We start from the raw sequence: 72,089 nt of genomic DNA on the forward strand, positions 1-72,089 counted from the left end.
CTCAAAAAACCAGAGAGACGAACACAATTTAAACTGGGAGCCTCCGAGTGCGGCCAGTTCCCTCCCTTCCTCTCATTGACTCCCATTCAAAAGTAGGCGCTGATTTTCTAAACGTCCCAAAGTTTCCAACCTGCGACACAATCAACAATTTTTACTCTAGAAACACCAAAGTGACACGGACGCGTTCAGCAAGGTCTTATGGTTCGGAAAATGTAAACCTTTTGCTCGTACTAAGTACAGATTTGTCGTACATTAGATCTGTTTGAGGGTGTCACAGAGCAGTTAAAGCCTATGGTTAAAGCTGCCACCATGCCTTAAAGCCACCAGCCAACAGTTACATGGTAACCTCAACATGGCAACCTCACCATGGTAACCTCACCATGGTAACCTCACCATGGCAACGTCACCATGGCAACGCACACACATTCTCTCTGTCTGACTGTCTGTCGGTCATACACACACACACACACACACACAAATGGACACACACTAACTACCACACACACACACACATCCAACACACACACACACACACACACACACACAAATGGACACACACACACACACACACACACACACACACACTCACCATACACACACATCCAACACACACACAAATGGACACACACTCACCATGCATACACATCCAACACACACACACAAATGGACACACACTAACTACTACTACACACACACACACACACACACACACCATACACACACACGCACACACACAAATGGACACACACACACAAATGGACACACACTCACCATACACACACATCCAACACACACACACACACACACACACAAATGGACACACACTAACTACCACACACACACAAACACACACACACACACACACACACACACACACACACACACACACACCCAACAAACATACAACCACTTACCAAACACATACACAATTTACACAATTACACACAAACAGACAAACATGCACACACAACAAACACACACACAAATGGACACACACTAACCATACACAAACAGACACACACGTCCAACACACACACATTTCATACAGTTGTCAGGTCAGAACTTTATGTATATCTTCCTCACACACACACACACACACACACACACACTTTTGTATATCTTCCTCACACACACACACACACACACACACACACACACACACACACACACACACACACACACACACACACACACACACACACACTTTTCCTACAGTTGTCTGACTGTTTTGTATGTACCTCTCTATCTTCCTGTTGTAGTTAATGGACTCGTTGCTGTTAATTTTGTTCTTTAGCTATTTAAACTGAAAATACACATTTCCCCATTTTGGTCATGTTGAACACATTGTTTTACACGTATCCTAAACTACTGAGGCTCTTCTCAACCATTTCACACCATTAAACCCGCTGTTTACATGTTCTACTTCTCAGCTAATGCTAATGATCTATATTCTTCAACAATGTTCTTCTGCTGTCAGTTTACAATGTATTTCAGTAGGCATGAACTTTTTTCCTAATTCAGGAATTTTTCAAACTCTTCTTTGACAATTCAAGTAATTTCCAGCCATTTCATACAAAGTCTCACATCTTCTACTTTTAAATATATTCTCAGCCATTGCTTCGGCTATGTTAGTGCTGGTTCATCAGTTGTCCTTCCTGTTAGGTTAGCTGCAGATTTCAACTATTTAACCATTACATTTAAACATGCAGAATTTCAATGTTTTCTTCTCCCTTTAGCATTTCTACTGCTTTTTACCTTTAAAAAGGCATTCATCTCACACTACAAGTTATATGTTTCAGCTTTTTCCCTCCTAGGGATGAATAAAGTATTCCTCTACTCTCTACTCTACTCTACTCTAGCATTAGTCTTTTCAACATTGCTTTAGCAGTTTCGTCAACTAATTTAGCATTGATTCAACAATTTCTTCAGCTGATTCAGCATTGCTTCAGCAACAGCGTTCAGCTGCTTTCAGCATTCACACGCATTTTCTGCAGGAAATGCTATCTTTTTCTAGTTAGGGCCACGGGCAATCGCACCGGGCACTGGTCCCAACAGCTATGAAATAGCTGCAGGGACCAGTGCCCGGGCGAAGCCCGGGCACTACTGTTATTGTGTGGATTTTTTCCTAGTTTTTATTATTTTTCATCTTCCGGCCAGATTTCGATGTGCTACTAGTCCTGCAACTCGAAGAGTTGCAGGACATATTATATATCAAAACGTGCGTCCTGATCGGGATCGCTGTGCTATTACTTTTCTCAACAGTTTACGAATTTTTCGCGACGTAGTCGCGAAAAACTGCGCAAAAATTTTGCATGTAAGTCAATGGGACGGGCGAAAAAAAAAGACCGAAAAAGACCAATCATTGGAGTTTAACAAACGTCTACTGCTCAGGCATACTTTCACCTAGAGACTCCATTTAAACTTTAAACAGTAGACACAAGTCTTGTGTATTGTCGTATTACTCCACGTTTTGATAGGTCATATAGTTTTTGATCAATCCCTGATCAATGACCATGATCATTTTTGGAGAAATTATGAGTTTATAATGGGTGTGTATTGCATGGAATGTTCGTGTCAGAGTGCGTGACATCATCGGTTAGAGTGGGAGAGAGTGAAGAAACATTCTGTATTTTTTCTGGATAAATTGCCACCACGGCCACAATTTACACTCTACAGACATAATTTTTTCAGAATTTGTAAGACAAACTTGTTATCTCTCATGTCATGTGCTCAAAATATCAGAGAGACTTACAGAACTTACAGAATCAGCCTCTGAGTGCGGCCACGTCTGTCCCTGCTCCTCATTGAGTCCAATACAAATATTTTCTGAGAGGAGCAGAACGGCCTGATGTTTTAAAACTGCCAGCGTCGCCAAAATATTTACTGTAGAAACACCAAATCGTACCGAAATTTTCAGTAAGTCCTTAGAGCAACGTTGATCTGTGTTTTGTTCTGATAGGAGTTACCGTTTTGTCATGCTAAGCCTAATTGTGAGGCCGGTTTAGAGGCAGAAAATGGCTGTTTTTCTCCACGTTTCTGTCTGTCTCAGCCTGCGGGGGCCCCTATCGCCGTGGTAACCTCTTTGATCCTCAGGCCAGGGCTCGTTAACTTCATAAACAATCCACCTGGCGCTCGTTTAAATGTTTATAAACACAGACACAGCTAAATCAGACTGACACAGGATGCAGCTACTAACTAACTATGTGACAAGTCAGTCACACACACACACACAGACTCTAGAGCCAGCTTCATGTGATTACAGTCACACACACACACACACACACACACACACACACACACACACACACACACACACACACACACACACACACACACACACACACACACACACACACACACACACACACACACACACAGGTAATTTAATGTGGTTACAGCTCCTCCATATCAGTGCTTATAGAAAGATGATCATGTGTCTGTCTGATCAGCTCTGTCTTGACCTTAAGATCGTGGGTTTGATTCCCATGTTGACAGAGATGGCACAACCCGCAGTAGCTCCCGTGGCCCATTCAAAATTTCCCGAGAGGAAATTTTCTAGTTAGTGTGAATGCTGGAAGCATTCACACTATTGTTATTCGGTTCGGCCATTTTCTGCCTTTCTTTGTCATGTAACTAGTCCTTCATACTTTGTGCTATTTCAACAATTCAAATATCAAAATGTTCAGCCTTTTCGGGACAGGTGTGCTATGTCTTTTCTCTTTTCAACTATTCATACTTTTTGCAATATTCAACTATTTCTGATTTTTTTTTCCCCATAGAGAATGCATTGGAACAGTCTTGAAACTCTTCAAATCTTCTTACTTCTTTCAGCCTGTAAAGCGTCCACATACTTTCAGCTAGAGACTTCATTCAAATTCTGAGCTGTAGACAAACTTCTAATGTATTCATCCTGTATTTACAACTTTTTCATAGCTTGTACCGTTTTTGAGATAAATCCTTTAAAAGCACATGAGGATTTCTGACAAATTTCACACTTTTCAATGAGTGTGTATGGGGTTGGGTCAGAGTGAGTGACATCATCGTTAGAGTGAGAGGGATCGAAAAAACATTCAGGATTTTTTCTGGATAAATTGCCAGCACGGCCACAAATTAAACTCTAGACACATGATTTCCTCACCGGTTTGTAGCCACACTTGTCGTGTCTCATTTAATGTGCTCAAAACAGCAGACAGACTTACAGAATTGTCTCTATGAGCCTAATTGTCCAGCTAGACCCGCTCCAGTGGCTCATCCACTTCAATATAAAAGTAGGAGCTGATTTTTTTAGAAAAGCAGAAATGCCCCCCTTTTCTACCTTGCGACCCTGAGAAAAGTTTTTGCCCTACAAACATTTAATGCACATCAATGTGCTCAGGAAGGTCTGCTTGCCCAGATGGTCAGGAGGACCATATTCTGATAAGAGTTACGGTTCTCTTTTTCTGGGCTGTTTTGGGAAGCTGCTCAGAGCTCAAATCTCTCTGCTCTGCTCTGCTCTGTGTGCAGTTGGTCCAGCTGTAGCGGCCAGCTCGTTATCAAAGTCTATAAATAGAACAGTGCAGGTGCAGCCTGGCTGCTCGTTAAGATGTTTTTAAACACAGCCCCACACAGACACATGATAAACCAGACTGACAGAGGATGTCCACGCACAAACACAGGCATCACACTCACACAGACAGACACACACAGTCACACACACACACACATACACAAACAGACAAACACACAAACACAACACTGTTCCACACAGTAACATGTAAGCATGGTAGTCGCCATGGTAACTTCTGAGGGCAGGCTGCCAATCAATCAGATCATTAGGGAGAGAGGAGTTCTGTGGCTTTCTGCACATGTACACGCAGACAGAGAGACCGTCAGACTCACACACCCAGACACACACACACACAGGTTTTCAGCTCAAATTCATCAGGCTCTCAATTATTTTATACTTTTGATGTAAACATCTCCAACAATTAATTTTTTTCTCATGAATTTAAGTTCAGACGTTTAGTCTTTCCAACTCTATTAATAGTAGTACAATTACAGGTGGAGCCTAGGACATAGGATGCAGCTTTTAACATGTGTCCTATCTATCTATCTATCTATCTATCTATCTATCTATCTATCTATCTATCTATCTATCTATCTATCTATCTATCTATCTATCTATCCCCCTCCCTATTTTTAACCCCTCTGTCTCCTTTTTTTCTTTCTTTCTTTCTTCTACTCCTTCATTTGTATTTTACGTAACTTTTTCTATCCTTCCCTCTCTATCCATCCATCCATCCATCCATCTACCTCTTTCTATCTATCATCCCCCTCTCTCTTTTTCTTTCTTTCTTTCTTTCTTTCTTTCTTTCTTTCTTTCTTTCTTTCTTTCTTTCTTTCTTTCTTTCTTTCTTTCTTTCCTTCTTTCTTTCACTCACTCCATTTCTGTCTTTTTACTTCTTTGTTTGTTTGATTGTTTCTTTCTTTCTTTCTATTCCTTTTCTCTTCCTTTGTTTTTACTCCATTTCTTTCTTTCTTTCACTCCATTTCTGTTTGTTTACTTCTTTGTTTGTTTGATTCTTTCTTTCTTTCTTTCTACTCCTTTTCTCTTCCTTTGTTTTTACTCAATTTCTTTCTTTCTTTCTTTCTTTCTTTCTTTCTTTCTTTCTTTCTTTCTTTCACTCCATTTCTGTCTTTTTACTTCTTTGTTTGTTTGATTCTTTCTTCCTTTCTTCCTTTCTTTCTTTCTTCCTTCCTTTCTTTCTTTTTTTCTTCCTTTCTTTCTTTCTTTCTTTCTTTCTTTCTGTCCTTTTCTTTTTTCTCTCTTGTTTCAATCTTTCTTTCTTTCTTTCTTTCTTTCTTTCTTTCTTTCTTTCTTTCTTTCTTTCTTTCTTTCTTTCTTTCTTTCTTTCAACAATTTCTTCAGCTCATTCAGCATTGCTGGAAGCATTCACACCATTTCCATTCTTGGAAATGTTTTTTCTAGTTATTATTATTTTTCCACTTCCGGCCAGATTTCGATGTGCTACTAGTCCTGCAACTCGAAGAGTTGCAGGACATATTATATATCAAAACGTGCGTCTTGATCGGGATCGCTGTGCTATTACTTTTCTCAACAGTTTACGAATTTTTCGCGACGTAGTCGCGAAAAACTGCGCAAAAATTTTGCATGTAAGTCAATGGGACGGGCGAAAAAAAAAGACCGAAAAAGACCAATCATTGGAGTTTAACAAAAGTCTACTGCTCAGGCATACTTTCACCTAGAGACTCCATTTAAACTTTAAACAGTAGACACAAGTCTTGTGTATTGTCGTATTACTCCACGTTTTGATAGGTCATATAGTTTTTGATCAATCCCTGATCAATGACCATGATCATTTTTGGAGAAATTATGAGTTTATAATGGGTGTGTATTGCATGGAATGTTCGTGTCAGAGTGCGTGACATCATCGGTTAGAGTGGGAGAGAGTGAAGAAACATTCTGTATTTTTTCTGGATAAATTGCCACCACGGCCACAATTTACACTCTACAGACATAATTTTTTCAGAATTTGTAAGACAAACTTGTTATCTCTCATGTCATGTGCTCAAAATATCAGAGAGACTTACAGAACTTACAGAATCAGCCTCTGAGTGCGGCCACGTCTGTCCCTGCTCCTCATTGAGTCCAATACAAATATTTTCTGAGAGGAGCAGAACGGCCTGATGTTTTAAAACTGCCAGCGTCGCCAAAATATTTACTGTAGAAACACCAAATCGTACCGAAATTTTCAGTAAGTCCTTAGAGCAACATTGATCTGTGTTTTGTTCTGATAGGAGTTACCGTTTTGTCATGCTAAGCCTAATTGTGAGGCCGGTTTAGAGGCAGAAAATGGCTGTTTTTCTCCACGTTTCTGTCTGTCTCAGCCTGCGGGGCCCCTATCGCCGTGGTAACCTCTTTGATCCTCAGGCCAGGGCTCGTTAACTTCATAAACAATCCACCTGGCGCTCGTTTAAATGTTTATAAACACAGACACAGCTAAATCAGACTGACACAGGATGCAGCTACTAACTAACTATGTGACAAGTCAGTCACACACACACACAGACTCTAGAGCCAGCTTCATGTGATTACAGTCACACACACACACACACACACACACACACACACACACACACAGTTAACCTAATGTGGTTACAGCTCCTCCATATCAGTGCTTATAGAAAGATGATCATGTGTCTGTCTGATCAGCTCTGTCTTGACCTTAAGATCGTGGGTTTGATTCCCATGTTGACAGAGATGGCACAACCCGCAGTAGCTCCCGTGGCCCATTCAAAATTTCCCGAGAGGAAATTTTCTAGTTTACCTGTATCATTGTCTGGACTGTAGCTGAAGCACAGGAGAGACGCGGGAACATGGTTCTTGAGAGCACTTACCTGTATTTACCGAGTCGACAACCTGCTTTAAAGTAGAGTCTGTAGGTTTGTTCGTTGCAGTTTTATAAACACAACATTCAACCCAGGCCCCTCCTCTCGGGCTGAACTGTGCAGCCTCTTGCCCCTGACAGAAGCAGTAACGTTAGCAGCAGTTGTCAAGACTGCAAAGAAAAAGAAATATAGTCCACAGGAGCCTCGGGTGTTGCTGTAACTGACTAGTAGGAGGGCCGCTGTGGTGAGCTGAGAAGCGAGGGCTAGCGGCGGATGCTAACCGCTACCGCTAGCGGAAGTTAGCATTGAGCTAGCAGCCCTACTCCTGCTGCACAGACCTTCACCTGAACTCTGTCACTGACTGATAAACGTCCTGTCCTGTCCACGAACACAATATTTAACATGGAAATCACTGATCTACTCTTGTAATAATACTCCAAACACTAGCTTAGGACAAATTATCATGGATGTATTATATTAACACCACTGCTTCTCTGTTGTCAAGGCAACATCACTAGTAACTGCCAACTAGCTAGCTAACCGTTGGCTCTGTTTTTTAGTAACTTATCATGTACTGTCTCTTTCCTTTGCCTGCTATGCACTCCATTTACTTACCAACTTCATAATATCAGCTTCTCTTTTAGTCTCTCCACTTGACAGAAAATCTCATTTAGGAATGATAAATAACCAATAGCTCCTCATCTGGCCACTGGTTTTGGTGCTGAATTTCAATACAGTGAAAATGGCCGATGCGATGCTGAGTCATGTTGTCCAACTTGACATTAAACTTTTACAGTTGTGTCGATTTTATCAGGGTTTAATTATCATAACACAATAATGTAGGTAGACAGACAAAAGATTTGTTTAATGAAGAACATTCGTGAACATTTCAGGTAGATATATTTTTTAATTACAAAATGTCTATTTTTGTGGATAAAAAAACAGTCATCTCACCAGACAAAGTTCAGTTCAAAACCACCAAGAACTGCTTCAACACATTCACTTGGTCACCAGGAAATAAAGGCACCTCTGATTTAACCACACCACATTTATGACAACATTTAGGTATTTCAAATTAAAAGTTGTTTTGATCTAAGAACTACCAAAGCTGAGAGCGGCCATGCTGCTAAAGGAAAAGATTGACATTTCATGATAGACATTTGTTTTTGTTACAGAGAGTTAGATGCTATTCTTTCCCTCAGATAAAAAATATTACATGGGACTTCTGTTTGATGATAAAGACTTTTGAATAGCTTCTTATCTCAGAGCATCAAATCATGAAATCCTGATACCTTCCTCTATAAAATAGTCATTCAGAATCTTTTCAAAATAAATAATTAGACATTGAGATGAGGAAATAATTCATCTGTGATGTCAGGGTGACTCATATAAACATTATGGCCATTCTGGGCTCCTGTGTGTTTGTGTGTTATGTGTGTGTGTTTATTTAAAGGCTATTTGGTCGTCATTCAATTCACTTTACATCACTCAAACATAAAAAATCAACACTGTAGAAAAATAGACATTTCATTTCTGCGTCCGTAATTACATGACATCATAATAAAAAAAAACAATAAAAAAAACAGCTGTTTTACACTGCTGATATCAGGTCCTATTGTTTACTGTCAAGTAAACATGGCTTCACCTCCTCATTACTGATATTACTCCTTACATTAATGGGAGTTTATTTTTCTTTTTGAATGTTAAGTGGTATTAGAGACCTTTCTCATGAATTCTTTCAAATGTCAGATAACAAAAACGAATGACAGAAGAAAAAAAATATGTCCCAAATGGTCCTGTAGTGGTTTCGTCTGTTCGTCGTCCAGGTGATGAACTGATGATTCTCCCGTTTCCTGATCTATATCATGAGGTCGTCATGTTATGTCATCATGACACCTGTCCGGTTGCGTTTGCTCTGTCCTGGTCCCATAGTTCGTGATCTTTCTTCTGTCATTCTCCATCCATCCATCCACCCGTCGTGTCCCAACTCACCTGACTGACCATACCCACACACATCACCATTCCCCATTTCCTCACCTGTTCCCTCAGTATTTCTACAAGCCCATTTCTGGTTCATTCATCTCTTTTAAAGGGATAGTAGCATTTTTTTAAAAGTGGGACAAATAGCCCCTAAGTACTTTAATTGCAGTAGAAGACTCTGCACTCCTCCCGTTAGCAACGCCAGCCCATAGCCCTGCCCAGAGATTTACAACATTGTGAACAGACCCAAAGAAACGGCCTATTTTCACGGCCTAAAAGAGGTTTTACGTGAAAAAAAATACACAGTTCCATTGTTCGCTATAATATAATTTTTTCCAGCCCTTTAAAGTGCAGGAAAAACGCAGTTTTTATTTGGACCTAACCAACTCACGTTGGGTTAGCGCCCGCCGATCAGCAGTTGGTTAGGTCCAAATAAAAACTGTGTTTTTCCTGCACTTTGAGGGGCTGGAAAAAATTATATTATAGCGAACAATGGAACTGTGTTTTTTTTTTCACGTAAAACCTCTTTTAGGCCGTGAAAATAGGCCGTTTCTTGGGGTCTGTTCACAATGTTGTAAATCTCTGGGCAGGGCTATGGGCTGGCGTTGCTAACGGGAGGAGTGCAGAGTCTTCTACTGCAATTAAAGTACTTAGGGGCTATTTGTAGATCATACAACCCCACTTAAAAAAAAAAATGCTACTATCCCTTTAAGCTGTTTACAACTTGCTCTTGCTACCTGACTGTTACCTGTTTCTGTATCACTGGTGTCACTGCATTGCAGCTATAGGTCTACTCATCTTTCAAGTCCATTCAATATGAAACAATATTTTCCATCATATCCGCAGATACCCAGTCTGAACTGTTGTTGTTGGTGTGGTTGAGTGTGTGTGTGTGTGGTGGGAGGGATGTCCGATCTGCCTTATTGCTTTGCAGTGATTCAGTGGAGTTCTGCAGTGATGCTCAGTCCTGTGTGAATGTGTGTGTGTGTGTGTGTGTGTGTGTGTGTGTGTGTGTGTTTTATTGCAGAAACCCGAGAAGCAGCAGCAGCGGGTGAGCGACCGGCAGACAGCAGGGTCATCTCTGGGTGAGGACAAGGTCAGAGGTCAAAGGGTTAGTGGGCGGTGGCTGGGTCGATGTTAGGAAACAGAACGGGAAGAAAACAGAAGGAGAAGAAAGAGGAGATTAGTCTCAGCATGATGATTTTATGACCTTTGATTATTGTATCAACAATGACTGATGATCCAGTCGGTCCACTTCAGAAGGCCTCGGTCCAGGATTAGGAGGAGGATCTATAGTCTGGATTACAGACTCTAATCTGGAGATATGAAGTCTCATGTCTGACTGACTGTTATCAAGTTAATTCAATAAAATCAGTCAGAAAGAATCAGATTGGCTTGTTTTGTTGACCTTTGACCTTCCTCCTTCTGCTGTGTTTACTGGACATTCTGGCAGAAACTTAGCCTAACATCTTTATTATTTGATTTTTGAGTTGCTGTAACTATATTAAATGAATTATTCCTGATAGGTTTGAGGTCAGGATAATGGATGGCAGTCTAAAAAAACAAAAAAAAAATCAAATGTAGAACCAAATAGGCTCTGCAGAAGTGGATGGACTGAATCACAGAAGAATGAAAATCATGGCAGCAAACAGGTCTGTGCAAAGGGAAACTAATTTAGCAACATTGTGCAGTGTTTTCCGAGTTAAATTGGTCCTCATCATATTCTTATATTAACACTGCAGGTTGGTTTGTTCTTAGAGGATTTAGAGGAAAAAATAGCAGCAGCAGCAGCAGTTACACATGGAGGAGATGGAGGTGAACATGAATCAAAAAAAAGGGAAGATGAAGGAAAACTTAGAGCAGCAGCAGCAGCTGAAAATAAAAACTTTCATAACGAGGACAGTTTACTCTTTTTACTCAATAATAGTTTTTATTGCCTTTTCAACAAGATTCAATTCTATTTACAACAAACATGGAAATCTTTGCTGCGATGACACAAAGCAACACTACAACACAAGGTTTGATGCTAACAGTGCTAACAGCTCTCAGTTTAAAGACTCTACCATTCATAGAAACTTGCATATAAACAGGAAGCTCCTGTCTTTTATATAAAGCCCTAAAATAGATTCAAAAATAGAAAAACATTTCTATAAAGCTGCTACACATCTTCATCCTACAAACAGCCCTCTAATGGCGTCCTCTGCAAAACACAAGTCAAATATTATATTTCATATAGGTTCCTGCTTTATACTTTTCATATATCTTTATATACGTTTATATATTCTTTAACAAGCTGTAACAATAATACTACTCTCTTTGCAAAAACAAAACAAATAACAGACAGAAAAACATAAAAAAGTGGAATACTGTTTCCTAAAAATTCATTCACTCTTCATGAAGTGACCTGAAGCTGCTCGGGTCAAAACATTTGTTCTCTTTAAATCATCGTCTTTGAGGTTTGTCGGAGGTTTTCAGCCAGCAAACACGCAGGTTTACTGGTCGTACCTGAATGCAACCCACCGCAGACCGACACCGCCCGAGTCCGACCCACCGCGTGTCACAGATGTAAAGACGTAAATACTGTAACTTCCACCGGCGCTCGGTTTGACCTGCAGGCGGGTTTGAGTTTGTGTTGAGTTTATAAATCTGTTAATGTGACGGACGGACGGGTCGGACGGGTCCACGGCGGGTATACACACCAGGTCTCTGTGCAATTTCATCAGATTTGTTTCATTAATTCTGTCAGTGTTTACTATCCGTTACTGTTTGGATCAATAGAGATTACAGTTTGATTATTTTAGTAACAAAACCCCAGAAAAAACGTTTTTTGTTTGTGTTTTTCTGATTCTTTACAGGATTTTTTTTTTTTTGCCTCTGAGAGACTTTTACATCGTTCCGGTTCGAACAGGAGAAAACATTTCTGCTGATGCACAGTGACCTCTAACAGCTCCAGTCATGATTTCAAACTTTATCATTTCTTGTTCTTGGAAAAGGTTACAACTTTATTGAGGAACTACTTGGCCCTTTCCCACAAACGCTTCTCGGCTCAACTCGACTCGTTTTTCGCTTTTCCGCTAGGGATAGTACCTGGTCGCCTCAGTCGAGTTTCCAAGGGAGCTGAGCCGATACTAAAATGTGACGTCAACTGATTGGCGGAGCGACGTTGAGGAGAAACTATGATGGAAAATGACCAAAACCGAGTCGAGTCGAGCCGAGTAGAGCTGTAACTGTGTAGTGGAAAACGGTAATACCGGTATTTCATAATTATTTTGGCCTTAAATTCATCATTTTTTGCTGAAATACTATAAATTTGTTTCCTAAAATATGCCAACATTTTATAAATATCTACAACCTTGTTTGGATAGGTACTTGAAGATGTTTCACCTTTAACCCAAGAGGTTCCCGAAGCCTAAAACAATATCCTCAAGTATCTAAAACCAACTCCAGGTGTCTTAGTTGAACCTTGATTGATTCTCATAATTCATTTTTTACAAACTTTTTGTTGAATTCAGTGCGTTCTATATTTATAGTTAAATGTGAAACACTGCTCATCAGCAGAAATATCAGATTCCTCATCAAACATCATCTGTTTTTATCGGATCTGATCTCAACAGATGTTTTTATAGACGACTTCAGATTCTGAAACTAAAGACGGGTAAAAAGGTTTTTTACAGGTCGGCTGGTGCTGAGAAACCTTCAGGTCCAGTCAATGCTCTGCAGTTTTAAAAACCAAAATTCAAAGTTGGAAAGAAAAAAAAACTGAGTTCATTCATGACAAAAAAAAAAGTCAAACTGATATTTTTCTAGACTTGGTTTGTGCACACACTTAAATTAACGAACACTGTTAGCTAATGTCACATTAACGGCTGAGATCTTTTTATTTTTATAACATTCAGTCCTGGTCCTCCAGTTCTCCGGCTCCTCCAGAGTCCAATGTTTAGTGTTAACAGTCCAGGTCAGGATTAGCTAGCTGAGCTTAAAAACTGAAACCAGGAGGAAACTGTTAGCATAGCTTCAACAAGAGACATAGGCTATGCAAGTCAGAGAATCTATTGATGGACGATCTGAGAACTTCTACCAACAGCGCCCCATTGTTTCAGTTGAGGCTAGCAGCTTCCCTCGGGTCCATGCCTATGTTCCCACAGCCCTATGTTCCCACAGCCTTATGTTCCCACAGCCCTATGTTCCCACAGTTCTAAGGTTTTTCTCAAAATTAGGCCCTATGTTCCCACTGGTCTCTCTCTACCTATCTGGACTCTATCTATCTAACCTGTCTAGCCTCTACCGGGTCTTTTTTACTAAACTTAACCAACTCCTTTCTTCATTGCCTAAACCCAACCAATGGTGGGACCAAAGGGCTGTGGGAACATAGGGCCTAATTTTCAGTGACAACACAAGTTAGAAATGTGGGAACATAGGGCTGAGGGAACATAGGGCTGTGGGAACATAGGAATGACCCCCTATCTATCTAGCCTGTCTAGCCTCTACCGGGTCTTTTTACTAAACTTAACCAACTCTTTTCTTCATTGCCTAAACCCAACCAATGGTGGGACCAAAGGGCTGTGGGAACATTGGGCCTACTTTTCAGTGACAACACAAGTTAGAAATGTGGGAACACAGGGCTGTGGGAACATAGGAATGACCCCCTTCCCTCTGCTTCCAGTCTTTGTGCTAAGCTAAGCTAACCCCATGTTTGAGACAGAGATGAAACTGAAACATCTTCGGGAGGAGCCAGAGAACAAAGTGGATTTATTAAAAAAAATGTTTATGTTATTAATACTTATCATAATCAAACACTGTTCTGTTTAAAGAGTCCATTATTTATCATCAACGTCACGTCACGGTGGATCCATAAAGTCGTCAAAACAACGGAAAAAAAGGTAATTTTAAACAGGTTTCTAAACAAATTGCTGCGGCGGCATCAAAAAAGAGAACATTTTAGCTTTAGCTGTTGGCGGTTCCCAACCATCACATATTAAGGGCTGCATTTCCCCAGAAACCACTGCTGTGCACGTCGGGCACAGCTGCAGCTTTATAGGCAAAGCCTTGGATGGTGGGAAAGGCAGGTGAGAAGTGGGGGAAGGGGGGCGGGGCCTGAGGGGTTGGGTTGGGTTGGGGGCGGGGGAGCGGACTAACCTCAGTCTGCTGTCGCCGCCCTTCGGTAAGGACGGACGCGCAGCTCATGTCTCCGAACTTTAGCGGCCACCGCACCTGCACCAACCACATCGCACACACCACAAACCGTCATGGAGGACACAAGCGCCGCCACCGCCGCCGCTCCACAACGTCACACTCACATAGCCTTTACAGTTCATACAAGGTACGTACGTTAACGTCAACACATCATCATCATCATCATCATCATCACAGCTACACACAGAGAGAAAACCATTAGAAATACGATTAAGGCACAAACTGAGACAGGTTCAGGTTACAGGTGAGATCTGAGAGGTTCTCAGGTGATTTAAACAACAGACGACGCCTCGTTCAGATGCTGCAGTTTGATTGGTTGTCACAATCTTTTCTTACAATAGAGGATAAAGGCCATAATGAGGATAAAAGTAGCCTAAATCGAGAATAAATCCTTCCAGAAAAAAGTCATACTGTTTTAAAGGGATAGTTCAACATTTTGGCAAATTGGCCCATTGCCATAAACCCTATAGTCATAGTAGTAGGTTCGTTACCTTTAGTTGTCGGTGCAAGCTATTTTTAGAACGGTGGAGCAGAGCCGTGAGCTGCTCAGAGCTACGCTACGGAGGCTCATGGGATTTCTGGGTTTCCCTCATCAAACAAATCAAATACACAACCCAACAACTCCACAACGCTCTGGTGGACAAGTTGTGAGCTGCACATTCACCACGCTATGAGATAATAACACAACGTTACCACACAGAGTTGTTTTAGAGGGAAATTCATGCAAAACCTCTGATGCACGTTGCCTTCAGGGACAGTTTTTCAGCAAGCAGACTCTGTATTTACCTCTAAAACGGCTCCGTTTCGTAGCGTTCCGTTATTATCTCATAGTTTGGTGAATGTGCAGGTCACAACTTGTCCACAAAAGCGTTTTGGAGTTTTGGGATTTTGTATTTGATGAGGGAAACCAAGAAATTCCTTTAGCCTCCGTAGTGTAGCTCTGAGCAGCCTGCCGCTCCGCTCCTTCATTCTAAAAATAGCTTACACCGACAAATAAAGTTAACAAACCTACTGCTATGACTATAGGGATTATGGCAATGGGCCAATTTGCCAAAATGTTGAACTATCCCTTTAAGCAAAAATCATTTACTTAACTTTTTGGTAGCGATATCGCAACTTTTCTATGGCGATATATATTTTAACCTTTAACATTTACATTTCAACATTATTGCCAAAATATATCCATATTTGCATATTATTATTATGGCTTTTTTTCTGTAATGTTTCAACTTATTCCCAGCTGTGGCCCTGATACTCCATTGTATTTCACAGATTACGACATCAATCAGATTTCTGTTGTTAAAATAAATTGATTTAAAATTGAACTTTATATCCTATGTTGGTCTCTTTATTGTTATTATTAATTAATCTCAGGTCTTTAGCTATTTAGACATGATCATACTCATCATGTTGTTTGCAGCACTGACTGAACGTCGTCAGAATCGTCCGTCGTTTAACAGTTTGCATCAATCTGAAAACCTCGAGTTGCATCAGGATTTGGAGGCGTGTTGAAGAAGTGTTGGAGGCGTGTTGGTGGCGTGTTGGAGGCGTGTTGGCTTCAGTTCACTGACTCAGTTACAGATTCACAGGCGTACGTTGTTTCAGTGCAGTCACACGATGCATCATTTCCAGTTGTATCATCAGTTTGTTAAATAAAACTGAGGTTCAGTCAGTCTACGCGACACGTCAACAGTAGTACAAACATCTTAAAGAACGCAGTCGTACCTGAACGCCTCGTTCACAGTAAACGTTACATTAAAAATATGCTGGAGAGACAGAGCAGCGCCACCCTGTGGACAAACAATGAGTCATTATCACGTTTCAGTATCAGGACACTAAGGCCTTGTTCAGACTGCAGCACAAATCAGATTTGATCAGTCCACACTAGATCCATCAGATCCGATCTGCATGGGTCCTTAATGCGTGTCTCATCCACACTGGTTTCTACGGTAACAAGCTACGCCCACAAGCAAATAAGTTAGACAAAATGGATAACAGGGAACTGTATGTGTTTATGTCCCAAGTCATAATGTGGAGCCGTGGCGTAAATAAACTGCTAAAGGTGCGTTCACACCGGACCTTTTATTTTTGTCGCTGACGACAAGTTTACATATTAAAGGGACAACAAGGAGTTTTGGAAAAGCGAAGTGTTTTCACACTACATTTATGAGCCTCCGCGCACACCGTATTATTCTTTGACCGGCGCAAGACAGACTCATGTTTTCATTCATCAAGAATTAAAGTCAGAGGTTTGAAGACGATCACATACCGTCGTAGTTCCCACCATAAACGGCGATTCGGCGGCGTTATTCTAATGACTCGCCACGAAGGAAACGCTGGTTGGCTCGACCTGCATTTCCGCCACCACTAATAATAACAAAATAACGATAGAGACAAAACCATATATTTATCGAAAATGGGCCCATTAACAAGTGTGGGTAGCGTAGATTCATCCACATTAACGTGAGACTTTTTTATAACCAAATAGAAACTCCTCGTTGTCCCTTTAAGTCAATGCAAACAGGCGACTGAGCGATTAAAAATAGCTGGGGCTGTCGCTCGAGATGAGAAATCCCAAGTCTCTGGCCGTCAGTCGCTTGTCGCTCAGCGCTGATTGGCTGCCGTAATCTATGCATAACTACTACTACTACTACTACTACTACTGAAACCATGGAAACATAATACAACTCCACCGGTCCAGAAGAGCAAAGCCGGCTTGACCTTTGACTTCTGGATATAGAGAGACATGGCAGTGGACGTCGACAGATAGTCTACGGCGCTTGTGGGACTTCCACAACAGGTAAACAGCGGCAAAAGGTAAAATATCAGCCATGCTGGACCGATATAAACGGGAAGAAAACAGCAACTGTGCCAAACTGACGAGCGACTGCAGCTGAGCGACAGAGCGAATTTTTTGGACACAAGCAACATCGACAAAAATAAAAGGTCCGGAGTGAACGCACCTTAATTGCACGAAAGCGACAAAAACCGAGGCGACTGATGAGCTGTGCCTCTTTCAACGCTGCAATCACCTTCCATTGGACGACGTATTTCCATCTTGGAATACGTTGTCCATCTTGTGTCACAAAAGACGCTTCCAAATCCCATTTGAGCAACGACACCTTTGGCATTGAATCAGATCTCTACAAATCCGATTTGAAACCACCTTCGTATGTGGTTTGAATCTGTTTCAGCAAAATTGGATCTTATGTGGTTTAGATAGAATCTGGAATCTGGATATGACAAAATTATCGGATTTGGAGCGGCAGTGTGAACGAGGCCTCAGAGTTTCATTGAGTTTCCATATTGAACATACACCACCCCCCGAATCAGGTCAGTGTGTCATCAGTCCACCAGGGGGCGCTGCAGGTTTCAGCTGTGAACGAGGCATGTGCATGTATCTGTGTGTGTGTGTGTGTTACTGTGTGTGTGTGAGTGTTTTATGGCATCTTTAAAAGGATAGTTCAACATTTTGGCAAATTGGCCCATTGCCATAATCCCTATAGTCATAGCAGTAGGTTCGTTACCTTTAATTGTCGGTGCAAGCTGTTTTTAGAACGGCGGAGCAGAGCCGTGAGCTGCTCAGAGCTACGCTATGGAGGCTCATTATGGGATTTCTTGGTTTCCCTCATCAAACTCATCAAATACACAATCCAACAACTTCACATCACAACGCTCTGGTGGACAAGTTGTGACCTGCACATTCACCACGCTATGAGATAATAACACAACGTTACCACACAGAGTTGTTTTAGAGGGAAATTCATGCAAAACCGCTGATGCACGTTGCCTTCAGGGACAGTTTTTCATCAAGCAGTCTCTGTATTTCCCTCTAAAACAACTCTGTCTGGTAACGTTGTGTTATTATCTCATAGCGTGGTGAATGTGCAGCTCACAACTTGTCCACCAGAGCGTTGTGGAGTTGTTGGATTGTGTATTTGATGAGTTTGATAAAGGGAAACCAAGAAATCCCATAATAAGCCTCCGTAGCGTAGCTCTGAGCAGCTCGCGGCTCTGCTCCGCCGTTCTAAAAACAGCTTGCACCGACAATTAAAGGTAATGAACCTACTGCTATGACTATAGGGATTATGGCAATGGGCCAATTTGCCAAAATGTTAAACTATCCCTTTAATTCAAAAGAAGGCCACCGTACATCGGTTTGTGTGTGTGTGTGTTTTTGTGTTGGGGGAGCGCTTGTTTTCTCTCTAAGACGTGTGCCTGAGGAGCAGCGTGGGGGCGGGGCTCCACTGGCCGTGGGGGTGGTGATGCGGCGTGGGGGAGCAGTCGCAGGAGCAGGGGGGGGCCGGCTTACCTAACACCCCGCCAGAGTCCAGGGGGTACTCCAAGATGGAGGCCGGCGCCGCCAGAGCGTACGGGTAGTCGTACGGCGCCGCCGCGTAGATCAGGCCGGACTCGGGCCCCGCCCCCTGCATCAGCGCCGGCGTCCCGTTGGGCAGCACCGTCTGGATCTGGCGGATCAGCGGCATCAGGGCGGGGCCAGTGGGGGCCTGCGTGCGGAGGGTGGTGGGCGGAGCCAGGACGGGGGCGGGGCCAGAGAGGACGCGAGGAGTCTGAGTGGAGGCTGCAAGAGAGAAGGCAAGGGAGGCTGGGGGAGGTAGAGGGAGGGGGGGGGTTAGACAGCTGGTCCTCTGATTGGTCAGTCAGTCAGTACGTTTACACTAGAGCACTGGAAAAGAGAGTAACGACACCACCATTGACTCCCGTGGTAAGCGTTTAAGGGTTTTGCGCCCCTAGTGGCAGAATATGGGTATTGCAAAAGCGCCCAGAAAACCCATTCACTCCAATGTATGTGTGTTGCCCACTTGCTTGTAAACTGATGAAAACGGCAGTGTTTTTGTTTTTAGGTGTATATGTGAATGTATGTTTCTTATGTGTTGATGTGAATGTTTATGTGTATGTTGTGTGTATGTCGGACCCCAGGAAGAATAGCCGATGCTGTGGCAGGTGCTAATGGGGATCCTAATAAAGAAAAGAAAAAGAAAAGAAAAGGTGTCTTGGTCATATCAAATTATACGTATAATTTGTTTATTACAAAATGTAGATTGAAACATTAATGTAGATAACTGTTTTTTTTACTCGCCTATGTGTTAATGTTTATTTGTAAAGGATCCTCAATGATGCTATTAACGTGGGTGATCTATAAATGTCCTTAAATTATTGAAAACACCACACTTGCTCATTCACCAACAATACAGAGATGTCAGTTCTTGGGCGCTTTTGCAAAACCCATATTCCTCCACCAGGAGGCGCTTCCATTGGACCAATGTGTGTCGTTACTCTCTTTTCCAGTGCTCTAGCTCTCTCTAATTGGTCAGTCAGCTTCTCTCCCTCTCTCTGATTGGTCAATCTCTTTTTCTCTGATTGGTCAGTCTCTTTCTCTCTTAGAGATGCACCGATCCAGTTTTTTCCGATTCAATCCGATACCGATACCTGTGGGCTGAGCTATCGGCCGATACCCGATACCGATCCGATCCTACTGTTGAATGAACGAACCGTATACCTCGCCATGTGGGTGAAGGCATTAGGCTTGACATAAACATTTAGCCTTGTTAAAACAAGGTAACTAATTAACACAGATATAAATAACACTAGATCGCTGTAACTGTATTGCTGTGTATGATATTAATAAAAAAGAAATGACTGGATCGCAAGGCTGGATCGGCCTCATTCATCCGATATCCGATCAAGTTAATTAGTCAATATCGGAGCCGATATCCGATCCAGGTATGGGATTGGTGCATCTCTATTCTCTCTGATTGGTCAGTTAGTCTGTCTCTCTCTGATTGGTCAGTCAGGCTCTTACAGGGTTTGATGTTGGCGTCTCTGTAGGTCCCGTTCAGGATCGCCAGCTCCATCAGCTGCATCTTCTTCAGACTGTCCTCGCCCTCGGCCTGGACACAGACACAGACACAAACACAACGTGTGGACATACATTAATTCTCTTATTGTCCTACTTCTGAACACAAACCTTCAGATTCACCTGTGTGCTCATGTTGCTGTGTGTGTGTCTGTCTCTGCAGTAGTGAACTGTCACCCAGAGTAAACAAAGGGAGTAATAATAGTAACAGGCGGAGCCACAGGGGGCGCTGCAGCTGCAGCTGCAGCTGCAGACGGACGGACGCACACACCGTCCCACGATCAATGACACAGGAACAATTGGTTGGACAGGAAACAGGAAGTCCTGTTATATAACTGTATGTTTATATTCTCCTGCAGCTTTTCAGCTTCCTGACACCTCGGGACAACAGGAAGTGTGTCTGACACTGAGCTCTCACACCTTCTCTGAGGCTCCGGCCACAGGGGGGCGCTGTGCAGCAAAGTCTGTGTGTTCTCACAGCACAAAGCTCACTGAAACATCCTGTAATACACCTGTAAACACAGGTAACACACCTGTAATGCACCTGTTACACACAATTAAACACACAATTCACTTATAACCAACCTGTAAACACAGGTAATACACCTGTAATACACCTGTTACACACAATTAAACACATAACTCACTTAGCCCCCTGTTAACACATCTAATACAACTGTAAACATATACGATACACCTGTAATACACCTGTTATACACCAATAAACACATAACTCACTTGAAACCCACCTGTAAACATGGGTAATAAACCTGTAATACACCTTTAAACATATATCATACACCTGTAATCCACCCGTTACACACAAATAATCCCCTAACACACTCAACTCACCTGTAAACACAGGTAATACACCTGTAAAAACACATGATACACCTGTAATACACCTGTAATACACCTGTTACACACCAATTAACACACTTAACCCACCTGTAAACACGGGTAATACACCCCTAATGATATATAATACACCTGTGATACTCCGGTTACACACCAATAAACACATAACTCACTTGTAACCCACCTGTAATGCACCTCTAAAATTATATAATCTTCCCATAATAAACGTTAAACACCAATGAACACCTATAATATATGAGTATTACACATCTAAACAGATGAAACACACCTGTAATTTCACCTGTTACAGTATGTAATTCACATATATTCACCAGGTAATGCACCTGTATTACACCGATCTACGGGATGAAAACATAACGGCACGTTTTCACCTGACAAAGTGTGGGACGATTATTACCTGCCCAGTTCTAACACCTGTTGTAAACTTACTAACAAACACATTAACTAGTTGGATATTTAATCAATATCCTGGTTTTTGTCAAGTAAAATGACAAAACTTCTGACGGAGTCGTCCTGTCCAACTTCCTGTCAGATTTGAACTCACACAGACACACAAACACACACACAAACACACACACACACACACAGCACATGATAGTACTCTCTTCCTCTTTTTCTCGCCTGGCGACGGCTTTTCCCGCCTCCCCATTGGTCGGGTGAAATCAAGGAAGTGAAAGTAGTGGAAGTGAGGATCAGCAGAATCACTGCACTTCCTGTCTCACACACACACAGACACAGTGACACACACACAGTGACACACACTCTCCAGCAGCTTTATTTAGACAGAATTAATATCACAAAAGTGGGTAATGAAATATTTCCCATCCTCTTTCAAATTAAAAGCTGTCACTCCCCGACAACTTTATGGCTGCTGCTGCTGACAAACAACGAGCCTCGCGCAGAATCGTTTTTATATTCTCCACTCCGACTGACTCAGAGTCAGATTTATCGACCGCTCTTCGCCGGTAACTCTGGTTTCAAGTCTGACAAAACAACACCTGATTAGGTGTGACCTTTAGTTTCTTGAGTAACAGAACAAATGGCGGTGACGTGCAGTTTGAGGCGGACGGTTTTATTCAGAAAGAGTGAAAAGAGGAAGCGAGCAGCACCACAGGTCAGCAGACAGAAACAGAGCGAGATAGAGCCGAGTCAAGACGAAGAGGGAATTATTAGTAACACAGCTGCTAACGACCTCTGAGCCCTGACAGAAATAACAACCAACTTTGTGTGAAAATGTATGTTTGTATGGGTTTAAATCAGTAGCGTGCACAGACTTTTTGAAGGGCAGGGGCGAAAAGGAAAAAAAAAGGCACATATAGCGCGTCCTCACCATTGAAGAGGACGCGTTTTGGCTTCCAAGAGGGCACTTTAGCACATGTTTTGGCTGCCATGAGAGCACTTTAACACACGTTTTGGCTCCTAGAGGGCACGACTTTAGCACGCGTTTTGGCTTCCAAGAGGGCACTTTAGCACATGTTTTGGCTGCCATAAGGGCACTTTAGCATGCGTTTTGGCTCCTAGAGGGCACATTAGCACGTGTTTAGGCTTCCAAAAGGGCATTTTAACGCGCGTTTTGGCTCCCAGGGGGCACTTTAGCATGCGTTTTTCAACAATTGGGCCACGAGGGGGGGCGACCGCCCCCTCTGCCCCATTCCTGTGCACGCCACTGGTTCATATACAGATATTGGTGTTTATGTATTTATGTGTATATGTGCGCATGTGATAGTAAATTTCTATATGTGTCTATACTGCATGTAGCATGTCAACACTTAATATAAATGTACTAAGCTGATGAGTAGCTGGCTGGGCTGCAGCCGTTCAATTTATTTTATGCCACTTTTTGTTGAAAACGTTTTTTTGTCTTCTTCTACTTCCATTTCTCCTTTGCTTGGATGTAGGTATTATCTAATTTGTGAATGAATTCTTTGTAACGAGGGGTAGACGGTTTAAGTTCGCTTCTTTCTGCCCCCTTTCATTCAAGAGTTACAGTATTGTCATTGTTTTTTATGAGTTTTATGTTTTATGCTCAGGGCCGGCCCTAGGATTTTGGTGGCCCCCTATAAGATTTTTGTTTGTGGCCCTGCACTCTAAGCGCAAACACCAAATCACTGGTTAAAACTGAATACAGACGTGTTTATGCCCTCTGAGGTTTTTGAGACTTTTACATATTTTCTTAAATTTATCTTTTTAGTATACTTGCAGATGTAACAATACTCAAGTGTTTTATGTCTAAATATCAGAACCTCTGCTCTAAGCACACTGAGGCCAATTTCAATTTGTCCTAGAACACTGTAGAAAGAAATAATTTAGGCCAAATGCTGGAAATTTGAGGTCTGCTTTTTGAAAAATGTCAAATCCCTTGTGAAAACACACCTTCAGTCATGAGAATGAACTGTTTTGGTGCTTGAACTAGGATATGAATACAGTAATAAATAAGTGTAGAAAACAAGTCTAAAATGAAATTTTGTAAGATTGTTTTTTGAGCACAAATGTTGTCATTCTGCCGTTCTATTTTCACCAAATGTCTCAAATGTGAGATAAAAGAAGCTGAATATTGACTTCAAATTACATATAAAGCTCATAGCTGCACGTGCAGACCTCAGGATGTTTAAATGACTTGATGAACCCCGGTACCTTTCTGATCATGTGCCCCCCCCCCCCCACCTAACGGCTGTGGCCCTAAACAACCGCATAGAGTGTTTATGCCAGGGGCCGGCCCTGTTTAGAGTAGAGAATACTTTATTCATCCCGAGGAGGGAAATTCATATTAGTGTAGTAGCTCACACGACAATGACACAAAAAAGAAAGAAAGATGGAGCAGGGTCGCCGGATGGAGCAGGGCCGCCGGATGGAGCAGGAACCGCCGGGTGGAGCAGGAACCGCCGGGTGGAACAGGAACCGCCGGATGGAGCAGGAACCGCCGGGTGGAGCAGGGCCACCGGGTGGAGCAGGAACCGCTGGGTGGAGCAGGGCCGCCGGGTGGAGCAGGACCGATGGTGAAGAGGCAGCTGGGTGGATCAGGATCATTGGTGGAGGGGCCAAATCATTTTGCTTATCTGCCCCACTACTATATTCCTCCATCTTGCAGCAAGGAGAGAGAAGCCGTCCACCACCGCTACTTTCCTGGTCAGTCAAGGTGCCATGAAGTGGATGATCCAGGCCGTCTAGAATTGCCTCCTCCTTCTTCAGTGCTCTAGTGCCTCAGGATGTTTAGTCTGTATCCTAGCAACAACTTCATGGAGAACTTCAGATGGAACTTAAGCAGTTGCCATTAGGTGGGATGTACACAAGTGTTGTTATGATTCGAAAAAATAAAATAAATGTCTACTTTCTGAGTCTTCACCAATATCTCCAGCTCTTCATCACTCTTGTTGGGCAGAGAGTTGATATTTCCAATGATGACTGACCTCAGAAAGGACTGATAGGACATCTCCACCTCCAAGCCTTTAACTTTGCACCAGCAGCAGCAGCACAACAACCACCACAAAAGCACCTCTTCAGATCATCTGAGGACAGGATGGTGGTGTCCTCCAGATCTGTCCATTTTCAATGAAAGAAGCTCATCTCTGAAGAATCTCTTCTCCCCAGAGAAGCATCCATCAGTAGATAACAAAAAACACAACAAAAATAAAGCAAATGTTGAGTAAAAACTCAAAAACTCAGAGCTACCAGACTTTGCTGCTCCCAGTTGAAGCGCATGTTCATGCGCAATAAATGAATGTAATAAATAAATAAATAAACTAAACTAAACTGACAGAAATAACAAACACGAGGTTAGCAAATCTGATGTAAAACCAGAAGACGACACCGTCCTGAGCAGGAGTAAAAAAAAAAAAACAGTTTCCAGCCTGAGGTGTAAATACAACCCTGATGGATTTATCATCTCCATTAACACTCAGACTCAGATGAATCCTGCAGCCGGCACATGATTGATGATGATGTGCTTCCTCATAACCACACAGCTCTGTTTATATGACACACACACACACACACACACACATATATATAACTAGATGAGGTCAAAGGTGGGGTGACTCACGGCGGGCACCAGCAGCTTGTTCACCTCCTCCACGGCTCGTTTGAGTTTGATCTCAGCTCGGTTCTGAGCGTCTTCCACCGTGATGAGGACGTGCAGATCCTCGTTCAGGTGTTCCCAGTTCGGCTTCCCCCGGTTCTGCTCCTCCTGGTGCAGACGGATAGACGGACAGGTGAGGTTAGTCAGTGAAATGCATTCTGGAAGCGTTCAAAACAACTCGGATTCCCAACTCTAAAGCCCTATTCGCACGGGATTAGTTTTACCTGAGGACCTCTGGTAATTTGTAATAATTGCAGAGGACGTCTGTGATCTTAATCCCGTGCGAATGCGCCATGTCAGTAATTTGTAAAGTAAAAATTCCCCCTCAAATGGCCTACTATATTTCACCAAAGACCAACGTCCCGTGGTAAAACTTGTCCCGTGCGAATCTGAATCTCAGTAATTGAGGGGCATTTTTTGTTTTTCTTCTACTTCTTCCCCGGTTGAAACCATACTGTACGGGTTGAAACATGGAGAAATTATGAGCATTTTCGAAGGCGTTTTAGGTGCAAACATGGGCTCGTATCGGTGCTGGAGACTAGGGATGTCACGATTACAGATTTTCTTGGTACGATTATTGTCAGAGAAATAATCACGGTGTTACGATTATCACGATTATTATGCATTAATTAATTTCACAACACTATGAATGTGTAAAATCAAATATAGTTAAAATATACATTACTAATTATAAAATATTTTAAATATCTATTAAAATATGACCAATTATTAATCCACCAGTGGAAGTGTCATCGATACCAAATGTTTAAGTTAATTATAATCTTTTTTTTTTTTAATTACAAATGACACTCTAACATTTAAATTCCCACCAATTCAATGCTACGTTAGATAAATGGACCAGTATCTGTGCATTCACCTTTACTTTGGCGCCACATCTGCCAACACGGTTCATACATGATCTTTTGACAGTATTTAGGAATCTTTGCGATCAATTAATTGTGGCGTTTAATACCGCGATTAATTGTGAAAACAAGTAATTGTGACATCCCTACTGGAGACCCATTTGAATAAACAGCTCAGATCCATAAAAAGAGCGAAATTTGAGATGGATGACATGCAGCTTTCAACAGTCTTAATACAAATGCCATGACGGCCAGTAATTGCGACAACAACTGCACTGTTGCGAAGTCACGTTGCTGCTTTGACATTTTATTTACACTTGCTTCGCACATGGATGTGACAGCAGCGGATGTTACGACGTGCAGCTTTGACGTCATATCGGAGCCTTAATGTTGGTAAATTCGAGTAAAAATACAGACTTCACTTATCCCGTGCGAATGCGCCGCAAGAAACACAGACGTGGGGGGGTCATTTACAAATCACCAGACGTCCCCAGGTAAAACTAATCCCGTGCTAATAGGGCTAAAGACGTGTGCCTCAAATTCCCAACTCTGAGATTTTAGACTTCCGACATCGTTGCGTTCACACTGCAGGAACTCGGAAGAGAAAAAACATGGATACCTGAAGGAAGTTTGGCATATTGTGACTTATCGCTGAATACAAAAAATATATGCTGCAGTTAAATTATGTTTGTTTTGGAGGTAAATGAAGAGGAGAGGAGACGCCGCAGCCTTGATAACCGTTAAACATATTTTTCGTTACATACGAGGACCACAATTTCACACAATACAACAATCACAGCTTAATACAGTGTTTTTCAACCTTGGGGTCGGGACCCCATGTGGGGTCGCCTGGAATTCAAATGGGGTCGCCTGAAATGTCTAGTAATTGATAAAAATATTTTGTTTAACTAATTATTATTCTTTTTAAAATTATGATTAAAACACCACACACAATCCTAAACAACTGTATTCTACACTTTCACTTTCTCGAATTTAAATCGAGCTGTTGAATCTCCTAAGAGGAGTAAAAGAAGCCATCTACGTAAAAGCAGAGAAACCATCCCTCAACAGGGGAGGAGGTCTGAGACACCACCTATTACCAATTTACAATGCTGCCATTTCATCCCTTCCCAGGAGATTCACATATAAATTCACATATAACTTTTATCCCTTCCCAGGAAATTCACATATAACACAATAGTGCACTAACGAAGTCGAAACCAACTTTCCACCAAAGACAGTCACTTAACGATCGTCATTGGCACTTTGTGATTTGTGATGGAAATTTGTGATGTCAAAAAGGGGTCACGAGCCAGAAAAGGTTGGGAACCACTGGCTTAATATAAACATACTTCATATACTGCAATAATAATACACAAAAAATATGCATTAAAACCTCAACAAAGAACTTAAAGTTTTTTAATTCTAAGCGTTTAAGACGAGGGCCGCCATGTTTTGATGTTGTCGTGACGTTAAGTGAAGTTGGAAAGTCGGAGCTCTGATATGATGCCCATGTTTCTGACCTGTAATTTCCAAGTTCCACGTCGTTCAATTCATTTTTTACAACTCGCAGCTCGTTTTTTTCTGACTTCCGAGTTGTTTTGAATGCAGCATTAGTCAACGTCGCTCCTTGTGTGTGTTGTGTTTATACGCCACATGCGTACAGCACAGTGTTCGTGTTGTGAGCACACATGATGTCATTCCATTGTTTGCAGATAATCACCAGACAGTGAACACAGTGCACGGGGAGCAGGGAGGGTTTGCAGACACAGATATCGTGGTCGATTGGGTTTTTCCTTCCTGAACCAGAAATAACTGCTCCCAGTCGACCGCTGAACGTCCGACTGAATTCATTTCATCCCATAGAATCACACTGAGATTAAGTTAAACACTCACACATTTTCACCTTTGTGAAGTTCGAAATATGAACTTTCAACACTGATCAATAACAAAAGCCACAAGACACAGTGACTGACAAACCCACAACATCCACAACAATAGTGAGAGAACTAGTCTTAAAGGGATAGTTCGACATTTTGGCCAATTGGCCCATTGCCATAATCCCTATAGTCATAGCAGTAGGTTCGTTACCTTTAATTGTCGGTGCAAGCTGTTTTTAGAACGGCGGAGCAGAGCCGTGAGCTACTCAGAGCTACGCTACAGAGGCTCATTATGGGATTTCTTGGTTTCCCTCATCAAACTCATCAAATACACAATCCAACAACTCCACAACGCTCTGGTGGACAAGTTGTGAGCTGCACATTCACCACGCTGTGAGATAATAACACAACGTTACCACACAGAGTTGTTTTAGAGGGAAATTCATGCAAAACCGCTGATGATCTCTGTATTTCCCTCTAAAACAACTCTGTCTGGTAACGTTGTGTTATTATCTCATAGCGTGGTGAATGTGCAGCTCACAACTTGTCCACCAGAGCGTTTTGGAGTTGTTGGATTGTGTATTTGATGAGATTGATCCCATTAGCCTCCGTAGCGTAGCTCTGAGCAGCTCGCGGCTCTGCTCCGCCATTCTAAAAATAGCTTGCACCAACAATTAAAGATAACAAACCTACTAGACTACAGGGATTATGGCAATTGGCCAATTTGCCAAAATGTTGAACCATCCCTTTAAAGCCTAAAATTTGCTTTTTACTTCTAGCGATTGCATTTAAGCTTCAAATACGGTATAAAAGGTGTTCATATGTGAAGATTACCTCGCTGAACATCCAAAACACAATGCAAAAATCCCATTCACTTTCTTTTCCTGAAACAAGTGCGATGCCAAACTTCTTGCGGTACTAAACTCTATTACCAGCGTGTCAGCTACTAGTTGGACAGTCACTAAAGAGATGTGTGTTTCCTACTGACATGAACATTTAACACATCAATGGAGAGCCGACGTTTGGAGGATCTGTCAGAGTTACTTACTACGTCTTCAAAGTTCAAAACAACTGCAGACCTGTGCACTGACCCACTGAGGGCTAATCTGCCTGGCAACCGGAGCAGCTGCACCTGATTGGACGCTCATTTACAACACTCACACACACACACACACACACACACTCTCGCAGATGAGCTGTGATAATAAATAAGTGGTGTGTGTGTTTCAGCAGGACGTCAGTCAGAAACAACAACTCTCACATTTCTGTTTTTATCTCCTCCTCTTCCCTCTGTCCTGTTTCCTCTCCTCCACCTCCTCTCCTGTCCCTCCTTCTCCTCCTCCTCCTCCTCTTCCATCTGTTTTCTGTTGCCCTCCTGCCGTTCCCTCTGTCTCATGTATCTCTGTTAGCGTAGCAGGTGGCTAACCTCGTTAACAGTTGTGTGTTTTTGCAGCAGTTTGACCTGAAATGTTTGAAATAGTTTCCAATTTTTTTTTTTTTTTTACTCCTTTCTCCCTCCTCTTCACTCACGTTTGTAAAAAAACTTCATTCACTTTACGACTTCGGTCACTTCTGCTAATTGCTCAGCAGTTCGGTCGTCAGTGGTTTTGTTTTATATTTCATAATTTCTGGTGATACATAAATCTGCCAGTGAAAGCAGGTTATTTGTGCTTGTAATAAGGAAGAAAAACTTGCTCCCATATCAGATTTTTCTACTTATTTCAAGTGAAAATATGCTTGAAAAAAGTAAAAAGTGTCTAAAAAACAAGCTAATTTTTATGTGATGAGTCTTATTTTTAGTATAATTAGATTTGTTTTGACTAGAAATGACATTTTAACTAGAAATAAGACAAATATTCTTGGTAAGATTTTGAGTTTTTGCAGTGTATTCAAGTAAATCACGAGGAGACTGAGAGAAGGAGGCACAACCACAGACAAAGAGACAATACACGGCTTCATCTGCACCTTACATCACGCTTACATCATCATCCTCATCCTCATCAGGCGACAGCTCGTCAGCTGATTGGTGGATCGGTGTCGACTCGGTTCATAACAAAAAAGACACTGATCAATGGCTGCGTAACCCTGAGCGACAGCCGGCCAATCAGAGGGCTCGTCCAAATGTCAATTACCATGATGTAACGGAGGGAAATCTGACAGTGAGCGTTGTCGACAGGTGTGAGGGCAGACAGGAAGTGAAGAACAAGGAAATAGTCGGTGTGTTGTGTGTTTGTGTGTGTGTTTGTGTGTGTGTGTGTGTGTGTGTGTGTGTGTGTGTGTGTGTGTGTGTGTGTGTGTGTGTGTGTGTGTGTATGTTACCTTCTTCTTGTCTCTCATGGAGCCCTTCCCTCTCACCATGATCTTACATCCTGTTTCTGCCTCCAGCTGCTTCGCCGTCAGACCACGAGGCCCCAGGATCCGCCCCACAAAGTTAAACTGAGAGAGTGGAAAGGAAAGGAAGGGGGTTACCATGACAACCAACCAGACAATCGATCAATCAATCAATCAATCAATCAATCAATCAATCAATCAATCAGGTAATAATGTGTTTAAAGGACAATTCCGGGCAAATTCAACTCGGGGGTGTATGTTCCTATCATTTTAGGTCTAAAAGGAGGAATCTGAAGATTTTCAGTTTAATTGCTCCTGTTTTGTGGTAGTTGTGTCTGTCCCCGCATCGCCACGGCAACGATGAATGGGAGCGGATTGAAGTTCTGCTGCTTAGGCTGTTTCCATCCCTCAAAGCCGCAATTTTTTTCCACAGACAGCGTCAGATGGAGACTCAAACATGCACCCAGAAGTTTACTTCCTTCAAGCAAGCCGACATGTTTGTAAAACTAGATCTAATTCAAAGTCTGGCGGAGTCGAGACCCAAGTTGCCGTGCTCGGTGTGTTCAGGTGCAGTTGGAAAGCTCCCGTTTGTGTCATAACCACAGGAATATCAACTCTTTACTTGCTTCAAGTAAAAAAAACTTCTCGGTGCATGTTTGAGTGGCCACCTGACGCTGTCTGTGGAAAAAAATTGCGGCTTTGAGGGATGTAAACAGCCTAAGCAGCGGAACTTACATCCACACCCATTCATTGCTGCCGTGGCGATGCGGGGACAGACACAACTACCGCAAAACAGGAGACATTAAACTGAAAATCTTCAGATTCCTTCTTTTAGACCTAAAATGATAGGAACATACAGCCCCGAGTTGAATTCGCCTGGAATTGTCCTTTAATAATGAATTAATCAATGAACTGGTTTACATCGGGGTACTCCTTCACGGGGACGTAGAGCTTCTCCTGCAGCTGGACGGTCGGGCCGACGGCGTCCGGCAGCTCGCTGCTCCTCTCCGAGCCGTTCAGCGTGTCGTTGTACATGTCCTTCCTCACGCGGCTGATCTCTGAAAAAAACACATCACGCAACACGTTAACGCACACACACACACACACATGCATGTAGCTACAGTGTTGGGAACGTTCACTTTCTACATGAACTACTTCATCGTTCAGTTCATTAGCCATATTCACAGCATCGCCATCTTTGATTAACGTCATCAACCAACTCAAAGACTCAACATCGCCACATAACAACCGTTGAGCTATTTTACGTTTCGATGTTCACTACAACATCTGATATCGGCTAAAAATACAAGCTTGTTAGCTTCCTGGCTTAAATAATGTTAAATCTATCCCGGGTGTGCGCTGACTATCCCCAGTTTTACTACTTTCCTATCTTACATTGCATTAACAAGTCATATCAACATTAACATTAGCGTTAGCGTTAGCAGTTGCAGCTAATGCCTGCTAGTTTAAAGAGTAACTAAACCGCCAAACCACTTTTTTCTGCTGAAAACAAATATATTTGGGGATTAAGTAATGTTTTTGATTGATTTTGGTCCAACTCTTGACATTTTAGTCAAAATATTTCAATTTGGTCCTATTTTGCTGTAAAAATGTAAGAGTGATGCTACTAGTGCTGTTAGAGCACGTTAGAGTCGCTCATTATTCGCTCGTTAGCTTTTAGCACAAGTGTCGATGTGTGTTTATGACTTTTTTCTTTTTTGCGTGATTTCGTGTGTGTACATGGTTCTTTTTTTTTCAATATGTTGCAGCGAAAATTATTGTCACAGGCTAGCCCATATTGAACCACAGCAATTATTTTATCAGTTTTAACACTGAAACTATGTGTCAGATTCTATCTTCATATCCAATTTTGAATCCTGATCCAACCAGGGTTTACATAAGGGTGGCTGGTGTTGCCAGATTGGGTGGTTTTCTGCTACGTATTAAGGCCTGTTTGTTTACCATGTGCTCTACGGGAAACTGGCGCACTCTTGAAGGAAATTATACTGTGAGAGAGCGCCGCTCACCAACGCCAGAATGAACATGTTCACAATAACGTTCATCAAGCGGAAATACAGTACGTTCAGTTCACATTCGCCCAAAATTCATTAAAGCAGAAGTAAGCGATCCGGTCATTTTGGCTAATGCTGCGTTCCAGGCAGGCTTTTGAAACTGTAAATTACAGCTTCAAGTCACGACTTACGACTTTGTAGCGTTCCAGGCAACCCACTCGTGTTTTTCCGACCTGTTTTACCTGTGAAAGTCACTATAACGGCCACTCGTAACTTCCGACCCGTGAACTCGTACCAGATCGAACTGGTACGACTTCACAGGTCGGAAAAACACGAGTTACGGGTTGCCTTGAACGCACCATAACGTCTTGTCAGCCGATGGAGTTAGCAGTCCACACAGAGAGGACCGCCCCTTCATACCGTTCTCTCTCCTCATTGGATAAAACTTGTAGGATACGAGAAAAGTTTTCTCCTGGGCTCAGAGCAGAGCAGAGTGACAGACCCGTGTTTCAGACCAAACACTCTATGTAAGTGATTGCCGTCGGAAGATATAACTATTTAAGACTTATATTACGTAACACAAACATTCAGCTTACTTCTGCTTTAATTGAACACTGCACAACACTGCACATGTAACACCGTATTTCATTTATCTCGTATTTCTAACTGCAGTACCAAGACTGGCCACGGGCCGAGTGGTGGCGCTGCATCACTGGTTCACAGGCAGATTTCTGAAGCTGCTGCCATCTGCAACAGGAAGTGACAGTATCCATAGTGACTGTTGCCATGACTCCTACATCATCCTTGACCTTTTTAAAGCCCCCCCCCCTAACAAAAAAAAAGATTTATTTCTTTCTCTCCGTGCATGCTGGGAAATTTAATTAAGCTGTCTTGTGTGTGTAGTGCTGATGATTCAGATCAAAGCAACCAAACAGCCAATCGGGAGCAAGGAAAAATAAGTCAAAATCAATGTGGGCGCTACAGCAGCTTTACATGAGCCAATCGGAAAACAAGGACGGTTCTGCAAGAGCCAATCAGGAGCCAGGAGAGTTGGATTGTTATACTATCCCCATGACAACAAAGGTCTGGTAGCTTCCACTTGTTGAATATCTGAGTCCAGTCTGTTACATAAAGATACAAACTTTAAAAAATGTTACTTCCATTGTGTGTGTGTGTGTGTGTGTGTGTGTGTGTGTGTGTGTGTGTGTGTGTGTGTGTGTGTGTTGATTAAAGTGTCAGGCTGATTTATGGTCTCCTTTATTAAAAAACCTTTCTTTCTTTCTTTTCTTTTCTTCTAACTTCTGATGTTTTTAGTGATTTGTCAGCTTTTCAAAAAGTCCAATCACTTTCTTGCTCTGACCCCGGGGCCGCACACACACACACACACACACACACACACACACACACACACACACACACACACACACATTAGGTCTAGACATGGTTTAGATGCTCCATAATTTCAGGCATTAGAGAAAAAATAAAATAAACATAACAAGTGTTAAATCTGTCGTCACTTCCAAAGCTTTGATAAACGAATGCGCTGCATCATTAACATTAATCCAGACAATAAATAACTTCCTACACAATAAAACAGCCTCGACAGTCAGAGGAATCGTTAAAATACATCGAACGCAACAACAACAACCTCAGGACGTCTGATCAGCTGAGTATTGATCACCATCACCAGTCTGATCGTTAAACCTCGACTCTCGTCTTCACATCGTCATTATTTACTGTGACTCATGAACTTCAAGGACAGAAACAAAAAAAAGTTTCCTGTTGATTCACTTCCTGTCTGATGATGTCATCCGCAAACTGACGCAGCGAAATGTTTCAGCTCATTAAAGACGGAAAACTAAAAAAAGAACATTTAAAAAAACATTTAAAGCAGAAGTAAGCGATATTTTTGTGTTAATATAAGTCTTAAATAGTTGTATCTTCCGACAGCAATCACTTACATAGAGTGTTTGGTCTGAAACACGGGTCTGTCAGTCACTCTGCTCTGCTCTGAGCCCAAGAGAAAACTTTTCTCGTATCCTACAGTTTTTATCCAATGAGGAGAGAGAACGGCATAAAGGGGCAGTCCTCTCTGTGTGTGCAGCCAAGGGATGCGCCTGAATGTGGTGACGTAGGGACGAGGACCAATAGATCCATGACGAGGGCGGGGGCTGCCAACTCCATCGGCTGACAAGACGTTATGGTGCGTTCAAGGCAACCCGTAACTCGTGTTTTTCCGACCTGTGAAGTCGTACCGGTTCGATCTGGTACGAGTTCACGGGTCAGAAGTTACAAGTGGCCGTTATAGTGACTTTCACAGGAAAAACAGGTCGGAGAAACACGAGTGGGTTGCCTGGAACGCCTGGAACGCTACAAAGTGATGATATAGATGATAAAGTGAATGATATGATCCGATTATGAAAAAGATTTTATTCTGTGGGTAATGGGGGCGGGACTAGATAAGCTTCTGCTTCTCCCGCTTTCCCTTTCGGCCATGTGTATTGTATTATTTGAACCAAGATGAAGTGTGATGATGATTATTTAAATTGACATGCCCGAAATAAACAAATTGATTGATTGATTGATTGATTGATTGAAAGTCGTAAGTTGTGACTTGGAGCTGTAACTTACGGTTTCAAAAGCCTGCCTGGAACGCAGCATTAGCCAAAACGACCGGATCGCTTACTTCTGCTTTAAAGACGGAAAACTCGTTAAATATTAAAAATAATAAGCCTAATAATAATAGTTAAAAAAAATTTAGTATAATAGGTTAAAAATAGAATTAATAATAAAAGTGTCTGTTGTGTTGTCGGCAGCAAACAGGAAGTGAATGACGGCGACCTTCCTTCACCTTAATAGCTACTTTATATTCACCACTTTATTTTCCCATGATCCATTGCGTCACACCACCCCGGAAGTCGGTTGTTTACGTAGCAACAGCTAGCGGCTAACGTAGCAACCGGACATCCACAACTCTTGCGATTGGCTTTATGGTCGTTACAGGCTCCATTCATAAAATCTTTAACTTTCCTTGAGTTGTTTGTGCATCCAACAACAGCACATGTCGTACCGGAGGACATTCTATGAACTTGTAATAATAATAAAAACACTTCTAAGACAGACTGCTAGGCTAGCTCCATTCTGCTTGAAGTGAGACAGAAGTGCGAAACCGACTTGTCGGTGAATTGAGTGTCATGGCGACGCCCAGCGGCGTTCTACGGAAAGTGGTGAATAAACACTAGAGGGCGCTGCCATGGCAACAGGAAGACATGATGTTTCGGAACGTCGCTGCTACACACACACACACACACACACACACACACACACACGGTGCTGCTGTGACAATAATAAGATGCTGCACATAAAACTGCCAGACGGCTTCTTTTGTTGGAGCCAGCCTGATCTATGTGTGTGTGTGTGTGTGTGTGTGTGTGTGTGTGTGTGTGTGTGTGTGTGTGTGTATGAGAGAGAAAGAGATGAAAAGAAAGAAGAGGAAGAAGAGGAAGAAGAGGAGGAGGATGAACATGTGATCAAAGGAAACAAACCTCATTCACATTTGTACCAACTTTAATAACAACAGCAGCACATGCGATGCGCCATGGGAACAACCTGTCGCTGTGTGATGTCACGTGTTTACATCACAACTGCAACGACCTCACCTTTGTTTTGTCAATATTTACCTTTTTTTAATGAAACACCAATTCCCATGAGAAGAAAGAAACGTAACGCCCCTTTACTTTCCAACATGACGCTGGTTTAGACTCTTGTCACACTGACTTTGACCAAAATACAACAAGTTCATCCTCAAGTGAATGTTTTTGCCAAATGCTTATTGAGGAGTTCTGGGTAACACTTTATAAGAAATACACACTATTAAGCTTTAAATACTGAATTCATCATTTATAACACATGAATACTCATTATAAACAAAGTTAAAAATGTGTTACTCATCATTGATAAGCATGAAATGTATTTATAAACTACAATACTAATGAGTACACTGTAAAAACTCAAAATCTTTCCAAGAATAGGCCTATTTGTCTTATTTCTTGTCAAAATGTCTCAATTTTAATCAAAACTAATCTCTTTGCACATAAAATAAGACTCGTCACCTAAAAATTAACTTGTTTTTAGATAGTTTTCACTTGTTTCACACAGATTTTCAATTAAAATAAGTAGAAAAATCTGCCAGTGAAAGCAGGTTTTTTGTGCTTGTAATAAGAAAGAAAAACTTGCTCCAGTATCAGATTTTTCTACATACTATTTCAAGTGAAAATATGCTTGAAAAAAGCAAAAAGTGTCTAAAAAACAAGCTACTTTTTATGTGATGAGTCTTATTTTTAGTATAATTAGATTTGTTTTGACAAAAAATGACATTTTAACTAGAAATCAGACAAATATTCTTGGTAAGATTTTGAGTTTTTGCAGTGTATTCATGTGTTACAAATGAAGAATTCAGTATTTATTAATACTTGACTAACGCTTAATAGTGTAAAGTGTTACCGAGTTCTGGAGACTTTGTGTTCACACGGCAGAAATCTGGACTCGTGTGGTCATCAGGAGTTTGACCTTTGACCTTTTGACCTCGAGCCACCAAGGTGAACGTTTCTGTTGTGACGTTCAGAGGCTTCGAGTTAATTTGATTTAATTTAATTTAGTTTATTTTACAGTATAGGGACAATGCAGGTTAACATAGTAACACTTCCACTCGTTACAAACAAGTCAATGCAACTGATGTTCTGCAGACAGAGATTATAGCTGATCTAGTTTCCAACTCCCGTCCCTAATTAGGCTTTTAGTAGAAGAAAGAAGGTAAGAAGAGAGACATCAAAATTACATTCCAATAGACCGAATCTCCTTGTTGTTTACATTCTACTTCCGGGTAGAAAACCAGCACGTAATTTGAATGAGATCAATAGTAACAAACGAGAGTTTAGCTATATATCATATTTTTCACGCCCTATCACCGTTTAGACAAATCTGAAATGATTGAAGAAACATTACTATTTCTGTGTGTGTGTTTTGTGTTGCTATGTGTTGTATTTATTCAGTTTGGGGGAATCACAGTGTCTAGAAAGCATCAGTGGCTGCAGCTGACAGGGACAGCTAACGGTAGCTAAGCTAACGGCGGTAGCTAAGCTAACAGCAGGACGTCAGCTGTTAAAACCCTCCCGTTGTGGGACATGACATGAAACTACTCCAGTTAGCTCAGTCATGTTGTAACTCAGATATCCGCTGGAGAAAATATTTTTTCATGGACCGTTTATTGAGTCACTGAGTTATTAAAGTTAAACAGGTAGCTAACCGTTAGCCCGGCTAATCTATGATAACCATGACTAATTACAAGAACATGCACACATAAATAGTAATGTTTGTCCAATCATTGGTTTTATAAACTTAACAAACATCAGATTAGTCTAAACGGCGATATAGTGACATGAAAAATTATATAGCGAAACTCTCGTCCGTCGCTATTGTTCGAATGCTGGTTTTCTACCCGGAAGTAGTTGTAAACAACAAGGCGATTCGTCCTATACAATAAAATGTACAATACATCTAAAATCATACCAAGTCATGACCCATTAAAAATGCATACAGCTCTGATTTTGTTTCAGCCAGACTGTAACATTTGTATTAAAAATCCTAATGCCTCGACGCAAGATTTTACAGTTACCACTTGCTGTACCTGTACCTGGTGATCCTATCACTAGTTTGTCTGCTAAAAAAGACTGCAGAAAAACATCTGGTGCCAAGTTCTGCAAACACTTAAAAACCAGTTTGACAGAGATGAAGAGTTTAGGGGTTGAAATCTGTTCAACTTGTAGAGCAGCGCAGCGCTTAGTCGTCAGTAGCTGGGTTTCCATCCAAGTCGTATCGAATTTAAAAGCGGATTTTGTGAAAATGCGCAAAAAGCAAATGCGAATTTATGCCCGTTTCCATTCATTAGTGTTTTGGATGGGAGAGGAGTGGTGCACCGTGAGATTACGTCATAAGAGAGCGTGAATGTGTCCAACAGTTGACACTCAGCTGACACTCAACATCATGGACAATTTACGTACTTTCCGGACTATAGATGCACCTGTATAAGCCGCACCAGCTACATTTTAAAAGAAAATACATATATAGGCCACACTTGAATATAAGCAGCAGGTTTTCATGTTGTAACATGAGATATTTACACAGAAAGACAGTAGGGAACTGTGACAGTCTGCTCACTTTTCCGCTGTTTTGGTTACGCTCCTCTCCTCCATGTGCATCTGTTTACATACGAAGCCGGTGAAAAATCAATAAATGGAGCAGTGGATAAAGTTACATAACACATACGATGTTAAGACGTGTGTGTTTGTGTCGTCTTAACCGTCATAAACAAAACATTATGGGTTACGGAGCGCGTTTGTGTCGCGGGGTGCAGAGACCGGGGCGTTGTTCTCCATTTGTTTGAACGTCGCTGGGTGAAGTCCAGCAGCTTCACCCACAAACTCTGGCTCAATTCAATCTGTTTCCATCACAAAAACTCGTATTTCCTTTAATCGATACGCTGACAAACCCACCCCCTCCAAGCGTATAAACTTTTATGCGCATTTACTGCCTTTTTTCGAATTTCTGGCGTTTCCATTCAAGTAGCCTATTTATTCGCAATTTTTGAAAATGCGAATAAAAAAAGGTGGATGGAAACGCAACTAATGTCACTTTCCCCACACCGACCAATCAGAGTCAAGACAGGGCGGGACATATGGCTCGGTTTAGTTCATGCAGCCACACACACACACACACACACACACACACACACACACACACACGGCCGCTACATTAGGCTTCGTTGTCGTGTTTACATTAAACAAGATCAAAGGAGTCGTTCTGTAACCTATAGCAGAGAGAAAGAGAGGAAACGGCCCATTGAGAAGTTCTACCAACGTGTTGCTGGGATACGGACGGACGACTGGAAACTATCTGTTAGGCCTCCTCCTCCTCCTCCTCCTCCACTTCCTCCTCCACTTCCTCCTCAAGAAGAAGATCAGAAGACAAGAAGAAGAAGAAGAGGGAGAGGAAGAAAAGGGAGAAGGAGAAAAAGAAGAAAGAAGAGCAGGAGAAGGAAAAGGAAGGAGGAGAAGAAAAAGAAGAGGAAGATGAAGAACAAGAGGAGGAGATGATGAAGAAAAAGAGGAGGTAGAAGAAGAGGAAGAGGAAGAAGTAGGAGAAGAAAAAGAGGAGAAAAGGGAGGAGGAGGAGAAGAGGATGAAGAAAAAGAAGAAATAGGAGAAGAAGAGGAGGAGAAAACGAAGAAAGAGGAGGAGGAGAAGGAAAATCAAAAAAGATGATGATGAGAAGAAAAAGGAAGGAGGAGGAGGAGAAGAAGAAGAAGAGGAAGATGAAGAAGGAGAAGAAGAGGAGGAGAAGAAAAACAAGAGGAAGAACATGAAGAACAAGAGGAGGAGGAGAAGAGGATGAAGAAAAAGAAGAGGGAGAGGAAGAAGTAGGAGAAGAGGAGGAGGAGAAAAAGAAGAAAGAGGAGAAGGAGAAGGAAAATCAAAAAAGATGAGGATGAGAAGAAAAGGGAAGGAGGAGGAGAAGAAAAAGAAGAGGAAGATGAAGAAAAAGAAGAAAAAGAGGACGAGGAGAAGAAAAACAAGAGGAAGAACATTAAGAACAAGAGGAGGAGGAGAAGAGGATGAAGAAAAAGAAGAGGAATAAAAAGAGAGAAGAGGGAGAGGGAGAAGTAGGAGGAGAAGAGGAGGAGAAAAAGAAGAAGGAGGAGGAGGAGAAGGAAAATCAAAAAAGATGAGGATGAGAAGAAAAAGAAGAGGAAGATGAAGGAGAAGAAGAAGAAGAGGAGGAGAAGACAAAGTGGGAGAAGAAGAAGAAGAAGAAGAAGAAGAAGAAGAAGAGGAGGAGGAGGAGAAAAAGAAGGAGGAGGAAAATTTAAAAAAAAAATGAGGAGGAGAAGAAAAAGAAAAGGAAGTGGGAGAAGAAGAAGAGGAGGATGAGAAGAAAAAGAAGAGGAGGAGAAGAAAAGGAAGAAGAAAGAAGAAAAAGAAGAGGAAGATGAAGAAGGAGAAGAAAAAGAGGAGGATGAGAAGAAAAAGAAGAGGGAGAAAAGAAAGAAGAAGAGGAGGAGAAGAAAAAGAAGGAGGAGGAGGAGAAGGAAACATTTTTTTAAAATGAGGATGAGAAGAAAAAGAAAAGGAAGATGAAGAAGGAGAAGATGAAGAAGACCTCTACATCCGTTCTCCAACAGGTTCTCCTTCGTTCCTGGTCTACGTGACCTTGAACTCTACAGACCTGTCAGTCAGTCGCTAAGCCCTAAGCCCCGCCCCCACGGCTGCTTCTGATTGGCCAAACGTCTTGATTGACAGCAGCTGCAGCAGGTAGCTGATAGCAGCTGTGCTAATAAACACCACCGTCCTCCACAGAAAGACATCTGCAACAAGTTCATCTGCTTCTAGACACACACACACACACTGTCTCACACACACACACACACACACACACACACACACACACACACACACACACACTGTCACACACACACACACACACACACACACACACACACACACACACACACACACAGACACACACACACACACATTGCTGAACAGCTGCAGAGACATGAAACATGAAGGTGAAACACGGCTCAGACAGCGGATTTGTTCTTTATTCTATAAGTGTCTGAGTTATGGTGTCTGGACACACACACACACACACACACTACACACACACACACACACACACACACAGACACACTAACCTGAGCTGTCACACAGTGAGATGTCCTCAGTGTGACGGTTTAGTAACACAAAACACACACTCACACACTCTGTCTCCAGTTTTACTGTCTGTCTGCAGAACTGAGCCCATTACAGCAGGGACGCCAGCCAAAGGGAATTCTGGGTAAATTGATTTTCCTTCCACACACACACACACACACACACACACACAGAAAAATACACAAACGCACGCAGAAATACACACACACACACACTTCATTTTAGCTTCTGAATTAATTAATTAGACCAATTAAATGATGAATAGCTGCACTTAGTGTAATTGAGAGAGGGAGAGGTCAGAGAGGAGGAGGAGGAGGAGGAGGAGGAGGAGGAGGAGGAGGAGGGGACAGATGAAGACGTTCAGCAGCAGCAGAAGAAAAAGAAGAAGAAAAAAAGAAGAAGGAGGTGGATACGGCGTGGGGCGTTCAGGTGCCGCTGGGAAAAAGTCCAACGCGGACACGATGATGATGAAACATAAATCTGGTAACGAACCGACTGCTATGACTATAGGGATTATGGCAACGGGCCAATTTGCCAAAATGTTGAACTATCCCTTTAAGCACCCAGGGCAAGTGTGTGTGTGTGCAGACGTGTCGTCACTCATGTTGTTAATCAGTTCAATAGAAAGTCATAAAAGCTGTGATTAGAAACACTGATGCAGCTAAATGACCACAACATAAACACCACACACACACACACACATACACACACTTTCCCTGGGTGTTTAAAGGGATAGTTCAACATTTTTGGCAAATTGGCCCATTGCCATAATCCCTATAGTCGTAGCAGTAGGTTCGTTACCTTTAATTGTCGGTGCAAGCTATTTTTAGAACGGTGGAGCAGAGCCGTGAGCTGCACAATCCAACAACTCCACAACGCTCTGGTGGACAAGTTGTGACCTGCACATTCACCACGCTATGAGATAATAACACAACGTTACCACACAGAGTTGTTTTAGAGGGAAATTCATGCAAAACCGCTGGTGCACGTTGCCTTCAGGGACAGTTTTTCATCAACAGTCTCTGTATTTCCCTCTAAAACAACTCTGTGTGGTAACGTTGTGTTATTATCTCATAGCGTGGTGAATGTGCAGCTCACAACTTGTCCACCAGAGCGTTGTGGAGTTGTTGGATTGTGTATTTCATGAGTTTGATGAGGGAAACCAAGAAATCCCATAATGAGCCTCCGTAGCGTAGCTCTGAGCAGCTCACGGCTCTGCTCCGCCGTTCTAAAAATAGCTTGCACCGACAATTAAAGGTAACAAACCTACTGCTATGACTATAGGGATTATGGCAATGGGCCAATTTGCCAAAAATGTTGAACTATCCCTTTAAACACAAACCTGAATGATCTATCTATCCATTTGATCTAATTCTTGATTCCTGTGTATTTTCTGTATTTTATTGTGTTTTATTTCAGCTGCTGTAACGTTTTTATTCTCATCTCGGGATTAATAAAGTTTGTTTATTTGATTCCGCCACCCACACACACACACACACACACACACACACACACACACACAGCTGCATGTTAGACTTTAAATGTGATGAAACAGCAGAGTTTTTATCTTATATCAGATCATGTTTGTATGAAAAACTTATTTAAATAAACGTGACGCAGGAAAAATAAAACTACGGTTTTCTAGAAATACAAATACGATACGAACGACTTTATTAATCCCCAAAGGGAAATTAATTTGTCCGTCTACTCGAGTGAAGTACAAGTTGTAAGATGTTAAAGTAAATGTTCATGTTTCTGTTTTAATATTTTTCATGTTTTTATGTTTTCTTTCTTTTTCTAAAACCTGTGAAACCGTCTCAGCAGAACAAACAAACTGTTCCAGATGTGCTCAGTGTGTGTGTGTGTGTGTGTGTGTGTGTGTGTGTGTGTGTGTGTGTGTGTGTGTGGGCTGTGACTCTGTGATCAGCTCCAGATGTTTCTGCTCTGTGGCTTCACCTGCTCCCAGATCAGCAGGTGAACTTTCAGTTTATTAGATTTTTTTTTGTACACTAAAAAAATTCAGATTCAAAAAATATATATTTTAAATCATAATACTTTACTTTATCTCAACTTGTTTCCTTTTTTTAGTTTTAATCTGAAATGATTCATCAAAAAAAAAATCTGTTTTATTTTTTACAGCTTTTTCTCGTCTCACTTTGTAAAACTGAGACTTTTACAGTTTTTGTCTTGAAACGGGACGGAAACAATGAATGAACTTCACTTTTATCATTTAGCAGCAAAATGTGAATGAAGCAGCTTCAAACTGAAAAACATGGACATAATTTACATTTTGAGCAATTGAGCAATGACAAAGCCCAAATACAACTGTCATATAAAACCTACTGGATATTAACTGTGATTTTTACATTGCGTTACATTTATTTAGAAAAAGCAAACAAACTGATAGTTTCAATAAACTAAGTTTTTCTTCTAACAGAAGCCCATTTAGTGCAGTCAGCTTGTATTTGAGTTAAAGTAACTTTTAACAGACTGTAAAGTAGCTATTCACTCTGGGTGAATGTGACTTAGTGTAATCTATTACTTCAAACAGCTGGGTCATGGAAATGTCTCTATGCAAGAATAATAATATATAGAGAGAACATGAGCCAAATATTCAGTGTATACTAATTTGTTAATGTTTGTTTGTATTGCAATATAGATATACAGTATAAAACATAATAAGACACCTGTTTAAAGAAAATCATGTGTAGGCTCCATCTGTGTGTAAATCGATATTTCATTTTTATGCATTTTACTGATTCATTTCATATATGATCGGTAATAAACACGCTGAATCCTCTCATTGGTGGAATATACGGTGACATGCACTTTATATTATAAGACACCTGCTTCGATTTTAGTTTCTGTACTTTTAGTTGAATGTTTTTACTTAGTTATTTTGCAGCGTAGGGCCGGATGAGGACATGCAGACAGCAGGTGTAGAGACAGACTGGAGAGACAGCCAGGCGGACTCACCCTCGTCCAGCAGCCGCTCCAGGTGCTGGAAGATGCCGCAGAAGTTGGGCAGACTGCTCATCAGCTTCTTGTCGTTCATCAGCTGCATCAGATAATCCGGACTGGGCCTGGGCTTCTCCTTCCCCTCCATCTCCCCCACCATGGTCCGACTGACTAACAGCACTCCTCCTCCTCCACCACCAACCAACAACTACACAACCACAACCAACAACCACAATAATAACAACACAAATGGGACCGCGAACAAGATGCAAAAGTGAATCCGGATCAGAGCGGACCTGAAGGTGGTAAAATCCGGAGCTGTATGTTTTCTCTCTCTCTTTCTGTGTGTCTCCTCTTCTGCTTTTTCTTTTTTCTTTCTTTCTTTCTTTTCTTTTCTTTTTTAATCCCACAAGTTATGAGGATGAAACTCTGCTGCTCTTGATCCGGATCACAGGAGAACCGGGGCTCGGTCCACCGGCAGCTCCGCCCTCCTCCTGCGGGCTCAAAGCGCCTGTCTGTCGGCGAGCAGCGGCTTCGTTGCTCCGCTCTGCTCCGTCCGCTGCTCCACACTCACTCACACACACACACTCACACACACACACACACACAAGCAGAGAGGAGAGAGACGACGGGGACCAACAAGGGGGACTAAAGTTCAAGAGCAGGATGCTGCGCCTCCTCCAAAATAAAAGCATGGGCTTTCAGAGTAAAAGCACGAGCCTTCAGAATAAAAGCACAGGTTTGGTGTTCTGTTCTTCCATGCACCTCTCAGTTTCTTCATCCTCATCATCTGCACTGTTAGTTGAGTTGAGTTGAGTATCTTTATTGTCATTATACTAGATAATGAAATACAATAGAAAAGAATAGAAATACAATTTAAAGGGATAGTTCACCCAAAATTCAAATTTCATAATCTACTCCCCCTCATGTGGACTAAGGGCTGGGAGAAGTTTCAGAGTCCTCCGTGGCTTCTCTGAGTTACAGGGGGTCTCGGCGTAGCAGTGCATGTCCATATAACAATTGCAAATGGATACCAACTGTCTTCGTAACAAAAAGACACACCAAAAAACATCCAAATACCTCCATGCTGCTCGTATGTAATGTCCGTCTTGTATTGAAGCCCCGACATGAGAAATTGTTCCGAAAAAAATTAAATAAGTCTATATTTTAAGCTTGTTTGTAGCGGAAGCTCCCAGTGTCTTTCCTTTCTTCATATATATATATATATTTTAAAATGCCATATATGGCCAACATTTTAAAGGTATACTTGACCCAAAATCGATAATTCACCAATCATCTACTCACCGTCATGCCCATGGTGGTGAATAGAGTTCACTTTTGAATCGTCCAAAACACACACTATGAAACATCCAAATTCCGTTGTTCCTCCGTGTTTTACATCAAACATCCAATGGTTTACAACGACCAACGAACATCTTGCAGCAAATCGACATCACAATGGGAGCTACTGCTACAACAAGGCTAAAAACAGAGATCACATTCATTTTTTCCAAACAACTTTTCCATGTGGCGGCTTCAGGACATTTGGGTCAGTACAGACGAACAGTATGGAGGTATCTGGATGTTTCATAGTGTGAGTTTTGGACCATTCAAAAGTGAACTCTATCCGCCGCCATTATATCACAACCCGTTGCCAGCCGGACCCCCCCCCCCTGGAACTCCTAAAGAGTTTTGATTGATTCGGTTGATCGATTGATCCAACAGAACATTCACCCAAATTATCAGTTCTGTATCACCACCACTAGATTACATACATTAGATTGGCTACATGTTTGTTTTGATGAGCAAGCTGCTCAAATCTGTAGATGTCAATTAACGGCCTTAATTCAATGTGAATGAAAGAATCTTAGGGGAGACCGGGGATGGTTGTAACAAAAGGATAACATTAAAGTGATGTGATCAATATCATATGTTATCACTCCCTCACTGATATTGCATATGAATTTGAATGGCTCTATTACAGCCCAAAAACATTTTTTTAGGTCAGAATTAGAAACTAATCATTTTAGACCAAATCCAAGTTCTGACTAGTATTGATACCGTTGGCGTTTGAATTAGGTAACTTGTATAAGATGAAAGAGCAGCTTCTTAGGTAAAATGTGAGTCATTTCATCAATGTTTATATCAAACCACCATGCTGGTACAGCTAGTCAAACAGGGGTGGGGATCATGGTTGTTACACCTTTTATCTTTGTTGTTTTTATAAGTGTCATTAAAGTGTCACCATCTTTCCTGGAATAATACCCGGATTATTGGCTGCTTCTGAAGGTTTCCATTCATACATGTTCACCTTTCATCTGTATTATATGTTCTTTAATACAGCTTTCTAATGTTAGGATCCACACCACTGTCACTGCTTATTTAGCCGTCAGTGATGTTTTGTTTTTTTTTTGTTCATACTGAACCACAGGAAGATGCTTTAGTGTTGGAACATGCACAATTAACTTACATAGATGTATATTCTTTTGGTTTGGTCTCAGTTTTTAGTTTTTAATCTCACTGGGGTAAATTGTAACAGTTCCACTAACTAGTTCAAGAAGTTCAGGGCACTGCTACTTGTAGTGGACAAATGTGGGTATTCATTCATATAACGTGTTCCAACCATCCCCGGTCTCCCCTACTGGATTATTTTACAGTTTCTCTCCGTTGGTTTGACTCATTTCTTCAAACAGAAATTACATTCTCAAGACAACATGGACAAACCATGAAGTTAAAGGGACAACGAGGAGTTTCTATTTGGTTATAAAAAAGTCTCACATTACTAATGTGGATGAATCTACGTTACCACTTGTTAATGGTCCATTTTAGATAAATCTCTGGTTTTGTCTCTATGGTTATTTTGTTATTATTAGTGGTGGTGGAAATGCTGGTCGAGCCGACCAGCGTTTCTTTACTTTCGGTTTCGTGGCGAGTCATGAGAATAACGCCGCCGAATCTCCGTTTATGGTGGGAACTACGACGGTATGTGATCGTCTTCAAAGCTCTGACTTTAAAGCAGAAGTAAGCGATATTTTTGTGTTAATATAAGTCTTAAATAGTTATATCTTCCGACAGCAATCACTTACATAGAGTGTTTGGACCGAAACACGGGTCTGTCAGTCCCTCTGCTCTGCTCTGAGCCGAGGAGAAAACCTTTCTTGTATCCTACAAGTTTTATCCAATGAGGAGAGAGAACGGCATAAAGGGGCAGTCCTCTCTGTGTGTGCAGCCAAGGGATGCGCCTGAATGTGGTGACGTAGGGACGAGGACCAATAGATCCATGACGAGGGCGGGGGCTGCTAACTCCATCGGCTGACAAGAAGTTATGGTGCGTTCAAGGCAACTCGTAACTCGTGGTTTTCCGACCTGTGAAGTCGTACATGACGTATCATGACGATAACGAGACGGTGACGAGATAAACATGGCTCTCTGATGACGAAAACATGACAAGACGTGTGTGAGTTTTCGTTGGCGAGACGAGAATGGACGTAAATGTTAGTGGTCGGGCTGTGATCGCCTCTAAATTTCATGTTGTGGATTGTCATTACTCTAAGCTTCACACGATTTAGCAACGGCTCCGTCAACAACAGAACAACGCTGCTGAGACGAGCCGCGGTGCGCCGCCGCCCGGTGCTTGTGATCAGAGCGGCAGAGTGCAGCAGGTAGTGATCAGCTGCTCCGGTGACCGCGGTGCAGCGGCTCCGCGGCACTGACGGGTGGTCACACGTTCAAAATGCACGACATTTCTGCTTATTGTGCATATAACCTGTCAATTAGAATCAACAAGTATCTGCAACGCTGCTGCATCCTTGTGTGGTCACACCACCACCTGACATGCAACGCATTCTGCTCAACACACCTGCCGTCACTCTACCAGAAGATACCACGTATATATAATCCAGCAGAAAAAAAACTGAATGCACCAGGCTACTGTTACCACTTTATCTGTGTGTAGGCTAATGCATAATCCATAGACCATAAGCCATTGGGTGGAAACATTATGTGTAAAACCATTCCTTTATTGAATTAATTTGTTAAAAGACTTTTTTTTTTTTTTTTTACTAAAACTGACTAAAACTAGACGAAAACCTTTTTGAGTTTTCGTCGACTAAAACTAGACTAAAACTATCACATATAGAAATGACTAAAATTGACTAAAACTAATAAGTATTTTCGTCAAAAAGACTAAGACTAAGACTAAATCTAAAATGCCTGCCAAAAACAACACTGGTTACGAGTGGCCGTTATAGTGACTTTCACAGGTAAAACAGGTCGGAAAAACACGAGTGGGTTGCCTGGAACGCTACAAAGTCGTAAGTCGTGACTTGAAGCTGTAATTTACGGTTTCAAAAGCCTGCCTGGAACGCAGCATTAGCCAAAACGACCGGATCGCTTACTTCTGCTTTAATTCTTGATGAATGAAAACATGAGTCTGTCTTGCGCCGGTCAAAGAATTTCACGATGCGCAGAGGCTCATAAATGTAGGGTGAAAACACTTCACTTTTCCAAAACTCCTCGTTGTCCCTTTAATAGATCTTATTGATCTAAACTGATTGTTGAATCTGACTATTTATTATTTCTTTATTGTATTTATTTAGTTATTATCAGTTCTTTATTCTACATGTTAAACCATGTTTTAGAGAATTCTTGTGTGATTACTGTGTATCTCTATCCAGCTGGATGTCTTCACCTCCACTCTATTGTCTTACATTCCTGATAACAGTTATTGTAGTACTAATAATGACACAAAATATAAACACAAACTCTTCTTCAAACGATCTTGTTGATTGAACAGTAACATACCTAACTATAGATAGATAGATAGATAGATAGATAGATAGATAGATAGATAGATAGATAGATAGATAGATAGATAGATAGATAGATAGATAGATAGATAGATAGATAGATAGATAGATAGATAGATAGATCAATAGCTGCTGATCAGATGTTCTGTGAGGACGGATCGCTCCGGCGACGTTTGTCCAACACTAAACTACAGATCAGGAAACAAAAGGCCGTAAACACACAATGCTGCTCAGTGTGAGCCGCTCTCACATCAACACTGCACACATTCATCTGTTCATTCAGCGCCGCGGACAAAGAGCCAGTTTCACTCAGGTCCGGACACTGATCCTCTGTTCTTCTCCCATAAATAACATTTATCGGCAACAACTTCACAATAATTTAACTACAGCGTCTTCATCTAGGAGCCTTGTGTTTGTTGTGTTTTCAGATGTTAAGTTTATTTTTCTGTCATTTTAACCCAGGCTGACGGTAACTATTCTGTCAGAGAGCTTCTATTTCTACAGCAGAAAGTCCAATTTTAATTTAAAAAAAGACACTTGAAAAGAAACTTGTGGAAAAACAGAGAGAAAAAAAGATAGGCTATACTAAAATAATGATGAATTTTGGTATCTTTTTTGTACTTTGTAGGCTATTTTATCTGTTTCTTTCAGATTAAACTTGATTTTATTCACAATCAGACTTTACAAACAACACACATGAATCTTACTAATAAAATCTCATCTCATCAAACAGGAAAAATGTTTGTTTTTTTCTTTTCGCTACAACATTTACTATTTCATACAGTTTATCCAGCTTTTATTTTGAAGGTCACGTCGCCGGGCTTCCTGTCCTGCTCTGTGCGACTTGACCAACTTCAGACAAAAATCACTGGCTCTCACAGGAAAGTCGTGAATACATTGATTGAAATGTATTCATAGAAAATAAACAGTCTGTTTTAATATGAAATATATAGACCTATATATTATTATTTTCCTACGTCTCAGTTTTGCTTTGAATTATTTTAATACTTTTAATTCATTTAAAACAAAAACTGTGAATCTTTTTTGAGTTGGTTCAACTTTAAAACTAAAACATAATCTGAATAAAATAAAGAAAATTAACTTCCAGCGGCGTGAAACTGAAACTAAAAGTTTAGCGTTAACAAATTAAAAGTCTAAACAGGTCCCTCAGGCCTTTATACTAGGATGAGTTAATTTTCTTTATTTTATTCAAATAATGTTTTTGTTTTAAAGTTGAATAAACTCAAAAAAGATTCACAGTTTTTTTGGGGGGTTTTTTTATGAATTAAAAGTATTAAAATAATTCAAAGCAAAACTGAGACGTAGGAAAATGTTAATGGGCTGCTCTGATTGGCTGCTGGTCCTCTGCTGCATCAGCCAATCACACCTTGACCTGCACCTGTGAACTCTGGCCTTTATCATGGTTCAAACTAAACTTTATTTAACTTTAATGACATGTTTGACACCTGTTACACAGAGAAAAAAAAGTTTATAATTTTATAATGAACAGAAATAGTAGAAGAAGGCTAGACAGAGAGAAAGAGAGAGAGAGAGAGAGAGAGAAAGAGAGAGAGAGAGAGAGAGGTTGATAGAGGGGGAGGAAGGGAGGGAGGGAGGGAGTTAGTCGTCCGTTCCCAGGCGTCGGTGTGAATAAAGCTTCTTAGTTTGAATCTGTTGCTTTAAATACTTTAATTTGCCTAATAGTTTTTCTTCTCTTTCATATGGTAATGAGTTCTCCCCCCTCTTCCTCCTCCTCCTCCTCCTCCTCGCTGATGCCTGGGAGCCAGAGAGGAGAAGAAAAGGCCTGAAAGGAGAGGAAGGGGGGAGAAGGGGGGAGGAAAGAGGGGGATAAAACAACTTCTTCTTCTTCTTCTTCTTCTTCTTCTTCTTCTTCTTCTTCTTCGTCTTGTGTGTGATGTCAGTTTGGACTCTGAAAAACTTTCTGCCACTTCGCCCTGAGCTTCGTCTGTCAGGCTGCTGCAGGTTTGTTCCTGCAGTCAAGACTCAGGGCACAGTGCACCAGTACAGGGGCCTGTTACCATGACTACTACTAAAACTACGGTAACACTTTACTTGAATAGGTATTCATAAGATTGACATAACAGCTGTCATAAACATCAATGAATACTTATGACAGCTGTTGTTAAGTGTCATTCGGTAAGTTATGTCACTTTTGATGCAAAGTTGACATTAGTTGGGTTTCCATCCAAGTCGTATCGAATTTAAAAGCGGATTTTGTGAAAATGCGCAAAGAGCAAATGCGAATTTATGACCGTTTCCATTCATTAGTGTTTTGCGATTAGGAGGAATGGTGCGCCGTGAGATTACGTCATAAGAGAGCGTGAATGTGTCCAACAGTTGACACTCAGCTGACACTCAACATCATGGACAATTTACGTAGGCTACTTTCCGGACTATCCACCACTTTCCGGAGAACGACGCTGGGTGTCGCCATGACACTCCATTCATTACATTTTAGATTAACGTTAGCTGGGCTAACCGTTAGCCGTTAGCAGTGTCTTAAATAACTCAATAAACACTAAACATCCATCCATTGTCCGCCGCTTATCCGAGTCCGGGTCGCGGGGGCAGCAGTCGGAGCAGGGATCCCCAGACTTCCCTCTCCCCGGACACTTCCTCCAGCTCTTCCGGGGGGACCCCAAGGCGTTCCCAGGCCAGCCGAGTGACGTAGTCACTCCAGCGTGTCCTGGGTCTTCCTCGGGGCCTCCTCCCGGTGGGACATGCCTGGAACACCTCACGAGGGAGGCGTCCAGGGGGCATCCTATACAGGTGCCCGAGCCACCTCAGCTGGCTCCTCTCGATGTGGAGGAGCAGCGGCTCTACTCCGAGCTCCTCTTGGGTGACAGAGCTCCTCACCCTATCTCTAACCCTAGAACACTAACGTTACAAAAAGTAACATCATCACTAACGCCGGGTATTTTTTACCCGATATAATATACCCATAAAAAAATATTTCTCACCAAAGTATATTAAAATACAACAATACATGGCAAATTGAAGTACACTTCCTTAATTTTCCACTACAATGTTTCACAAAATGAAAAAAGGTATCATGGTGACCCTATAAAAAAATGTCCAAAATTTGTGATTTTTTTTGTTTTTTTAACAAAAACTTCCTTAAAAAAAAAACTAATGGAGCTGGGACTTTGTTCTTCAGACCACCCATTTGTGGGACATTTGAGCCTTATTTGGTGGAGTAAAAAGAAAAAAGAAACATTTTCAGCATCACCAGAAATGGTAGCCAGATTTAGATACATAAACACTAACGTCGGGTGAAATCCACCCGAACATGTGCCTGCTGAAAAAACTAGGGATGGCAGCAGGGTAACATGCCTACCTTCAGTGACGTCAGTGAGCAGTATGAAGCTACCCAGGGACCCATGAAACTCAGACAACAGCAACATAATGAAAATTATGAAACAATAATTTCATGGGTGAAAATCACCCGACGTTAGTGTTCTAGGGCTAAGGGAGCGCCCCGCCACCCTGCGGAGGAAACTCATTTCGGCCGCTTGTATCCGGGATCCAGTTCTTTCGGTCATGACCCAGAGTTCATGACCATAGGTGAGGGTGGGAACGTAGATCGACCGGTAAATCGAGAGCTTTGCCTTTCGGCTCAGCTCCTTCTTCACCACGACGGACCGATACAATGACCGCATTACTGCGGCCGCCGCACCGATCCGCCTGTCGATCTCGCGCTCCGTTCTCCCCTCACTCGTGAACAAGACCCCGAGATACTTAAACTCCTCCACCTGAGGCAGGAACTCTCCCCCGACCTGGAGGGTGCAAGCCACCTTTTTCCGGTCGAGAACCATGGTCTCGGACTTAGAGGTGCTGATTCTCATCCCAGCTGCTTCACACTCGGCTGCAAACCGCCCCAGTGCATGCTGAAGGTCCTGGCTCGAGGGAGCCAACAAGACCACATCATCTGCAAAAAGCAGAGATGAAATCAAGTGGCTCCCGAACCGTACCCCCTCCGGCACTTGGCTGCGCCTAGAAATTCTGTCCATAAAAATAATGAACAGAACCGGTGACAAAGGGCAGCCCTGCCGGAGTCCAACACGCACCGGGAACAGGTCTGACTTACTGCCGGCAATGCGAACCAAGCTCCTGCTCCGGTCATACAGGGACCGTACAGCCCTCAGCAGAGGGCCTCCGATCCCATACTCTCGGAGCACCTCCCACAGGATGCCACGTGGGACACGGTCGAAAGCCTTCTCCAAGTCCACAAAACACATGTGGACTGGTTGGGCAAACTCCCATGCACCCTCGAGCACCCTGCGGAGGGTGTAGAGCTGGTCCAGCGTTCCACGGCCAGGGCGAAAACCGCATTGTTCCTCCTGAATCCGAGGTTCGACTATCGGCCGAATTCTCCTCTCCAGCACCCTGGAATAGACTTTCCCCGGGAGGCTGAGGAGTGTGATCCCCCGGTAGTTGGAACACACCCTCCGGTCCCCCTTTTTGAAGAGAGGGACCACCACCCCGGTCTGCCAGTCCAGAGGCACTGTCCCCGACTGCCACGCGATGCTGCAGAGGCGTGTCAGCCACGACAGCCCCGCAACATCCAGAGACTTGAGGTACTCAGGGCGGATCTCATCCACCCCCGGTGCCTTGCCACTGAGGAGCTTCCGGACTACCTCAGTGACTTCAGCTTGGGTGATGAATGAATCAACCTCTGAGTCCTCAGCCTCTGCTTCCTCGACGGAAGGCGTGTCAGTGGGATTGAGGAGATCCTCGAAGTATTCCTTCCACCGCCCGACGATATCCCCAGTCGAGGTCAACAGCTCCCCTCCTCCACTGTAAACAGTGTTGGCGGAGCACTGCTTCCCCCTCCTGAGGCGTCGGACGGTTTGCCAGAATTTCCTCGAGGCCGACCGGTAGTCCTCCTCCATGGCCTCCCCGAACTTTTCCCAGACCCGAGTTTTTGCTTCCGTGACCGCCCGGGCTGCCGTCCGCTTGGCCTGCCGGTACCCGTCAGCTGCCTCGGGGGTCCCCCGAGCTAGCCAGGCTCGGTAGGACTCCTTCTTCAGCTTGACGGCATCCCTTACTTCCGGTGTCCACCACCGGGTTCGGGGATTGCCGCCGCGACAGGCGCCGGAGACTTTACGGCCGCAGCTCCGGACGGCCGCGTCAACAATGGAAGTGGAGAACATGGTCCATTCGGACTCAATGTCTCCGGCCTCCCTCGGAATCTGGTCAAAGCTCTCCCGGAGGTGGGAGTTGAAGACCTCCCTGACAGGGGATTCTGCCAGACGTTCCCAGCAGACCCTCACGATACGCTTGGGTCTTCCAGGTCTGACCAGCTTCCTCCCCTGCCAGCGGATCCAACTCACCACCAGGTGGTGATCAGTTGACAGCTCAGCCCCTCTCTTCACCCGAGTGTCCAAGACATACGGCCGGAGGTCAGATGACACGACTACAAAGTCGATCATTGACCTCCGGCCTAGGGTGTCCTGGTGCCACGTGCACTGATGGACACCCTTATGCTCGAACATGGTGTTTGTTATGGACAGACTGTGGCTAGCACAGAAGTCCAATAACAAAACACCGCTCGGGTTCAGATTGGGGAGGCCGTTCCTCCCAATCACACCTCTCCAGGTAACACTGTCGCTGCCCACGTGAGCGTTGAAGTCCCCCAACAGAACGATGGAGTCCCCAGTTGGGGCACTTTCCAGCACCCCTCCCAGGGCCTCCAGGAAGGCCGGGTACTCTGCACTGCCGTTCGGCCCGTAGGCCGAAACGACAGTGAGAGACCTATCCCCGACCCGAAGGCGCAGGGAAGCGACCCTCTCGTTAAGTGGGGAGAACTCCAACACATGGCGGCTGAGCTGGGGGGCTATGAGCAAGCCCACACCAGCTCGCCGCCTCTCACCATGGGCAACTCCAGAGTGGAAGAGAGTCCAACCTCTCTCAAGGAGTTGGGTTCCAGAGCCCAGGCTGTGCGTGGAGGTGAGCCCGACTATCTCTAGTCGGTACCTCTCAGCCTCCCACACGAGCTCAGGCTCTTTCCCCCCCAGCGAGGTGACATTCCATGTCCCTAAAGCCAGAGTCGTCGTCCGGGGATTGGGTCGCCGGGGCCCCCGCCCACGGCTGCCACCCAAAACACACGGCACCTGCCCCTTATGAACCCTCCCGCGGGTGGTGGGCCTACGGGAGGGCGGGCCCACGTCGCTCGCTCGGGCTGCGCCCGGCCGGGTCCCGTGGGCCAAGACCCGGCCACCAGACGCTCGCCTGCGAGCCCCGACCCCAGGCCTGGCTCCAGGATGGGGCCCCGGTAACGCCAGTCCGGGCGACATACACTTCCTTGCTGTTTTCTTCTTAAAAAAAAAAACACTAAACAGCCCATGAAAAAAATATTTCTTCCAGCGGATATCTTTGTTACAACATGACTGAGCTAACTGGAGTAGTTTCATGTCGTGTCCGACAACGGGAGGGTTTTAACAGCTGACGTCCTGGTGTTAGCTTGCTGCTGCTGTTAGCTGTCAGCAGCAGCGAAGCTAACGGCTACGATAGCCATGACTAGTTGCAGAGGCGTGCACACAGAAGTGGTGGTGTTTGTTTGGTAATTCGTTTTGTAGACTTGACAAACATCAGATTAGTCAGGGCGGTTTTGGCAGTCCGGAGCCCCCACATTTGGTGCCTACACCGGTGGCTAGCGCTACCAGCTAGCCGCTCGCTACAATGCTACTACGGAGTGAAAACTGACTTCCGTTGTGGTGTGATGCAATGGATCATGGGAAAATAAAGTGGTGGATAGACGCACTTGTATGCTGCACCAGCTACATTTTAAATGAAAATACTGTACATAGGCCGCACTTGAATATAAGCCGCAGGTCTTGTGACTCAACTTACCCCATGAATGGGGTAAGTTGACCATTGGAATGGGGTAAATTGATCAACCCCCCCTTCTTTACTTCCATCCATCTCCTACCTCCCCCTTTACTTAATATTTCATCTGTCCAGGCTACAGGTGAACACAAACTGCAGGGACTTCCTGCTGAGCCACCAACTCACTGACATTTGGGGAGTTTTGTGATTACGTGGCATCTTGGGAAGAATCCCAGATATTTTTCTTTGAAAGTAAAGTTTGGCACACTATAAACAACTTTTCCTGTTTATAGGAATATACTTTATGTAATTACAAACATACAGAATCTTGATTTAATCATTTGGACATATACAGCCAAAATACATTCATTAAGTGTATAGGATAGGTGGCTCAACTTCCCCCTGGCCAGATGGATCAACTTACCCCACAGCTACCTTAGCTTGGGTTTATTGCTCCCACAGCTAAAATGGTGCAGTTTCATGCTAGGTTTACTACCTCATGTTGTAGCTCATAGATACCACAACCAATGTATAAAACAAATTTGTAATCATCTCTTTTGGTCTAAACACAATTCTCATAAAACTTCTCATAAACCTTCACAGACTCCATGAAATGATGCCTGCCTCCCTAATATTTGGTCACATGCTAATTTTTTCCTATAGTTTCCTAGAAACAAGGGGTGGGTCAACTTACCCACTGGCTCATCTTACCCCACTCTCCCCTACTGTAGAGTACTTCAGAGTAGAGTACTGTGGAGTACTTCAGAGTAATAGATTACTTATCATTCCCTGTGTGGGCCTGTCAATGGAATCTCAGGAATCTGTGGATTACTTCAGAGTAATAGATTACTTATCAGTCCCTGTGTGGGCCTGTCGGTGGAATCTCAGGAATCTGTGGAGCGGCTGGACTGTGGCTCCGCCCACGCTGCGCTCTGATTGGTCGGAGGAACAAACAACGACGTCGCTGTTCGGTCATGTGACCTTCAGACCGGGGAAAGGTCACATTAACATGTAGACAGCCGGGGGTCAGGGGTCAAAGGTCGGCGTAACCACGGTGCTGCTCGTCTGCCCTCAGGGTCGCCACGGCAACAACATCTGTAACATCTGTAACATCTGTAGCATCGGAGCGGCTTCCTGACGGACGAAGAACTGACCGAACCTAAACAAAAGACGAAGAAAAAAAAACAGAAAACTAATGAATGAACAATGTGTGTGTGTGTGTGTGTGTGTGTGTGTGTGTGTGTGTGTGTGTGTGTGTGTGTGTGTGTGTGTGTGTGTGTGTTGGATCTTTGTTTTCAGACAAAAGAACAAACGGAGACATTTCTTCAGAAGAACAAACGTCGTGTGTGTGAACCATGACACACACACACACACAGATTTATTCAAACAATGTAAAACTGACTCTAACCCTACAGAATATAACTCCAACTACCAAACCTCCACAGTACTACTTCATTATTTTATTATTATTATAAACTTTATTTAAATCAGAAGTAAGCGATCCGGTCGTTTTGGCTAATGCTGCGTTCGAGGCAGGCTTTTGAAATCGTAAATTACAGCTTCAAGTCACGACTTACGACTTTGTAGCGTTCCAGGCAACCCACTCGTGTTTTTCCGACCTGTTTTACCGGTGAAAGTCACTGTAACGGCCACTCGTAACTTCTGACCCGTGAACTCGTACCAGATCGAACTGGTACCACTTCACAGTTTGTAAATTATTGTGTAGCTACCTCTTTTAAATCTAGGCAGATATCATTATCTGGCCTTTCATTTCTTATTGTTATAATGGCTGCTAACTCTGTACACTACCTCTGTTACCACGGTGGTTATCACTATTATTATTTATATTTCTTCTTTTCTATTTTTTTTTTTTTTTTTTCTTTTCTTTCTCTGCAGGTGACAATGCGCCGCCTAGCATTGTCCCCTGCACCGTTATTATTATTATTATTATTATTTTATTTTATTTTTTTTCTTTATTATTATTATTGTATTTTGTTCATTATGTATTCATTTATTGTTTTCTCCCTGCAAGTGGCAATGCGTCACCTAGCATTATCACTTGCATTATTATCTATCTATTTTTATTTTATTTTATTTTATTTTATTTATTATTATTCCTTTTTTTTTTTTTTTTTTTCCTCTCTCTCTCTCTGCAGGTGGCAATGCGTCGCCTAGCATTGTCACCTGCTGAGTAATTTGCAACACTGTAATTGTAACTGCTGCTAAACACCCTATGGAGGTTATTGTCTATCGTCTTAAATGTTTATCGTTTTTAAATGTCTGATTGTAATTTTATTTAATTAAGTGCCATGGGACTACGGATGGAAATTAGCTCCCAGCTAAATCCGACATATTTACTGCAATTAAATGTTGTGTTTTCTTGTATGTTCATGAATATGTGAGGTCCCATTTCAAATAAACCTTTAAATAAATAAATAAAAACAGGTCGGAAAAACACGAGTTACGAGTTGCCTTGAACGCACCATAACAGTCCTCGTCCCTACGTCACCACATTCACGGCGTTCCTTGGCTGCACACACAGCCCTGCATGCCGTTCTCTCTCCTCATTGGATAAAAACTGTAGGATACAATAAATGTTTTCTCCTGGGCTCAGAGCAGAGCAGAGGGACTGACAGACCCGTGTTTCAGACCAAACACTCTATGTAAGTGATTGCTGTCGGAAGATATAACTATTTAAGACTTATATTAACACAAATATATCACTTACTTCTGCTTTAACCAGGTTTGTCCCATTGAGAGACCGGGCCAAGAGGCAGCACATAAAGTTTCAACACAGTCACATTAATCATAGACAAAAAGCAAAAACAAAGAATACAAATACAGTTGAATTTTCAAGATTAGTTAAAAAAAAAAAAAAAGGTAACACTTTATTTGACGCCTATCCCTATAATGCATTATAACCATACTTACAATGCAGTTATAGCACTGTATAACTACAGTTATTAACCCTCATAAATGATCATAATGCTTTATAGCGATAATCATAACACACTATAAGGTCAGGTATTATAATTCATTATAATTGTTAGTAACTCTCTGACAATGCCCACATCGATAACGCATTATAGATATAGTTATAATGTGTTATAAGTGGCTTATAGTCATGTATAACTATCATTATAAACACTTATTATAAGACTTTATAACAATAAGCACCACACATTATAGAGCATTATAACTCTATTATAATACTTGACCTTATAAGCAATTATAAAATGCTAATGCTTATTGTTATAAAGCCTTATCATAATTAATGAGTGTTTATAATGATAGTTATACACGTTTATAAGCCAATAACACATTATAACTATATTTATAATGTGTTATCAATGTGGGCGTTGTCAGCAAGTTACTAACAATTATAATGTATTATAATACCTGACCTTATAAGTCATGATAAAATGCTTTATAGTGAGTTATGATTATTGTTATAAAGCATTATGATCATTTATGAGTGTTTATAACTACAGTTATACAGTGTTATAACTGCATTATAACTCATTATAAGTATGGTTATAATGCGTTGTAGAGATAGGAGTCAAATAAATTGTTACCAAATAAAACGTTTGCACTCCTGAAGCCTGGATGTAATGGAATTTATTATGGACTTGAAAACACTCAGAGATACCAGACTTTGGAGTTTGAGCTCTGACTGCAAAATGTTCAATGTACTTGGAGCAGAAAATCTAAAATCTTTCTTCCCCATTTCTGTTCTGACTTTGGGAACAGTAAAATGACAAAAAAAAAAAAAAATCCTAAGAGTGGAGACTGTAGTCCTTATTATTCAAGATTAAAAGGGATGATAAATGAAGATGGAGTCATCTCAAGAACAGCCTTGTAAATCATTCAGCTCATACCAACATATAAAGATGGACAGTTTACTTTACTGAGTTATAGAGCTCCACAGTTTGTAATAACAAGTACTGTAGTAGTGGTAGTGGTACTTGTACTCGGAGTACTCCCTCCTCCGGTCCTCTGTGGTGTGATAGATGGGGGAGGTCCTGGGAAAAGGTCCCGGCTGGTCTGGGTTCAGGTCTGATCCAGACAAATCCACAAATCAACCTGAGGCAGCGACGACGACGACGACAACAGAAGAGTTGTGTCCGAAACCACTCACTCATTCCCGACTCCCTACTCACTATAGGGAATTCTACATAGTGAACTATATAATGAACTCACCGGTCTTCAGACACTACTAAGCCTACTCTGCCACAGTTAATTACGTATTACGTCGAGAAATGAAAACGTTCCAGATCAATGCCGACTGTGATCCGTGTCCACACACACAAAAAAAAATGGACAGAATCCAAACCCAGTCTGGACCAATTCACCCAAGAAATTCACCAACATGCAATGGCAATAAAAGACATTAAAGGGATAGTAGCATTTTTTTAAAGTGGGGTTGTATGATCTACAAATAGCCCCTAAGTACTTTAATTGCAGTAGAAGACTCTCTGCACTCCTCCCGTTAGCAACGCCAGCCCATAGCCCTGCCCAGAGATTTACAACATACAGTGTTGTGAATGGACCCAAAGAAACGGCCTATTTTCACGGCCTAAAAGAGGTTTTACCTGAAAAAAAATACACAGTTCCATTGTTCACTATAATATATTTTTTTCCAGCCCCTCAAAGTGCAGGAAAAACACAGTTTTTATTTGGACCTAACCAACTCACGTATCCCTCCGCCCAGGGTTAGCGCCCGCCGATCAGCAGTTGGTTAGGTCCAAATAAAAACTGTGTTTTTCCTGCACTTTGAGGGGCTGGAAAAAATTATATTATAGCGAGCAATGGAACTGTGTATTTTTTTTCAGGTAAAACCTCTTTTAGGCCGTGAAAATAGGCTGTTTCTTTGGGTCCATTCACAACACTGTATGTTGTAAATCTCTGGGCAGGGCTATTATGGGCTGGCGTTGCTAACGGGAGGAGTGTAGAGAGTCTTCTACTGCAATTAAAGTACTTAGGGGCTATTTGGAGATCATACAACCCCACTTTAAAAAAATGCTACTATCCCTTTAATGGACAAAAAAAACATGTAAATGTGGCGGATTATAGCAAGGTGCAGAGTCCCATAAACATAAAATCAGTTCAATAACAGTACACATAATAATGTAGACAACACAAAAAGACAAAAAGGCGACTGAAAATGACAATGAAAAACATATTGACAGACACATTAAAGGAGCAGTTCCCTCTAAATCACAGTGCGGTCATGTGACCAGATGAGCTGAAGGTTCACGAAGGAGAGAGACGACAACTGACTCTGGATCAGTTCATCTTCTCTTCCTCTCTGACCTTTAGACCTTCATTGACCAGCTCAGTCTCTTGACCTTTGACCTCTGCAGTCTCAGCTCAGTCTCCTTCCGCTTTCCTCTTCCTCCTTTCTTTTCCTCCATCTCTCTATCTCTCCATCTCTTTTTTTTATTAAAAATATATACATATATACATTGAAAGGGGTATTAATATTATATATTCATTCTTTCATTTTCTATACCGCTTATCCTGCACTAGGGTCACGGGTAATAATAATAATAATAATAATAATATATATTATAGGTATTATTAAATCATATAGCTGTTTGTAATAATTTATAATACTCCAAGGTTTTTATAGCTTTTCTGTCTTTCATATTTTGTAGTAGCTGCATATAGCCTAATATCTGATTTCTACAGTATTTTAAACTCATAAAAATGTTGTCTTTTTGATGACCATTTACATTTATGGATGTAATATTTCCCTTGTAAAATAAAAAGATTCAACAAAAGCAATTCCTTTCCCTTAAAGCAGAAGTAAGCGATCCGGTCGTTTTGGCTAATGCTGCGTTCCAGGCAGGCTTTTGAAATCGTAAATTACAGCTTCATGTCACAACTTACGACTTTGTAGCGTTCCAGTCAACCCACTCGTGTTTTTCAGACCTGTTTTACCGGTGAAAGTCACTATAACGGCCACTCCTAACTTCTGACCGGTGAACTCGTACCAGATCGAACTGGTACCACTTCACAGGACGGAAAAACACGAGTTGCCTTGAACGCACCATAACAGTCCTCGTCCCTACGTCGCCACATTCACGGCGTTCCTTGGCTGCACACACAGCCCTGCATGCCGTTCTCTCTCCTCATTGGATAAAAACTGTAGGATACGATAAATGTTTTCTCTTCGGCTCAGAGCAGAGCAGAGTGACTGACAGACCCGTGTTTCAGACCAAACACTCTATGTAAGTGATTGCTGTCGGAAGATACAACTATTTAAGACTTATATTAACACAAATATATCACTTACTTCTGCTTTAAGTTTTTTTTCATCATAAGTGAGAATTATATCTTTTTTTTTTAAGTTTAATCTTGATTCCTGTCAGAAATGTAAACACGTCTTCTAGTTCTATCCAAAACAAGGAGGTATAACGACATTCAAAGAACAGATGACAAATATTTTCCTCCTCCTGTTCACAGAAAACTGGATTATGAATAGATAGATAGATAGATAGATAGATAGATAGATAGATAGATAGATAGATAGATAGATAGATAGATAGATGACGTTCACATCTGTCTGTGACGTTATTAAAACGATTCTACCTCCTTCTTTCCCACATTTTCCCTTTTCCTATCTCCTCTTTTCCCTCCTCACCTCCTTTTATTTCTCCCTTTTCTTTTACTTTCCTCCCCCTTCCTCCTCCCCCTTTTTCTTCTTTTTCTCCTCCTTTTTTTTCTAACTTCCTCCCACAGTTGAGTCGAGTCTTATTACTATAATTTACGTAAATTAATCCAGTGTAAAGTTCAGATTCAGTGTAATAGACAGACAGACAGACAGATAGACAGATAGACAGATAGATAGACAGATAGACAGATAGATAGATAGATAGATAGATAGATAGATAGATAGATAGATAGATAGATAGATAGATAGATAGATAGATAGATAGATAGATAGATAGATAGATAGATAGATAGATGACGTTCACATCTGTCTGTGACGTCATTAAAACGATTCTACCTCCTTCTTTCCCACATTTTCCCTTTTCCTATCTCCTCTTTTCCCTCCTCACCTCCTTTTATTTCTCCCTTTTCTTTTACTTTCCTCCCCCCTCCTCCTCCCCCTTTTTCTTCTTTTTCTCCTCCTTTTTTTTCTAACTTTCTCCCACAGTTGAGTCGAGTCCTTTGAGGAGTTTTTCTGGATCTTGCTCTGGGATGTTTGGGTTCAGTCCAGACCTCCATGTTGTATGAAAGAAAGGTCAGACCCCTCCCTCCCTCCCCTCCTCCACCCTCTCCTCCCCTCCTCCCCTCCTCCCTCCCCCCCTCCTCCCCCTCCATCACCCACCGCCTGGTGTCTTTGTCTCTGTCCTTGGCAGTCTCAGCGAGTCCTCAGAGCTTCTTTCAACAGGAAAGAATAGCAGATTGTCTTCATTAAGGAGGACGCCTTGTTTCAGGAAGTCCAGGCCGGGAGGAGGGGGGAGGAAAGGGGGGAGGGAAGAGGGGATGGAGGGGGGTGATACAGAGAGGGAGCAAGGAGAGAGAGCGATGGGGAGAGGGAGAGAAGGAGAGAGAGAGAGAGAGGAGGTGAAGCAGAGTGTCAAAGTGAGGAAGGTCTTTTGTGCCGGGTGTTTTCCGCCCGGCGACAGCTGATTCATATTCAAATGGGGGTTCTGAATGGACGGTTACACACTTTACATTCCAACACACACACACACACACACACACACACACACTGAAACACACACACACACACTGAGAGAAACGAACAGCTCATTTATTAAGAGGAATGAGGCTCGGAGTGATGTCATTGTTGGAGGAGGATGTGAAGCGGAGAGAAGGAGGAGAAGAAGGAGACGTGGACGTTCGTTTGTGTCTTCATCAGACTTTTTATTCGTCGTCTCCACTTATTCTGTAATTTACAGAAAAAAAAAATAATACACACACATAACACAAACCGACAAATATAAACATGACAACATCAACATCAACACAACACGTCGTCCATGTCGACAGTGAAGTCCAGCGGGAAGCTGCTGCACCTGAACAAAGTTTTTTTTTTTTTGAATAAAAACGTCAGTCCGTCCGTCTGCCGGCTGCATGCTCATTGGTCGAGCTGTTTGCAGACTGCTGCGTTCTCATTGGTCCACACTGCTGCTGTGTTCTCATTGGACAATCCGTAATGTTAAAGGGATAGTAGCATTTTTTTTAAAAGTGGGGTTGTATGATCTACAAATAGCCCCTAAGTACTTTAATTGCAGTAGAAGACTCTCTGCACTCCTCCCGTTAGCAACGCCAGCCCATAATAGCCCTGCCCAGAGATTTACACCATACAGTGTTGTGAACAGACCCAAAGAAACGGCCTATTTTCACGGCCTAAAAGAGGTTTTACCTGAAAAAAAAAATACACAGTTTCATTGTTCGCTATAATATAATTTTTTCCAGCCCTTCAAAGTGCAGGAAAAACACAGTTTTTATTTGGACCTAACCAACTCACGTATCCCTCCGCCCAGGGTTAGCGCCCGCCGATCAGCAGTTGGTTAGGTCCAAATAAAAACTGTGTTTTTCCTGCACTTTGAGGGGCTGGAAAAAATTATATTATAGCGAACAATGAAACTGTGTATTTTTTTTCAGATAAAACCTCTTTTAGGGCCCATTCACATGGAGCATCTTTTGCGCGAGCGTTTCCATTGTTTTCAATGTAACCGCGCGCCTTGCGCGCGCAAAATCCGAAGCGACGCCGACGCGCCTTTTTTTCTGTGCGCGTCCGAGGCGCACCGAGATGAAAATATCTCAACTTTTTCGAATGCCGCACGCACACCGCGTGTCATGTGATCAGAATCAGCTGCACGGACCTGCTTCACCAGCAGCAACAAGCAGCCCGGCTCTCAGTGCTGCTGCTTTCAGCAGCTCCCTCTCGGCGAGCGGCAGCTCAGTTCTCCCCCGGTCCAGCCCGGATCTCTACTCCATAGCTGCCGTAGCAGCAGTGTGATACCAGTACATTTAACCGCATTTTTAACTTTTATTAGACACAAGGTAGGGAGTTCACGTCTCATCTGCCTCCCTCCTCTCCACACGGCGGTGAGTCCTCCATTCAAACTGACAGACAGACAGGCAGATCGAGCAGTGGTCGAGCAGCTGGTTAAATGACAGAAGCACACCACTAAATGTAAAAATGTGACAGGTTCTTTTGGTTGCTTAGTAACGGCAGACGCGACCATAGACACGAGCTCAGAATCGCTTTGAAAAACGCGTGCAAAACGCTCCAGCTGGCGTTTTGCATGCGTTTTCAGGCGCTCCATGTGAATGGGGCCTTAGGCCACGAAAATAGGCCGTTTCTTTGGGTCTGTTCACAACAATGTATGTTGTAAATCTCTGGGCAGGGCTATTATGGGCTGGCGTTGCTAACGGGAGGAGTGAAGAGAGTCTTCTACTGCAGTTAAAGTACTTAGGGGCTATTTGTAGATCATACAACCCCACTTAAAAAATATGCTACTATCCCTTTAAAACTGTGAGGTAGGCCGGCGGTGGCTGGCGAGCTGTCCGTCAGAGGAAGCGGGGATCCCGATTGGCTTTGCGGGAGCGGAAGCGGATCTCGGAGAGTTTGGAGTTGATGCCGGAGCCGATGACTCCCTTCTTGGCGAGAGGAAACCGAGCCAAGATGGCGTCTGAGGAAGAGATGGTGGAGAGCGTAAGAGAGAGAAAGAGCGAGAGGAAGGCAGGTTTAAGGAGAATCTCGGCCATTTTTGACCCCTAAATCGTTTTCCTGATGGCTGACGGAGCAAAAAACGCGACTAAAATTGATGCAGGCAAACCGGAGTTACACCATGGCTACCTGGCGCTAGTCGGCGCTAATCAAAACTAATCTCTTCCCACTTAAAATAAGACTCATCACCTAAAAATTTACTTGTTTTTAGATCATTTTCATTTGTTTCAAACTAATTTTCAATTGAAATAAGTAGAAAAATCTGCCAGTGGAAGCAGGTTTTTTGTGCTTGTAATAAGGAAGAAAAACTTGCTCCACTATCAGATTTTTCTACTTATTTAAAGTGGAAAATTTGCTTGAAAAAATTAAAAAGTGTCTAAAAACAAGCTACTTTTTAAATGTGATGAGTCTTATTTTAAGTATAATTAGATTTATTTTGACTAGAAATAAGACAAATATTCTTGGTAAGATTTTGATTTTTTGCAGTGTAAATCGTTGTCCTGATGGTGAAGTGAAGTGAAATGATCTAAAAACAAGTTAATTTTTAGGTGATGAGTCTTATTTTAAGTGGAAAGAGTTTAGTTTTGACTAGAAATGAGACATTTTGACAAGAAATAAGACAAATATTCTTGGAAATATTTTGAGTTTTTGCAGTGTAGGGGTAAAAAAACGGCCGTAATTCTCCTTTAAAGGAAGAGTGAGTGCGTCGGTGTCTGGACCTACTGAAGATGGCGTTGATCCGGTGCGGGTCGAGCGCGCTCCGCTGCGGGTGGAAGGCCGGCCGGCGGCTGCGCCCCCCTCTCAGGTTGCTGTTCATCAGGGTGTTCATGTCGAACACGCCCAGCAGCAGCATCCGGGCCATCGCCGTGGGAGACTGCGCCTGATTGGCCGCCTGCCACGACCGCACGTCGCAAAGTACACCAGAGCCGGGGTAGACCTCCACCTCGCTCACCTGGACGGGGACAGATTAAACCAGTTAAAACCAAATCAAAACCAGATCAAACTGGATCAGATCTGGTTTAAACTGGATTGAATAAATTGAACCAGATAAAGTCCAGTGTAAACATTTTCAGATCTACTGTAATCTGGGTGAGATTCAGTGTAATCTATTCCAGATTCAACGTAAACTGAACCCAACTCGGTGCGAACTGGATCAGATACGTTGTAAACTGGTCTAGATTCAAAGTAATCTGGGTCAAATCCGGTGTAATCCAGATCGCATTGAATGAAAACGGGATCACATTCAGTTTAATCTGGATGAAGATTCAGAGTAATCCAGATCAATTCCAGTGTAATCCAGAACAGTGCGATCTGGATCAAATCAGATGCAGTAAAAGTGGGAAAACATTCACTGTAATCTAACATGAACACTAAATAAAGCGATCCACATTCAATCCGCATATACATGGACCAGTTGAAGCCGATTATAAACTGTGTCTCAATTCAGCGGCTGCAGCCTTCGGAGGACCCGGCCTACGCGGTCTCCGGAGGCAACGGCTTCAGAGGCTACGTCAACCGTCGGTAAATGAGACGGTCTTTTGTGATTGCGTCCGAATGTAAACAACGTCTTAATGTTAAACATTAAAGTGGCGCTTGCAACGGCTCTTCCGTTCCTCCGCTCCTCACCTGTGCGGCCAGCGGAGCCCGGCTCCATGGCCTTATTTCCTTAGCTCCATCCATAGATATATATACTGACTAGATGCCGCGTTCCCAGGCAACTCTATTGAGTGGAATACGTCAACGCGGCGGCCATCTTGGTCAGGGGGAAGTCGTGTCTACTACTGCACTAGTCAACAGAGGTCTATCAACCATTAAAATCGCCATAACTCACTGAATATTCAACCGATTTTCAAGCCGTTTGGTTTATTATAAATGTCAGACATATATTTATGATACAACAACAACAACAAAAAATTGAAAATTTTTTATAATTTATTTTTTTATGTATTAAACATACACTTAGATACTCAGACAAACACCCACATGTATAAATACACTGAAATTTGTTCTACAAGGGTCTGACCGGGTCTGACTGCTGGTCAGACGTATATTATGTCTATGGTCAGAACCCCCTGACCAAGATGGCGGCGCTATTGACGTACGCTGAGAAGCAGAAGGCGGCATCTAGTCAGTATATATATCTATGAGCTCCATCACCAGAGCGGGGATACGGTGCAGAACCGCTAACATTCGATAGCATGCTACGTTGCTAATAACAACAACGGCGAGCCCTTGTCTTCCCCAGAGTCTTCCCTATTTCCCGCGAACGTCAATACGTGACGCCTACGTACTACGACGCGCGTGCGCAGACTGAATAATCCACTCTATCGACCGAATCCCCGTTTACATGCAGCATGAAGCTGATTATCAATCGGCGTAGACTAGCTCTTTCAATCCGATCCGAAATACAATCAGATGCGGGTGAATCGAATCCGGTACGGTGTTCACATGAGACATTTCAAATCTGATTGACCTCTTAATCTGATTGTAAATAGGATTTTTGGACCCATGTAAACGCACCGATTGTAAACCGGATCACAAATAGTAAAATCTTGATCAGGTTCTGTATGAACAGGGTCAGATTCAGTGTGATTCAGATCAGATTTAGTGTGTTCTGGATCAAGTTCGGTGTCAAACCAGAACAGAACCAGAGTAATTCAGATCAGGTCCAATGTAAACTGGATCAGGTTCAGTGTAAACCGGCTCGGTCCGGTCTGATCTGGATCGTAGCTCCTCACCTGTCCAGTGGCCTCCCCGGCGGTGCACTGGCTCTCGGAGCAGCTCCTCCTCAGCTCCTCCATGTCGGTCTGGCTGCAGAGCGGCGCCACCTCGCCCATGTGGCTCCCGAACACCAGGTCGGCGCCGCCCGGTCCGTCCTCTCCGTCCCCGTCCCCGTCCTCGTCCTCGTCGCCGCCGCCGACCGGACCCCAGGACTCGGACAGCTCGCGGCTCAGCTCGTCCTGCAGCTGCTGCACCTGCACCTGAGGGCTGAACTCTCCCTCCTGATTGGCCGCCGCCGTGTGGTGGTGGTGGTGGTGATAGGGGGCGTAGCTATCGCTCCCGCCGGTTGCCGTGGAGACAGAGCTGGGACCGTTGGCCTGGCCCAGAGTTTGCCACATGGTGGAGAGGAGCCCGGGGATTTCTGGGAAATATATTCAGAATAAAGGCGACGATTTAAAACCAGAGAAAGACAGACAGGAACATACTGTATATTTAATATAAAATGTCTCATTTCTAGTCAAAACTAATCTCTTTCATCACCTAAAAATTAACTTGTTTTTAGATCATTTTCACTTGTTTCAAACTAATTTTCAATTGAAATAAGTAGAAAAATCTGCCAGTGAAAGTAAGTTTTTTGTGCTTGTAATAAGAAAGAAAAACTTGCTCCACTGTCATTTTTCTACTTATTTAAAGTGGAAAATTTGCTTGAAAAAATTAAAAAGTGTCTAAAAACAAGTTACTTTTTAAATGTGATGAGTCTTATTTTAAGTAGAATTAGATTTATTTTGACTAGAAATGACATTTTGACTAGAAATAAGACAAATATTCTTGGTAAGATTTTGATTTTTTGCAGTGTAAATCGTTGTCCTGATGGTTGGAGCAAAAAACGCGACTAAAATTGATGCAGGCAAACCGGAGTTACCATGGCTACCCGGTGCTAGGGATAGTGACAACGCTAACCCATGGGGGCAATAATTCCCGGGGATTTCTGGGAAATATATTCAGAAAAAAGGCGACGATTTAAAACCAGAGAAAGACAGACAGGAACATACTGTATATTGAATATTTTATTACAGTTTTTCTCAGTTGGTTTGGCTCATTTTTCGAAACAGAAATGACACTATCAAAACAACACGGACAAACCTCCAAACCACCAATCGTTCACAACTAGGGATGTCACGATTACTTGTTTTCACAATTAATCGTGGTATTAAACGCCACAATTATTTAATTGTAAAGATTCCTAAATACCGTTACTTTCACAAAAATTTGATGTTGGAACCTTATTGGCAGATGTGCGCAAAAATAAAGGTAAATGCACAGATACTGGTCCATTTAACTAATGTAACATTGAATTGGTGGGAATTTAAATGTTAGCGTGTCATTTTTAATTAAAAAAAAGCAAAACAAAACAAAAAAACGATTAAAATAAACTTAAACATTTGGTATAGATGACAATTTATGACCTGAATATTTCAAACGTTTCCCCTGGGGATTAAGAATTCATCATATATTAATAGATACTTGAAATATATTGTGTATTTTGTGAGTAATGTAGTTATATTTTGACTATATTTGATTTTACACATTCATAGTGTTGTGAAATTAATTAATGCATAATAATTGTGATAATCGTAACACCGTGATTATTTCTCTGACAATAATCGTACCAAGAAAATCTATAATGGTGACATCCCTATTCACAACAGAATAGTATTTCTCATTCATTTCATCAAATTGCAAATGTCTTCGTACATCTTTGCAAATGATTAAGTACAGATAGCTGCCAAGACAATAGATCTTATTGATCTAAAGTGATTGTTGATTCTCTAATGGTTGTTCTCCAAAACATGTCAGCTTCATTTCATTCTATAAGTCGTCACTATTTGTATGAGAAGGAAATTTAGGTTTGACACATGAGTGAACTGTTCTGAGAGAGAGATGAGCTTTTGCAAGTAATCTATTGTGTTGTGCTGAACTGTAACACTGTTTTACTAAATGATCTTAGAGTTTTGAGAATGTAATTTCTGTTTAGAGAAATGAGCCAAACCAACTGAGAGAAACTGTTTGTGTGTTTCAAGTTCGAACTCAAACTCTTCAAAATTAGGATTTTATATAAATGTCCAGTAGTTGAGGAAAAACATTCAGAGTTTTCTTTTTAAAAATCAGATGCAAAATATAGGCCTAAATAAATAAATGTGTATACAGATTGTACTAGGCCTACATGATAAATATTGTTTATTTGACCAGTTTGAAGTTAATTTCAATCACATTTTGTTCCTGAAATCCACCAAACTCAGAATAATCCAGAGGTTTTCCCGATCCTACAAAAAAGTTTTGAACAACACAAACCAAGATTGGATTATAGTGATTAGTCATGTCATGATTACTTTCTGTTTTCACAATTAATTGTGGTATTAAACGCCACAATTAAGGATTCCTAAATACCGTCACTTTCCAAAAAAAGATAATATGTCAGAACCATGTCGGCAAAGTAAAGGTAAATGCACAGATACTGGTAAGTTTACATGTACATATACCTATGTACGTAACACTGAATTGGTAGGAATTTAAATTTAAGCGTGTTATTTGTAATTTTTAACAAAAAAGATGAAAATAAACTTTACCAAACTAAACATTTGGTATAGATTTGAAACATTTCCTGTGGGGGATTAATAATTGGTCCTATATTAAAGGTGTACAGAAAAGAAAATTGAATTTAAGCCCACTCTGGGTCATAAAATTAGTGTAATAACTCATCTATCAGACGATGTAGGCCAAACTTTGTGCAAAATTCTATTTTTGAGTAAATCCGGGATGAAAGTGTGTATTTTAGTGTAGTTTTTTTTTTCGTATTGGATAATGCAGGCGCACGGATTATACGTCAGCCTGTACACGATTCACTAGCCACTGATATTGGATCCGTAATCCGTCATTCAAACGTCTGAGACACGCACACACACACATGGAGCTCGGTCTCGCTCCAAGCTTTGAATATCCCGCCCACTCGATAACGACCAATCAAATTCGTTTACCTTACTCGGGTAAACTCGTGTTGCAGCTCGTGACAACTCGGCGCGACAAACAGGACAAACGGCCATTTCTGTACACCTTTAATATACATTTAAAATATTTTGTGTAAACAATCAGTCATGTAAGTATATTTTTGGCTATCTTTGATTTTTTACACATTCATTTTTTTTTTTTTACACATTCATAGTGCTTAAAAGAAATTGATTATTGCATAATAATCGTCATAATTGTAACACCGTGATTATTTCTCTGACAATAATCGTACCAAGAAAATCTAAAATTGTGACATCCCTAAATTATACCCCTTTCCCACTGGCCAAAAAACCAGTTTAAATCCGCTAACAATCGGCTTTTGGTGGCAGTGGGAAAGGCGCACCGAGCCGCGTCGACGGGTCAAACGACTCGGCAAGCGACGCGGGTTAAAATCGCCTTTAATCGGCTCGGCTCTGCTCGGCTTGCAGTGGGAACGCCAGACCCGCGTCAACCCGCTAATTTACGTGATGACACTGAACGTTACGTGGCGCTACGTCATCGCGCCGGTCGCGTCTCATATCACGTACCAAAACAAAGCTCTGCTCTCATTCCAGACTGGGATCAAAAGATCAGAGAACACTGACCAAAAACGATAGAAAAAAAGAAAAGAAAAGAAGCGACAGTCTGTTTAACTGACGTGTTGTGCCGCGGACGTCCGTCATCCGGCCGCAGCAGACTCTCTGTCCTCCGCGGTCCTGGTGCTCCAGGTCAGCCAGCCAGAGAGTCTGCCTCGGCGGACGGACAC

The 72,089-nt window shown here is 42.3% G+C and overlaps 2 protein-coding genes across 6 annotated transcripts in view; both read right to left on the bottom strand.

The window, feature by feature from the left end:
• Positions 1 to 10,391: 10,391 nt before the first annotated feature.
• On the bottom strand, positions 10,392 to 44,415 carry qkib (QKI, KH domain containing, RNA binding b). 5 transcript variants are annotated; one of them, XM_085799264.1, is made up of 8 exons: positions 44,225 to 44,415; positions 31,390 to 31,526; positions 30,457 to 30,573; positions 25,359 to 25,502; positions 20,387 to 20,474; positions 18,875 to 19,168; positions 14,506 to 14,580; positions 10,392 to 10,495 (listed from the first exon to the last, which is right to left on the bottom strand). In XM_085799264.1, exons 1-7 carry the CDS (start codon positions 44,364 to 44,366, stop codon positions 14,507 to 14,509), a joined length of 996 nt encoding a protein of 331 aa, XP_085655390.1. In that variant the 5' UTR covers positions 44,367 to 44,415; the 3' UTR covers positions 10,392 to 10,495; position 14,506. The 5 variants fall into 5 exon arrangements, with proteins under 5 accessions (XP_085655390.1, XP_085655393.1, XP_085655391.1 ...); XM_085799267.1 differs by lacking the exon at positions 14,506 to 14,580 and having other exon boundaries at positions 10,467 to 10,495; positions 44,225 to 44,414; XM_085799265.1 differs by lacking the exon at positions 10,392 to 10,495 and having other exon boundaries at positions 11,273 to 14,580.
• A 20,945-nt stretch (positions 44,416 to 65,360) lies between these two features.
• LOC146973036 (uncharacterized) overlaps positions 65,361 to 72,089 on the bottom strand; it is a 9,482-nt gene continuing 2,753 nt past the window's right edge. Inside the window, exons 3-5 of the mRNA XM_085799269.1 lie at positions 68,296 to 68,699; positions 66,281 to 66,509; positions 65,361 to 65,519 (exon numbers count right to left, since the gene is read on the bottom strand). Coding sequence (XP_085655395.1) covers positions 65,398 to 65,519; positions 66,281 to 66,509; positions 68,296 to 68,699 — 755 coding nt within the window. The 3' untranslated portion in view covers positions 65,361 to 65,397. The remainder of the gene's footprint in view (positions 65,520 to 66,280; positions 66,510 to 68,295; positions 68,700 to 72,089) is intronic.

The sequence above is a fragment of the Trachurus japonicus genome, chromosome 15 (genome assembly GCF_045865225.1).
Source record: "Trachurus japonicus isolate A0001 chromosome 15, Traja_1.0".
Classification (NCBI taxonomy): domain Eukaryota; kingdom Metazoa; phylum Chordata; class Actinopteri; order Carangiformes; family Carangidae; genus Trachurus; species Trachurus japonicus.

Coding starts and splice junctions, on each gene's coding strand:
- qkib (XM_085799263.1), bottom strand. CDS start 44,366: ATGGTGGGGGAGATGGAGGGGAAGGAGAAGCCCAGGCCCAGTCCGGAT. Junction 31,527..44,224: donor GGAGCGGCTGCTGGACGAGG/GTGAGTCCGCCT, acceptor TGTTTTTTTCAG/AGATCAGCCGCGTGAGGAAG. Junction 20,475..25,358: donor ACAAGCTGCTGGTGCCCGCC/GTGAGTCACCCC, acceptor GTCTGTGTCCAG/GCCGAGGGCGAGGACAGTCT.